Below are 72,089 nucleotides of genomic sequence, written 5' to 3'. Positions count from 1 at the left end.
TGTGCCCAACACTGTGCTCCGTACCGGTGAGGCAGAAATAGGCGCGGTCATTTGTCTCTGTGGGGGAAGACTCGTACTGAACAGATGAATGAGAATTCACAGTCATCATTCAGTTGCAGCGGTGACTGGTCCCACCTGGGCAAAGCAGCTTGGCGTGGAGAGTGGGGACATCCTCACGCAACCTCACTGCCAACCCAGGCCCGACTGCCTGCCAGCCCCCACCCTGAGTCCTGCCTGTGTGCATTCCTTGGGAACCCACAGTAGGTCTGCATGTGGGTAGACCCAGGCCCCGAAACCAGGTTGCTCTCATGCCCCTAGACTAAGCCTCTGTCTTTAGAAACCACTCTAGAGAGTCACGTTTTCCATGTAGAGAGCAATCAAACACACTTGAAAGTTGCTTAAGACAGAATTGGCTTGAAGGCTATAAAACTACATGAATGAGAAGTAACAAGCCGAGAGGTTTGGAGGCCCACAGACCTGGGATCGTGTCCCGACAGCTCCCAAGACGACTTCCAGCCCCTTCTGCAAGATGAGGAGCTTGGAACAGGGCCGTGAAGTTCCAAATGCACTCTTCACGCCTCTGGGCTCCCACAGAAGTGCTCCGGGGCTGCCTTGGGTGGGTGCACGGCCATCCGCCCCTACTAGGTGCCCCCAGATAAACTCTCCCAGAAACAGATGTCCTAAGACAGTCTCTGTGGCGGTGACACCACAGAAAAGATGATCATGGCACCTTTTTCTCTTTCAGCATCACCCTTAAGTCAGCCTACGTTTACATAGCACACCGTGTTTCGAGGATCCAGACAGGTCCTGCCCTTGAAGAGCACATAGGCCAGGGGAGAAGGCAGCCAGAGTCACTGCCCAGGGCAAGCGGGTGCCATGGGGGATAGAGAAGGTCCTTCCCAGCTTGGACAAGGAGCCCAGGAAGAGGCAGACACTGAGCTGACATTCGAATCTAGGATCCTTGGCCCTCAGCACCATGTTTTCTTTCCCCTCTCCCTGCATCAAGTAAACTGACACAGCCATCAATGGCCACTTAATGGAGTCAAATCTCCAGGTACAGTCTCGAGGGGAGAGTGGGGCTCCAGGGACAAAGGCCCAGGGGAAGCCGACTCATCAGACCGAGTCAGAAGATCAGGGAAGACTCTCTAGCCGAGCAGGGCTTGAACAGGAGGTACTGACTGTCATGGTCATGTGTCTGCTGCTGAGGACGGCTGGTGATCAGGGCATTCTACTTGTCTGCCATAGCACCAGTCCTCCCACTAATGATCACTCATATTTATTGAGAACCCTGTCACCCAGGGGAGTCTGAACTACATGGCAACAATAAGTAGCTCTAAAATCTCAGGGGCTTAACCCAACAAAGATTTGTTTCTTCCTCACACAGCCTTCCTTGCAGATCCTGGCAAGGATCCCCTCAGCCACACAGCTGACAGGTGCTCCTCCATCCAAAGGCACCCCATTGGCTGCATGTGACCTTCTGGGTCACCACGGCAGCAGGAAAGGCCGGCGAATGGTGCCCTGGATTTCACGACCCGGTTCAGAAGTGATCCATGTCACTTCTGGTCAAATTCCATTGGCCTGGGGCTCCTGGGTGACTCAGTTGGTTAAGCGTCTGCCTTTGGCTCAGGTCATGATCCGGGGGTCCTGGGATCGAGCCCACATGGGACTCCCTGCTCAGTGGGGACCCTGCTTCTCCTTTACTTGCTCCCCCTGCATGTGCTCTTTCTCTCTGTCAAATAAGTAACTAACTAACTAAATTCCGATGGCTTGAACTTGGCACTTGTTCCACTCGAACACAAGGCATGGTGGGTGGGAAGGGCTGTCCTCCATGTAGTTGGAAGGGGGAGAAGCAGTAGATGGGCAGTAGCACTCTCTACCCCCACCACTGCTTCTCTGCCAGACGTTGATTAAGCGCCTTACCCAGATTATTTCACTGACTCTTTACAACAGCCCCCGTTACTTATAGAGAAACTGAGGCACTGAAAGAATGAACAGAAAGAACCTACCCAAAGCCACCCAGCTAGTAAGGAAAGACTAATACTTCAAACCCAGAAGTCTGGGACTTCGTCTTCTCTCTACCTCCTCCCAGACTCACAGAGGTCATTGGTGCAAGAGGACTTCAGAGATGGGCCACTTATGGTCAGGATCAGTTCATCAACTAGCCCAAGAAGGACATCCATGCCTCCTGCCATTAGATAGATGGGGGGAGAGACACCATGCTTCCCAGTGGCCTGGGACCAGCCCCAGCCCATTGGGATGAGAAGTCACCAGACCAACATGTTTCTCAATGAGGGAGGGAAAGAGGGAGGTGGCATGGAATTGAGAATCTGCCCTGAGTGGCCTCTGATGCCATGGGCGAGTGAGTGAGCGAGCGGGCTTCCTGGGAACCGTGCAGCTCATTCAAGGGCTCTTCAATCACAGATGCCAAGAGCAGGGAGCTATGAACAGATCATGACTGTGGTCCAATCCGTGCACTGGGGTCTGAGATTTCCATTTCAGGGCAGGGGAAATAATAAGTAACCATTGACTCGCATATCCAGGTTCATTGACTTGAAAGGTCATATATTGATGGATAAAAAGCCAAGGTCAATATTTGATTTTGAGGAACAATAAATCTTGATATCCATGGAAAGAGGCCATCCATGCAGGTGTTGTTGGGCAGGGACAGGGACGCATTCATGATGGGGTGATCCTGCCTCCTCTGTGATGGGTTCAGGAGGCTTCTGTGCAGAATATTGGAAAGGGAGCCTGGGTGTGGTTAGCAGTGTCAAGGTCCCTCTGGGTGGCCGCCTATTTTGAAGGAAGTCCACAAAGAAAGAGAAGCAGGCACTGTTTTCCAGACTGCCGGAGGGGTCCCCTCACACAGATGAGAGGAGATACCCGCCCTACACCTTCAGCCTGCTCCCTACTCCCTCACCCTGCCTGCATCTGAGACTTACTTCCACTCTCACCGAGATGGGATGCGGGGGAATGTCCCCTCTCTGCTTTCCACCCCCTTCTCCCTTCTCCTTCAGCGTCCTCTTCTTCATCTCCCTCTGCCGACTCGGGTGCATTCCCACAGAAAGGTCTGCCGGTGGCACCAGAGCCGAGACAGACCCGTCCATATCTGCCCGTGGCAGTCCGCGCTCTGGGCCCCGCCCCCACCTCAGCACCGGCTCGCGGCAGGGCCACCCAGACCTCCGGCCGGCCCTACACCGTCGGGCGTCTCAGGCCCTCATGAGTTTGCTTAGGCCGGAAGTCTGCACCCCACCCCTTCCCTCCCTCTCTCCCTGCACCTCTGCCTGGGGAAAACTCCTCCTTTGACACCGGCTCCTTTGCGAAGGCCCCTCACCCTCTCCTCAGGCGGAGGGGGCTCCTCCGTCTACCCCCACTCTCACTCCATCCCCCCACTGCTCTAGCCCTTGTTTCATCCCTTAAGCCGTTTTTTTTGCCCGAGTGGCCATTGGTCTTCATTTTCTTGTGATTGAATTCTTGAAGGACAGGGCTGGTCCTTACTTAACTCTCACTCGCCACAGCCTGACCGTGTCAAACACTCAGGATGTTTGCAGAATGGATGACTAAACAACAGGAAGGACAAATCCACCAGGTAAGGGTCTCGGCACAGAGACTGGGAAGGGGCGAGCCCCCAGGCAGGGGACAGGCGGTGAGCACAGGAGCCTGGGTGCCGCAGAGCCTCACTGTCTTGGACTCCTCTTCCTCACAGGCAGCTGCCCTGACGGTATTAATCAAGGCCCGGGTGCGTGGAAATATCAGTCCGCTCTGTTCTATTCAAGTTCCCTGGAACTAAATTATGTTGTCAGGATTGGACAGAGCAGGAATGGAAAAGACCAGGCTGGATGACATGGGGCTGTTAAAAGGAGATGAATGAGCCCAGTGGTTTCCATTCAATTTTTCAAGGTTTCCCAAGGCAAGTCTGACAAATACCACCTTATAATTTCCAGGCACCCTGCACGGTCCCCTCCACAGACTCATTTTTTTATTTCTGCCCGTCAGATTAGAAGGACAAGGGATCCTTCTTTCTGTCTTGCAAATGGGGCAATGGAGGAACTGGGGTGAAGGAAGCACTTTGCCCAGGGTCAAGGGCAGGCCAAGGTCAGGGCCTCAGTCAGTGACACAATCAGCAGGAGAATGCAGAAGTCTGGGTTCAAAGTGCAGTGCCCTCTCCATCACCCCACCTGCTCAGCTTCCTCTGCAAAATGGAGCTGGCCAGAGCCATCTGTCAGGGCTGCTATAAGATATCAGGGTGAAAACACACCTGGAAGCACTTTTAACTGGAACAGTGCTGTCTTTCCATCCATCCACCCATCCATCCATCCATTCATTCATTTATTCATTCATTCAACCCACGTTTACAGAGTCCCTACCATGTACCAAGCCACGTTAGCTCTTCACACTTAATGTCTACTCCCGTAAAGATATAGAAAGAGGCTGAGAACTGGAGATAGGTACATACAGCTGGGTTTAATATCTGCCTTGTCACTTGCTAGCTGTGTGATGTTGGGTCAGATGTGAAACGTCTCTGATCTTCTTCACAAAGTGGCTGTCAGGACAGGTCAGTTAAAAATAGGACAGCACCCAGCACCATCCTCTGCAGGGAGCAAGTTATAAATAAGAACTCTCGAGTCTGACTGTGTCCTGGTGACTCGTCCCTCTCTGCAGGAGGGGCCTCCCTGCACAACGGATGCGTGCGCCCGGCTTCCGGCTCCGCAGCACGCTGCAGTTGGGCGCATCTCGCAGCCTGGCGGTGAGTGAGCCTCAGCTGTAAACAAAGGACTAATTAAATTAGCATAAATGATTTTATGCAAATTAAAGACCCACGTTATGGCTGTTTATTGGTAGCCGCCTCCAATCTTGCCACCTCACACGCTTGTTTAAAATTAATGTGCATAAATGCTCCAAATATCATATTATTAATAATGATAATAATGGTGATGAGGATGATAATAAACACGAGCCTCCTGGCCGGCTCTAACATCTCAGCAGGGAGTATGCTGAGTGTCACACGCTCCTCAGGGAGGCAGCCAGATGCCACAGCTCCTTCCCGGCCTCCCGGCTCTCACTGATGGTGCCGTTTTGGCATCTTCTCCTGGGTTCCGCTCACCTCTGGCCTCTTCAGATTCTGTCCATCTTTCAAGGCCTGACTCAAGGTCGCTTCTCTGTGAAGGAGCCCACCCCTCCTGAGCTACAGAGATAGCTCCTTCCTATCAATTTTTGAAGCAACTTCTCCCCGGCAATCTTTCCACCTATTATCTCCTTGGACTCACCTGAGATCTGTCAAGGGGGTGGCAGGCATATTTACGATTCCCATTTTGTAGATGGACTAATAGAAATCAGAGAATAGAAACTACCCAAGGTAGCATACCTAGGAAATTATAAAGCGGGACTACACTTCCTGTGGCTCATACATAGAGCACCCAAGTGGCCAGCTAAGAGGCTGGCGCAGAGTAGGGAATTAACGAGCATTTGTTAGGAAGGTAGATGTGAATGGACGAATGCGTGAATAGAAAGTTTGCCAAGTGAGGTCTTTGTAATCTTTCAGTATAATAATGGCCTTCCTCTTTATTGCTACCTATCCAAGAGTCAATCCATCAGTGCACCTGTAAGTGTTTGAGGGACTGACCGGATAAACATGCACTGAGTCTAAGCCCAAATATAGACCCATCCACGTTGCACAAGGGAAGATGTACCCAGGCTTTCCCTAGCCCACAGAGCATCTTTGTGAGAGTTTTAGAAAGGCATCCCACCCTTCAACAAAAGCAGGCTAGGCAGCTGAGCTGGAGTTCACTTCATCCCTTTGGCCACAACCACATGTGTGGGTTCAGGATTTATCAAGGACTTCAGAAGTTTAAGGGATTGGACCCCACTATCTCCCCAAGAGTTCCATGGCACCTTTTCTTCTCATGATACCCTACGCAGGAACTGCCTGCCTACAAGGGTGAGTGTGTTTGTGTGTATGTGTGTTCCACCAGACTGTGAGATGCTCGAGGGTCGGGGATCAAGGGTTGTAGGACAAATGCTGGTTTGTCAAACTCTACCCCCACCGGCACCATGAATAGAATTCTGGGGACCCATGAACTTGGATGGAAAAAATGACAAGCTTCAGTTACAAATGAAGGCAACAAACCAGAGGCATATTTGCAATAATATCTGAGATGTTTGCCAGCCGTAGAAATCACAGGTCTTTTCCTATTCCATTAAAGTTGCTGCAGGTGTTTCAAAATATTGAATACAATAGGGGTCAGCAGACTTTTTTTTCTGTAAAGGTCCAGGTAGTAAGTATTTTAGGTATTATAGGCCATGTTTCCTCTGTTCCAACTATTGCTCTGCAGTCTTAGACAATAGAACCATCAGTGGGTGGGGCTGAGTTCCAATAAAACTTTATTTATAAAAACAAGTGGTGAGCCAGATGATAGTTTGCTGATCCCTGATATATGCAAGTCATTACTCTAGAGTTGCAATAGTTATTAGAATCTTGTTATTTAATGCCTTAATAAAGAAGCACATAAATTACTCTATCAGACTTTCATAGTATTTTGAAAAACTACATTTCAGTATCTTTGGTTGCCCTTATGAGCCTATATATTTTGTTTTATGCATTTAAAAATTTATTCTGAGCTGAGATGCATAGACTTCACCAGTCTACCAGGTCACTGACCTACTGAATGTGAAGAACACTTGTCATTTCATTTCTCTCAGCTTCAGTTTTCCCCCTGCAGAGTGGCAAGGCTAATACTAATAATATCCATGCCAGAGGGTTTTTGTAAGAATTCAATGTAGTTTTGAACGTACAACTATCTTGTTAACCTGAAGAAATTTAAGATACGAATTTTGCCAGTGGTGCCCACTACAGCCCTCGGCATACAGTAGGTACTGAATAAATGTTTGTTGCAACAAACATTGCAAGTTAGTTGAGCCGAGTTGAGCCATCCCTCCCTCCAGAAGGCTCCTTGAGCAATAGGAGAGGGACAAAAGGGACAGAGGATCCTGGCGGCTCTCAGTATTATTTCACAATTGTCTATGCAGAATCCTTACCCATCACATCTACTTAGAAATTGCACTGGGGATGCAAACAGGAAGGGGGTGAGATGGCGAGTTTTGAGCTGAGACTTCCTGCTGATGCGGCAGGTTTTAAGAGCACAACTTGCGCAGTTTGTGAAAGCACATGAACCTTGAAATAGAAATATGGACCTCTTAATTCATCTCTCCGTTATTTGATAAAGTATAAAGTAAATGAATGCAGAACATTTTCCCTTTAATTACACAAGGAGAAATGGGTGGGGGTGCGTGGTGGGGGGAGAAAAGGATTGCCAACCAGAGGCCACGGGGAAGCGATGTGCTTCCAAAGCAATTACATTGCACAGAGGAGGCCTTGGAGTTTCTCTGAGATTTCGGGTATGGGGAAAGAGGCTGAAGCTATGGGTCATGATCAGATCCACCCCAGTGCCAAGTGCCTTCCAACCAAAATTCTGAGATAGGCACTGGGGCAGGGGATCTCTGCCCTCAAAGGGTATACAGTTCAGTTGAGGAAACAAATCTGAAATGCACAAAGCAGGCGTTATGATTGCCATGTTGTTAAGACCATGTGTTCCTGAGCAGGGCACCTTGTCTCTGAGCCTCACTGTGCGGTTTTTACTGATGTGCACCAAACAGTTCCAGTTCTACCCCTGAGGAGCTGACACCTAGCCTGGGGATATGCAAATAAGCCCCCTGAATACATATGTCAGACACAGAGTCTCGACTCTAAACCCTTCCTCACCTCTCTCTGGATTCTTCTGCTATCCATCCCCTTCAAACAGCCACAGCTGGTTGTTCAGCAAGCGTGAGCCCCAGGCAGAACCAATCTGCGTGCAGGTAGTTCCAAGTCATGGTGTCACATTGCTCAATTATTTAAAGTTGGAATCCTTCCTTCCAGGTTGCTAAGAACCCGTATTTTAATTCAATTTGATTGTGATTTGTTAAGTTAAAAACTGTCCAGGATCACAAGAGGATAACCGAGTATTAGAAAATCGGAGTTGGTTAGGAGTTGAGTTGTGTCCCCCTGGATTTATAGGGGGGGTCCTCACCCCAAATATCGAAGAAGGCAACCTTATTTGGAAAGGGAGTCTCCGCAGATGTCATTAGTTAAAGTGAGATCATACTGGAAGTAGGCACGCCCCTGATCCAACAGAACCGGTGACCTTTTTTAAAAGGGGAAATTTAGCACGTGGGCACATGGAAAACGCCACATGAAGATGAAGACAGACATTCGGGTGATGGTTTCGGCCAAGAAGCGACAAAGGCTGTCGGCTTGCCGGTGGACATTCTCAGGGAGGCACGAAGCAGACTCTCCCTCACAGCCTCAGAAGAAACCAGCTTTGCCCATCCCTTGATCTTGGACTTCTAGATTTTTTCTTCTAGAAAGAATAAATTTCCGTTTCTGCTCCATGGTATTCTGTTATGGCAGCCGTAGCAAACTAATACAGAGTTCTAATTTGGCTTTCCATCTGCTGAAAGACCTGGGGGAACGACTTCTCTGGGCCTGGACTGGAGAGGCAGCTGGAGGCAGTTGTCGGGTGGGGGTGGGGCAGCACTGGGAGCCCACCCGCCTGGCCTTGCCTCCCTGCCAGTTAGTAGCTGGGAGATCTTGGCCAAGATCCTGAACCTCTCTGCAGTTTCCTGCCTGCTAACAGGTCATGAAAGACTAGATGGTCTCTAGGTGGCCTCCCATTCTAATACTTGGCAAGCCCACTGCATGCGCCTTTAAAAAATCATCAGGAGTTAGCCAGAGAGGCCATTGCTGAGCTATTAGGGCAATCCTAACAGGACCCCGAGAAGAAATGTCCCCGTGGCAGAGGATACAAAATGGAGGAACATGCCAGGCGGAGCCAGAAGACATTTTTGCTGACGTGGGCGATTTCCCTCCTAGGGAGGATGTTTTTGAACCATTCAAGTTATGGGGACTTCGTTGAGCAGAAAGCCCAGGGCAGACGAGCACAGCTCCTGGTGTGGGCCCGTCAGGATGCTGTGGGAAGGAGCACGGTTGCCACTAGAAGCCGAGGACGGATGGTCTCTTGACTGACCACATGGTAGTGGCATGACTGACCCCTCGGAGCCCAGAGTCAGAGGAGAGGAGATTGCAATCTGACCTCCAAAATGTCTTCTTGCCTGTGGATTTCTGTTATTGATGAAGAGTTCAGATTAAATTGTTATTCTAAATACCCAGAGAGTCTGTCCTGAAATCAAGAAGTGGCTTAAATTGCAGGCCCTTCGAGGACCCAGGAGTGTCCCCCCTCTGCACTGCTCTCCAAGAGGGTCTCCAGAGGAGCCAGCACCACCTGCCCCCGCAGCTCCCTGGCAGGCTGGATGGCCACAGATAATGAAAACCTTGGTGGGTCTCTTGCAATATTTACTGCTAACTCATGGAGGGGTTTGTTGAGACAGATTCTTTGTGTTGTGTTGGGAGAATGGTGTGTTCCTATTTGTGTGTGTGAGGGGGGAAAGGTAAGGGGAAAAGAAAACAGAAATTAATCCCAGCAACAGCACAGCCTGCACAGCAAAAATGCCAGCTGTTCCTGGCATGAAGCTGCAAGATCCCTTAGCTGGCTGTGCCCGGCCCCACACCAAATGCCGTGCGGGTGCTGAAACAGACAGAGAGCCATGCGGGTTTCTCCTGCACATCCCTACCCGAGCGATGCTGAGGCTATGATCTCAGACAAAAACAGCAGAAAGCTGATGGTACCAGGGAGGGCAAGCATCCTGTAAAGGACCAGCCAATTCATAGGTAGTAACTGCGTGGTCACGAGACGTCGGGCAGAGCATTTGGTTCCGCCAGCTCCCTGTACATGGGTGTGGGTTGCGCATTATTTCAGGGGCTGGGTGCCTGCCTGGAACCCTAGAGATCATAACCCTGGTTCTTGGTGAATCAAGAATGGCACCCATCCCATGCCAGGCGCCGTTTTAAGAGTTGGGGACCCAGCAGTAAATCCATGAATCCAACAGCCAGCAAATATCTCCTGCTCTCACAGAGCTCCTGTCCTAGCAGAGTAAGGGCGGAAAGTGACAATGTGGTCCACAGAGCTTACAGAATTGTGAGGACTCTAGCTTACAATGTGGCTTGCAATGTCACTGTCCCTCTGCTGGGCTTCAGGTGGCTCACCAGCAAACGGGAGCAAAGAGGCCGGCATTGTCTTGACACTGGTGGTTTCTTATCCAGGCTTCATTCTGCAGCTGGCTGTGTGACTAAGGGCAAGTCACTGCACCTCTCGGTGCCACAGATCCTTCCACAGGAGTGTTGGGGAAGCAAGTGGGTTCGTGCAGGTCAGCAGCTTGGCATGGTGCCTGGTGCCTGGCAAAAGGCAATGTTCAGCAAGCATTAATATTATTACCTGAAGATCATGGAACCAAGTGAGCATCACTGTTTCTCTCCACTGCCTGGTCTTCTAGAGGCTTCCTTCTCCCAGAGAGAAGAGGGATTTTGGTACCTCTCCCCATTCCCCTGACGTGACCCAAGTCACCTGTCCCTCCACACTGCTTTGTCACACTTCCTGCAACAGGGAGCAACCAGTCTTGGGAGCTGCTTCCTGGAAGAGGTGTTAGGACACAGTGGGTGACAGCTTACTCTGGGGCCCCCCTGGCCAGGTCCGAATCCGGGCTCTGCCACCGAGGAGCTGTGTGACCTTGGGCCCGTTAATTTAGCAGCTCTGGAAGGCTATCAAGGGCAGCTACCTCATAGGGCTAGTGGCAGGGGTGAGGCGGTGAGGCAGTGCTCAGGGGGTGTCACAAAGAAAAGGGCCAGTGCCTGTCGGCAGTGGGGATAATTAGCTCCTGACAAAGCCCACAGCACAGAAGAGAAGAGATGTGTTGTTCCCTGACATGACTGAGTGCTCTGTCCCACTCCAGGAAGAAAACAGCCCACCCCTGGGAAGGCCTGGGGCAGCCTGACGAGCATTTTCATTAACAGCCCGAATAAGGACATGGAAGGCCAGCTTATCAAATTTGAGTCTGACATGAATTTGAAAGGAAGGATAAATGAATCAAATGAAAGTCTGATCCAAAAATCTTTCAACAGGTAGGAATGATAAGTGGTAGCCAACCAGATGGAACTGAACAGAAGAGTCTAAGTCCTGTATCTGATCCCCCAAAAGCTGAGAGTACATGCTTAATGAGGGACACAAGATTTAACAGCAGCAAAGCTCAGAACAGATGTAGAGTTCTAACCAAGAGTGAGTTTAGAAAAGATGACAGTGTGGCATGGCCGTAAAAAAGGTATTTCTAACATAGGCCACATTAATAAATGTATAGAGTCTACAGTAAGGGAGGTGAGACTCTCCTACCCTGAAAAATCAAAACTTGATTTCTGTTTTAGAGACCATTTGTCAAGAGATATACTGATAGGACCAGAAACCAGGTACTTGAGACCTTAAGATCCTGTGTAATAGGATGTATTCTCCAAGAAACAGTCTGAGATGGAGATCTCTACACAGCGAGTTCATTAAGGAGTGCTTTCAGGAACTGCACCTGTAAGAGCAGAGCGAGCGTGTTTGGACAGAGGGAGAACTGTGCTTGTTGCAGTTGGGGTGATATTCTTAGCAAAGCCTCTGTTGCCAGCATGGCCCTTCAGAGTTCCTGGATTGGGGATGGACCTTTGTACCCCATATCAACCAACCAGCAGATGTGGGCTGCTCCCAGAGAGGAGGCATGGTAGCTCCTTTTGGCCAAGGGCAGTTCCTGGAGAGGGACGTGGGTGAGGCCAGGGAACAGCACTGCCAGCAGTGTGGGAGTGAGTGCTCAGTCCCGGAGCAGCCTCTGGGCAGTGTATCATACCTCCCACTACGGTCCATCCCCTTGAGATGCACACAGCCATCTGTTTTATAGAATAACTCCTTGGAACAGCTTCTCCTGTCTCCTGGATTCTGGTGGCCTCTTCTCCTGGGGAAACTTGAATAAGAGGAGGTATAGTGGGACACACGGTAGTCACCACTGTCGCAGGTGGTCCTTGTAATCTCTCTCACCGGATACCTATTCTAGATTCCCTTCACTAGCATCTAGTGCCAAGGCTGGACTCTGCGGCTCGTCTGGCTTTATTGACCAGATGTTCATCCCTGAAGGGTCTGACTCTCTGATTGCCAAACCCTCCCCAGGCCTCTCTGTGTCACAGGGAATGACTTCACAGGGACTATGCTTCTCAGTTTACCATCAAGATTGGGCAGGAGAGAACACGAGTATGCCCAGCATACTCGTCCCTGTCTTGTCTGGAGTAACAACGACTCTACTTCCTTCCAGCGATCAAAGTTGGAAGCCTTGGTGACTTTGTGACTTAGTCCTTAGTGACTTTGTCCCTTGTTTACTAGTCTCTCAGCACAAATAAGCAGCCCAAAGAGACTGGGTGACACTATCACCAAAAGTTTATTGTGACTTCCTGTGTCCCTTAGTGGAAACATTTCCCCTGCAGAAACCAGGATTTCCAGGTCCACAGAGCCAAGTGGGGTGGTGACAGGAGGCACAGATCCCCAAGTGGGTCCCTAGGAGTTACAGTAAGCAGAGACACTCCTACTTCTATCTCTTGCCCCTCCCCCCATTCATTCTATCTGCTGGGAACAGAGCATTGTTAAAAGGTCATTGACTTAGGGTCCATGCTATACCCTGGAGGCTCACAGGCATCATCTCCAACCTGGTGCCTCAGCTGTACTTTCAAAGGCCGTTCTATCACTCTGTGGAGTGGCAGTATCTGGGGATGCGGCATCAGATGAACCCAAAGGATCTTACAATCTTCCACCCACTGCTATGCCTCCTTTGCTGTAAAGGGATCCTCCTGAATCATGGGATCCTATGTCATATGGGATCATGGGTTGGTGGATTAAATAGTTCATGAGCCATCAGATATGGGGCAAACTAAGGTCCAGCACGTGCAAAATGCAAACCTACATCTAGAATTCAAGTCAGTTTCAGTCAAAATGAATCATCTGCTCCTCCAGAGTGAAAGGGGTTCAATGTAATCCACTCACCATCAAGTGTCCAGTGGATCTCCTTGAAGGATGATGCCATGCAGGTGTGCCAACATCAGTCTCTGTTGCTGACAGGGTAGGCATGGGACAATGGGAGTATCTTTGATAAATAGCGAGCCCATGCTATTGGTGCCACACGTAGCCTCTAATCCTTGCCCCCATGTCTTCCCTCTTAATGAATCCATCCATGCCAACATGAGGAAGGTCAGTGACAGAGGTTAGCTGACACCGTGATGTCAACTATCTGAATCATTCTGTCTACTTGATGCCTCTTCCAGGTTATATGAGCTCTAATGCATGGTGATATGTGATACAAAGGTCTTCATGTTCCGTGACCACTCCCATAGCTTCATCCACATGCTTCTTCTGTGGACCTTCACTTCTCATCTTTCTCCTTTCAGGACCATGGTCAAAAGCTCAGTTACTCATTGCTTCCTGTGAAGCTACTCACTTTCTATTTCAGGCCATTTCTCGTTTTCTACAAAATTGGTGGCCAATGGCATTGCCTGCGGCTCTGTCTGCCGGGAGGCCTTCCCCTCTCCGCTGGTTTTCAGGGTCACCCCTGAGTGGGTCTACTGTGTAGCAGTGGTTCAAGTCAACACATATAGTTCAAGTCAACACAGCCATGAACTGACCTTGGTTTTTTTCCTACTTCCTCACTTAGTCTTTTTTTTTTTTTTTAAGATTTTTATTTATTTGACAGACAGAAATCACAAGTAAGCAGAAAAGCAGGCAGAGAGAGAGGAAGAGAAGCAGGCTCCCCGCTGAGTGGAGAGCCCAAAGTGGGGCTCGATCCCAGGACCCTGAGACCATGACCCGAGCCGAAGGCAGAGGCTTTAACCCACTGAGCCACCCAGGCGCCCCTTCCTCACTTAGTCTTAAGAGACCTCACGCATGGAGCCACAGGTGGGAGCTGAACAGCAGTGGTGGGCCACATGGGGCTTTGCCTCTCCTTCATTGGCAGCTTCTGGTGTCATCTGGTTTCATCGTGCCTGATCCCAGGTGTACCACTTCCAAGTTACAACAATCTTATGACTTGATGATGTTTGTGCATGAACTCAGTTCATGCTGAACAAGGTTGGCTTCACGGTGATTTCATGTCTCATGGTCAAGGGTGGCATTTGTACCAGTTCCCTGTAGCATGCTAAAAGCTGTTTTCTGATTGTCTAATTCTCTACTGCAGATTGGCCTTGTTCCAAAATCCTAAGGGTCTACATGGTAATCTTCTTTTTGGAAATCACCATAAACTCCACTTAGTTTCCTTTCCTGCCACAAATACCTGTAATCCCTCAGAGTCTGCCCCATTGTGTGGCTCACACAGTAAGGCTGCTCAGCAAACTGATCTGCCACAGGGCTCTTCCCCACAAAGGTAGGGGTCTTCCCAACTGTGGAGAATACTGCCCCCAGAATCCAAAGAGACCCACCAGGTGTTGTGCTTCCTTCTCAGCAGTAGAAGCTTCGAGATGCAGTAATTTGCCTTTACTTTGGAAGAGAGTCCTGGCATGCTCCAGAACACCCAACTGCTAATGACCTCACTGGTGATGGTGGCGCCCCAAATCTCTGTGGGTTTAGCTTCCACTCCCTGGAGCACATGTGTCTTAGCAAGACTTCTAACTTCCTTGCTCTTCTTGCTCGTCCAGTGTAATTGACAGGATTTCATCAATTCCACAGATCAGTGTGATGTTATACTACTTGTCTAGACAGTTCGAGATCTTTGGGACTATATTATGATAGAGGACAGGAGCGTTGACAGGAGTCAATGCTCCTGCCTGTCAATGCTCCTGTCCAGGTGAAAGACCTTCCATGGGTGCATTTTTCCACCCCCTGGAGAGTGTGAGCTGCTCTGGGTCTCTCTCCTGATAGAGATCTGCACACACCGTGCAGTGCTCAGCGCCATCTTTCTCTGAGCCCACTCTCATCCTCTAAGACCCATCTCATTTTTGGAAGCTCCAGCTAGTGAATAAAATGGTAAAATGATGGGGACCACCACTCCTCTTTTTTTTAGGATGAAAGGTGGCACTAATCTCTGCATCTCCCACTTGGAATACAATATTGCTCTTCGTTTTTCATCTTTTTTTTTCAAGATTTTATTAATTTATTTGACAGAGAGAAAGATCACAAGCAGGCAGAGAGTCAGGCAGAGAGAGAGGGGGAAGCAGGCTCCCTGCTGAGCAGAGGACCCCCCCCCCCAATGCGGGGCTCGATCCCGGGACCCTGAGATCATGACCCGAGCCAAAGGCAGAGGCTTTAACCCACTGAGCCACCCAGGCGCCCCATCACTTTTCATCTTAACTGGAGGTAGGGATGGAAGAGTTTCAGAAGCTTGCACTTGGTCTTTCCCACTAGGATACCCTGTGGGACACTGGGTGACACTTTCACAGCATGGATGCTGTGGACCTGTGTGAGTCAGATCTGTGCCACGAGTATACATATAGCCTGACCCCACACATGCACACTCGAACAGTGGCCATGGAGACTTCAGAATCCTGTTTATTATCAGCGCCAGCTCTGGGCACTTGCCATTCCTCAGGATATAAGCCGGAAAAGGACAAGGATAGTCATCATGGACCCCACTGGCCGTGGTGAGGCAGGGTCCTTCCTGATGGGGACCTCGCCTCTCCTTTAGTCAGTAGATTCTGGGCCTGCAATTCAGAAACTAGACAAGAGAGCATGGGTTTTTTTGTTTTTGTTAAAACTGGGACAGCAGCTTTTAGCCTCCTGATCATCCGTCTTTGACTTTTTTTTTGGGTAAATTGAGCAATACTCTTCTTAGCTGCCTGGAGGGCAAGGTGACCAATTTATCCCAGTTTGAGCAAGACTTTCTTGGTTTTAGCACTGAAAGTTCCCTGTCCCAGAAACCCCCACAGTCCTGAACAAAGAAGCTCAGTTGGTCACCCTCCCCCAGGGCCAACTATCCTCCAGCAATGCCTACCCATCTGCAGGTTCCACCACCACTCTGACCTCACTGCTCATGGCAATGGTGGGGCTCACCTGGCCTCTGGCCGGTAAGCTCCACCCCACTCACTACTGCCTTTTCCTAGGATCACAGCTGCTAGCAGGGAGCCCAGGTTTGTGGCATGAGACACTGCCTTAGGCCATGCCTAGTCTAGAGACGACACACCCAGTGGATTCCTCCCTGCGGCTGGTCCCTCCTCACCAGCACACCTGACACTGCTTTGGCAAATGGCCCGTCATCTAGGCCCCACAGCGAAACACAGCCAGCCAGTAGGTTTTCCTGCCACTCTAGCCTGCTCCCTCCTCAGAGTTGCGGATCCCCTCTCCAGCCATCTGCCATTGCAATTCTGACATTTCTACTCTACAGAGTGTGGGCCATATCTTCTTCCAAGCTTGGAAGAGCACCATGAACAGTGTGTTAGCATCATCTTCCAAGGTCCTTGTCAGGGTGTGAAATCTTGTATCAAGGGAGAGTCTTCCATAGTGATAAACTCACTCATCCAGCTTTGCATTGCGTTGCCCACTGGACACCCCTAATGTGTCATGCATGCCCCCCTGGGCCCTGTCAGCATGTATGCGGGTTCCTATCCCTCCTTGGACACTGACCTCCTTTCCTCCTGTGGAAGGCTCCTACTTCGCTGGCTGATTTATATAGTGACTTGGCCCTAGTGATTGGTCCAGTGTCCTAGGGGGGGTTGGAGGTAGATCCTGAGTAGACAGATGTCGAGTCTGTATCATCTGCAAGCGAGGAGGGGGCAGCATTAGACTTCCATATCAGGGAGAGGACCACTTCGGCAGGCCGGGGGGCAGAGGGCTCAGCAGGTCTGGGGTTCAAAGTTCTCAAGTTATTGACCTTGATACTCTCATTCCCAGTCTTAAGATTCCATTCCTTCCGTACCTTTCCAAGGACCGTGACCTTGGCATAGCCAGCTCACTCGGGGTGAGAATTCAGAATGTCCTCTTCTTGGAGCTCCACTTAGGGTCCTGAACCTCAGCTCTCTCTTGTCTCCAGCTGCTAGAGGTGTGAATCCCTTTCTCTGTAACCAGGGAAGCCCACTGACTACCACCACACGAGGCCTTCAATTGGTAATTAATCACCTACAGCCTTTTATCGGTTTTTTCCGATCCAATGATCACACTCAGCACGAGCCATTCAATCCCATTGTCTTTATAATTACTAATTTCCTCAATCCTCTCACCCTCCTGAAATATGCAACCTGCGTTGCATTCCCTTCCACCAGGATCCCATCCCAGTTTCTCCGGTGGGACAAAGTGGTAACAACTGCACTACCGTCCTCCCAGGCCGGGAGCCCGCAGTCTGGCACCCACCACCAGGGATAGCATCTTTGTTGCCCGCTGGCCAGCAGGGATCCTGCTCCACAGTTCCCCTGGGAGGCTGTCCTGCAGCCCACTCCTACTTCCTATCCTCTCTGGTCCGATTCCCTGAGACTCTGCCCCAAAGATGGGCGTGCAGGGAATGACTGGGGAGAAGTCCCGGATCAGCTCCCATGGGGACTGAAAAATGCTGGATTGGGCAGACAGGGAAGTTGAACTGCCTGCAGTATAACAGAGTCTGAATCCACCCCACGGGGATTCTAGAGCTGGACGTGAATTTTCCGAGGTGCATCTACGAGTCATGGGCCGGGGTTGTCCCCGCGGAGGGCTAAACTTGGGTGGGCCAGTCCCTTCTGTCCAGGGCAATGCCAGAGGAAGGACTCGGTGGCAAGCTGGCAGTAGCCTTGGCTTCGGGAGAATGAGCTCCTCGCGCCTAAAGTAGAGTCTGAGCATAGGGACAAAGACCTGGCAAGCGAAGCTTCCAGGGATGTGATGTCCTTGCTCAGAGCTCTGAAAGGCTGCCCTGTACGCTGGGAAGCAGGCTTGCTCTGTGGGGCTTCATGGGCTTGGCCCATCAACAGGGGTGATAATTATAAGATGAATTTTGCCTCAATCAAGGGAAGACCTTCGGGCGCTTCTGACTCTTCGGAGGTAGGCTGGGGCAAACTGGGAGTACTGAGCTCCTGGTCGCTAAAGTATGCAAGCAGAGCGATTCATGGACGGGGGAAGCTTGCTGCAGAAGACATTTAAGCAACAGAGTGAGACAAAATCCAACCTTCTTTATGAGCACTTCATTCCAATCTTGACCTTTGGGGACAATTACTTCCTGGAGAGTACACCAAATAAATTTTGAGTAGCTCTGCTCTGAAGCATCCACGGACATGCCCCTCATCTGAGTCCTGTTTTATTTTAGGGTGCCATGGGAGAAGCTGGATGGGTCTGAAGAGGGAGACAACAGGGTGGGTGGATCTGATGCCCGTGCAGGGAGCTGAGGCGTCCATGGTGATGCGGGCTGTCCTCCAGAAGGAACCCTGCGCATCCGCGTCGCCAAGCCTCCCGGCTGTCACCGCGTGCCCCTCCAGCTGGAACATGCATCCGCCAGCTCTGTGCCCAAAAGGGTGCACGTCCCTCTGTGTGTACACAGACACGCACACAAGCTCTTCCCAACACAAATATATATTTAAGATTTACTGTTCTGGAAAACCTAGTGAATAATGTAAATGATGAAAGCCTGCGTCTGGCAGAAAATATTGTTCAGGCTGCCTCATTGAAATTCAGTCTCTCATGCACACTTGGTAATACACACGCTGTATGAATTATGGATTCTGGGCTTTATCTCTCACACGACACATGAATGTTTGATAAAGATTGTTTCCAATATTATATTTTGTCAAAATGCTCATCTAAAATTCAGTCAAAAATGCTTTCCGGTAATTATGCACTGACTTCGCAGGGAGCAGAGAAGGCGAGGTAGAAAGTGCCCCCTTGGTGGGGTCATTGCTGTGTGTGTGCATGCACGTGTGTGTGTGTGTGTGTGTGTGTGTGTGTGTGTGTGGCTTCTTTTACCTGGGTGTTTTGCTAAAGGCAGAAGGGAGACTGACAGTGTTGGCGCTGAAATTCTTTATTCTTCCTGCACACCCTCATTACAGAACAGCTACAATAAGGTCTACCCTTCGCCTTCCAGACACTTGGTAGTTGCTTTGTGGCTCCGATTATATTTGAACTCACTGCTGGCTCATTGGCAACATGGCCTCAGTCTGGCCTCCCAGGAACTCGTGTTCCCCGGAGCCTCCAGCTAATTTCTCCGCACGTTCTTGAGTGCCCCCTCCCCACTCCTCAGCCTCACGCTCTCCCTTCCTTCCGTGGCTCCTCCTCTTACTGTAGAGATGGCAAATCCCTAGCGCCCAGACTAGCAGCTCTCCTCCTGCGACCCAGCAGACCTCACTAGTGTTCATGTCACTCCTCCAAACTCCTCCTCGGAATCCTTCTTAACACACGGTTCAGGCAACCGTCATCGATCAGATGATGACGTATTATTTGTCGTTGCTATCTTTGTCATCGCTATACTACGAGGTCAAGTTCAGCTTCTGGAGAATGGCTGTTTATGACCTTATCTCTCTTCCGGGGTCATCTCTGGCTATTCCTGCCCCACCATCTCTGGGTTCTCTCATCCTGACATGGTGCCTCTGTTCCTGCTGTACCATCTGCTCTGAGTGCTCTTCCTCCCCCTATCTCCTTGGCAAACTCCTACTCGTGTGTCAAGACCTCTGTAAAGCCTTCTTCCCCTCCCCCAGGCAGGGAGACTGTCCTCTGTGATTTCAGGGCACTCTCTCTATTTATCTCTTTCCAATTCCATAGAGTGTGACACCCCCAGGGAAATGTACTAATGGAGTAAAGATGCTGCCTAGCCCAGTCACCTGGGGTGACTCAGCAGGTGCATGGTCCGTCAGAGTGCAAAGGAAATGTCAGTTCTGTACTCACAAATGGCCCTGACTCTCCTGCAGCTACAACACAGAAGATGGGATGTTCCTAACATAGATGCTGGAAAGATTTCCCCTTTACCTGCCCCAGGCTTAAGGAAATCACTACGCATTTAGTAGCTATGGATTTCAGAAAAAAACAAGACAGGGGAGCATCAGAGAAGATACCAGAACTGACCCCATGATTGTCACTGAACTGTTCCTTTTCTCTGTGGGGGCCAGCAACCTCAGGAGCCTTGATTCTTCCCTCTCCCTCTGTACTCACCACCCACCAGGAATGGGATGTCCACAACTCAGACAGTCTTGGAATCTGTCCACTTCTCCCCATCCCTGCAGCCCTACTATGCTGTAGGCAGCCAACATCTGTCCTCGGGAGGTCTGGTACAGCCCCCCCGTGGTCTCCCTGCCTCCTTCATGCCTCCCCCAACCCATTCTCCAGCCACAGCCAGCATGCACTTTCTAAACCCAGATCTGATCACTTTGTACCTTTCAAAGAACCATCGATGTCTCTCCATTTCTCTCAGGCTAAAGTCCAAACTTCCTTCTGTGGCTTGAAGGGAAGGATTAGTATTCATAATGTTGAATGATCGGTAAGGCCTGGGCATCCCCCCATCAGAGGAGAGCAAGGAAACAGCCACAACACCCCAGCGCGGAGGACTGGCTGAAGATGAGCCAGAGCAGAAGGCTCCTGTCCTGCCCAGCTCCTGTCCTGACCAGGTTCTGCCCCACCTCTCCCCTGCCCCACCACTCCCACCCCACTCCCCGCCTTCCAGCCTACTAACTCTCTCTCTGCGCCTTTGCTTTGATACCAGGTTTTCTGTTGTCCTCACCACCCAGCAGAGAGCTGGGCGCAACGCAAGTGTTTTAAAAAGATGTACTGGATTTCCTGGAAGGCCAGGAAAAGCAGCGGCCCCCGGGGGTCCCAGCAGCGCCTGCAGCGGCTGCAAGCAAGGCTCGAGCATCAGCCAGGCATGTGAGCTGGATCTGCCACAAGCTGCATTGGGAATGGGGAAGCCTGTGAGGAGGGGTGTTGACAGCTCCTAAGCCAAGTGCTGAAGAAACGCTGTTCTATAGCCATTGAATATTTCACTCTAACTCTGGTGTAAGAATTACAGCCCCGGAGTTCAGCTATTCCCGGGAGGCCCGGGAGCAGGGAGTGTGCCAACAGGGAAAATCCCTGTGAGAATCCCCGGATGTGCTTGTCGTATAGCTCTTGGGTGTCTACCGCCTTCCTCTCTCTCTTCCACAAACAGTGCCCGCCTGCCAGCTCTTTGCTGGGCCCTGCGGGGAGGGGCCGGGGGCTCAGATGGGGATCAGAGGCCGGAACTTTCAAAGCTCTCACCTTCTCGTGGGCAAGTCAGACTAGCAAGCAGGTGTGTGCCGAGGGGCGGGAGAGGCGGCCATGTGGGGTTAAGAGCCCATGGGTGGAGAACCCAGGGGGGATAAGTCTGGTCAGGAGATCTTCTAGGAAAAGGGGCACTGGGGCTGAGTCCTTACAGGTAGGTAGGAGTTTGCTGAGTAGAGAGGTTGAGGGAAGGGATTGAGAGGAATTTCAGGCATCAAGAGCAACACTGGGGTGTTGAGAAATCGGCAGGAAGTTCAGCAAGGCCAAAGCCAAAGGCCATGTGAAAGGTTTTATGTGTTGAGGTCAGGAATTTAGACATTGCCCTGAGGTTTCAAGAGAGCAGTGTGCACACAGGTCCCAGCGGGAGTCAAAGCCAGAACCGGACCTTGAACTATGTATCTGCTTTGCAAGTCTTTCTTGTCTTGTCTCTGAGATGGCAGTTCAGATCCTATCTTCCTTTTGGTGCGTGCCACTACCCTAAAGAAAGGCGGAATTCCTCTCCTCCTTGAATCGGGGTGGCCTGTGGCTTCTCCGACCAACGGAACAGAGAGGAAGTGAAGTAATGCCGGCCAAACCTTCAAGAGAACTAGAAGTTTCCGCTTCCTTCTTGGTACACTTGCTCCGAAGGAAGCCAGCCACCCCATGAGAAGTTTGAAGCCCCTGAGATTGCCATGCCCACGTGAGAAGGTCTTGTAGGGAGAGAATAACACCAGGCAGAGCCATAGCTGTCCCAGCTCAGCTCAAGCACAGACATAAAAGCCAAGGAGCCATTTTGGACATTCGAACCCCAGAAAACCTCACCGAGGCCCCAGACAACGGGCTCTACTCCCCTTGTCACAGCCCCCGCCTGCTGAAGCCCCAGACATGGAGGAGAGACAGGCATTCCTGCCGGGCTCTGGCAGGATTCCTGACCCAAAAGATCATGAAAATAACAGAATGGGTGTGGTTTTATGTCTTACGTTCTAAGTTTCAGAGTGGTTTGTTATCTGCAGTACATAACTGGATTGCCGACCCTGCCAGGACAGTAGGAATGTGTTCAGTGGCAAATAACAGAAAACCTGTCTGCAATGGTTTAAATAAACAAAGAGGGAGCATTTCCTTGCACACACATACAAAACAAAAACAAAAAGCAGAGGGTGGCTACCTAAAGTCTCTGTGGAATTAAAGCCAGCATCTTTAAAATTCTCTTGGCTTTTCCCTCAAGGTGACAAGATAGCTGCAGCAGCTCCAGAGATCATGTTCTAATTCCAAACAGAATGAAGGCAGAAGGGAAAAGGGCTCAACTAGCTATCATGGCCCTTTTTTATTGAAAGAGCTAAAGCTTTCCCAGAACGTCACCAATAGACTTCAGCTCGGGGCTCTTTGGACTTAGGTCATATGACTTCTCCAGCTGCAAAAGAGGCAGAGAGAGAGAGAGAGAAATGGGACCATTCTGAGTGGCATAGACACTGATCCATTTACACTACCTCCCTCCCCAAACAAAATTGGGGCTCCATTAAGCTGAAAGAAGGGAGAACAAATATTGGATAGGCAGGCAGCCAAGCTTGTATTATCAGTGACTTCTTTTTCTTTAACTGCTTTATTGAGGTTTAATTGACATACAATAAACTATATGCCATATTTAAGGTGTGTGATTTGATAAGCTCTGACAGATGTTTAGCTCATGAAGCTATTACCACAATCAAGACAGCAAACGTATCCATCATCCCCAAAGTTTTCCCGTGCCCCTTTTCAATTCCTCCCTCCTGTCCCTTGACTCCGTCCCTAGGAAACCAATGATGTGTTCTCTATCACTGCACATTAGTTTCCCTCGCCTATAGCTCACACAACTGGGTCACACAGCATGTGCTCTTTTGTCTGGCTTCTTTCACTCAGCAGAATTATTTGGAGATTCCCCTGTGATTTTGTGTGCATCAATCGTTCGTTCCTCTTTACTGATGAGTAGTATTTCATTGTATGGTTATGCCACACACTCACCATTCACTGATTGATGGATATTTGCATTGGGGGTTATTAGTACAAAGAACCCTGCTATGAAAGCTGTCATATACAAGTGTATGGATATACACTTTTCTTTCTTTTTGGGTTGATATCTAGAAGTGGACTGGATGGATCATATGACAGATGAATAATTCCATTTTTTTTTTAAGCTGCCAGACCATTTTCCAAAGTGGTTGTGCCATTTTACAGCCCTACACTGTATTCCCAAAGCATGGAAGACCTTAGCTCCTCTCATCAGTGTCTTCATTCCCCTAAGGGCTTTGGTCCGGGCCATGTTTGAAGACATCCTTTGCTGTCCCCGTGCCGTAAAAACACCAAGGAAAGGAAAAGAAACGAATGCATTTCACAAAATTAACGTCCACGTTCAAAGGACTTTCATGTATGTACATTATCTCATTTAATCCTAGAACCAATGTGTGGTGGTTCTTCCTTCTGTCCCCACCTTGCAAATGAGGAACGGGCTCTGAGAGGCCTGGGGTTGTGCCTAGGTTTGTACCACTCAAAATCCCTTTCTTCTCTCCTTTTCCTTCTGGGGCTTGGACACACTCCATCTCTGAAGATGACTTCCTTCTAGAAGGCGAAAGAGAGGTGGCCGTCAGAATACGGCAAATGGAGAGAGCTGGATTTGGGATAGGAGGCTGCCCCCAAATGAGCACCAAAAGCAGACCAGGATGGAGGTTGGGAATGACTTCCCAAAGCACGTGAATGTTAAGCCAACTTCCCAGGAAGCAGGAAGCAAAGGTGAGAAAGCAAATTCAAGAAGTAGAAATCATATGGCAAATCCCCAGAGGCATGAACCATCACAATACATTCAAGGAAACCCAACAATCGGAGGACTAAGAGCAAAGGTACGCACGGGCCGGTCAAGAGGTGATGATGAAGAGGCTGGCAAGAGCCGGGGCATGAGGACCATGGGAGAAGCCACGATCGCTTAAAGTCCCAGGAAGCCACTGGAGATGCTAGGCAGAGGAATGAAACAATAGGTCTGTGATTTAGAACATTCCCTGGAGAGGAAATATTGGAAAAGGCTCTCTTAGAACAAGAAGACTATGGAGTGGGACGCTTCAAATGCCAAGGGTTCAGCAGAGAACGATAACATCCAGAATGACAGCGTCTGTGGGACTGCCAAGAGGACACATCTAGAAAGCAGGAACGGCGGTCTGCCCTGGGCTGCAGGTACAGTGGGGGTGGGGCGGGGGTGGGGGACGCAGTCCTCAACAGGTAAGTGGTCACTTAGGCCACATGTGTGGGCAAGGTCACCGAGAACCTTGCCTCAAACTGCGTGTATTAAGTAAGCAGAGCAAGAGACATCTGCAGTCACTGGGAAGAAATGGTCAGAGAAACAGGGGGCAGCACCAAAGAGGGGGTGACAGGGACAGGGACAGAGGGCCTCCACGGGGCAGTTTAAGCGTGTCGTCAAGGTGAGAGTCAGGTGTGGGCCCTGAGGAGCAATCCTATGGTCTGGACTTAGGAAAAGCACTCCCAGGAAGCCTTGAAAATAAAGAAATCATTCATCTGCTAGAGGAGGATGCTGGGCAAGGAGGCCTCAAGACGAAAGAAACTGGAGAATGGGTATAAGCTGTTAGGAAAGAAAAATGAGCAAAAGGAGTTGGAAAAAAACAGGACGCAGGGAGGGTATGGCGCAGAGCCCGGCTCTGGAGTCTGGAGAACGAGGGGAGGGGCAGGCCCAAAGCAGAGGTAGCGGGATCAAGGTGAGTGGAAGAGAGAAGGCGGCAGGTTTTGATGGAAGTGCCGGCGTACGGGGTTGGGCAAAGAGTAAAGAAATTAAGTCGCTAAACCATTAGCTAACCCAACCAAGAAAAAAAGCACAACGACTCATAATTAGAAATGAGGATGAAGAAATAACCACATACAGAGGACATGAAAGGAATTAGAACAGATTACTCAGTCTGATGCTTTGAAAATAAATGTGAACATATGGACAAAATGGGTGATTTTCTAGAAACATAAGTGATGAAAACTAACCTCAGAAAAGATAGGAAATCTAAACAGTCCAATTACCAGACAAGAAATTGAGACTGCTGTCAAAGAACCACTATCCATTAAAGTGCTAGACCTAGACAGTTTCCCAGGTAAGATCGATCACCATTTCAAGTAGCAGATCACTGAGTACCATACAAGCTGCTCCTGCACATTGCGAGGAGCGGAGGAGGACTTTGAAATGAATCTAAGAATCCAGTGTGACAGTGAAAACAAAATCCTCCCAAAACAGAACAACAATGACAACAATAACAAAACACAGTCCTACCTTGAAGGCAATATAAATGCAAAACCCTAACTAAAAGACTAGCAAATAGAACACAGATGCATTTTAGAAGGATCATGGGCCACCACCAAGTGGAGTTTATTCTAGTAAAGGCAAGGGTGGTTCTCTACGAAGAAATCAATTAATACATTTCATCATATCAAAATATCAATAGAAAACCGTACCATTCTTTATGTATCCTAGAAGGTAGTTGGTAAAAACTCAATTCTGATTCTTGATGGAAAACTCTTAAGAAAATAGGAAGTACAGAATTTCCTTAAATATGAATTGATAGACACAGCTCATAAGTGAAGTCGAAGTCAGATGATCTCTGATGTCATACCCCTAGAACCCTTCCCGTGATAATCAAGAACAGGCAAAGGACGTTGCAATTCATAGCATTGGGCAAATCTTCACCCCTCCCTGTATCCATGTCACTCACCATAGGATTTTGCAGGTTCTTCTAAAGACAAGGGTCTTTCTCACCCCTCCGATGTTTTGTTTGACCGTGGGATTTGTTTTGGCTCATGGAAAGTGGGCAGAAGTGACAGAGTGTCAGTTCTGAGCACGGACTTGAAAACTACCATGTGTTTGTACAGACCACTCTGCCATTTCCATCACTACCATAGGAGAGGATGCCACAGTTTGCTAGCTGGTCAGGGAGGGTGGGAAACACACGGAGCAGACCTGGAGCCAGCCAGCAGTCTGTGGCCAGCCAGTCAAGGCCAGTCTGGATCGGCCCACCTGCCGCTGACCTGCAGAAACATGAACTAGGAAAATGATTGTTTTCAACCACCGAGCTTTGAGAGGTTTGCTATGTGGAATTATTGTAACAAGACTTACCTGCTCACCCACCATTAGACTCTTGTTATATGTTGTTGTTGACCTACTAGCCAATGAAACTAAATAAGAGAAAGAATTAGGAAGTAGAGTTTGAAAAGAGGATGCAAAATTATCATTTATCCATCATCTGATTGTACACTTTTAAAACGCAGGAGAGAGACCCAGCTTCTTTTAAAGCTGCTAAAAACACTAAAAGACCTTAGTAAGAATTAACATACACAAAAATCAACAGCTTTCCTGTATAAAATAACTAATTAGGAAATTAAGTGGAAAAAAAGATCCCATTTACAGTAGCGATAAAAAGATAAAATACCTAGAAAAATACTCCACACAAAATGTGTCTAATCCAAAGGGGGAAAAAAAAGTTCAAACTCTACTGGAGGACATAAAAGAAGACTTCAAGAAATGAAAATACACCCCGTTCTTGGATTGGAAGAGTCCTGTTGTAACGATTCCAATTCTCGCTAAATGAATCTATATTAGTGTGATCCCAAAATACCAACAGCTAGCATACAGGCACGTGACCCAGGCTCTGCCAACCAGATACCCCCATGTGAGACTGGGGTTAGGAGAGCCCAATGGGAAAGCAGGAGCTGCAGGTGGCATGAGATGATGGGGGAGACAGTGGAGACCCCAGGCTTCACATTTGCACCCAGCAGCGGCAGCCCCCAGGGAGGCAGGTGCAGTCTTCCTGGCTACACGGTCACCAGGTCTAATTCCCTGGCCTTCCTGGAGAGCCACCCAGTAGTCTTTAATAAACTCATTTTCTGCTCCAATTGGCACAGTAGTTTTCCTTGTTTGCAACTTCACATCCTGGCTGATATACAGACTACGTGAACAGAATATGAGGTCCAGAAGCAGACCCTACACATCCAGAGGAAGTATCAGTAATGATAGTGAGCATTTGTTGAGCACCTACTCTGTGCCAGGCTGTTCTACGTACTTGTAGTTATCTCATTAGCCCATACAACAACACTGAGTTATTATGCTCACTTTACAGATCTGGTAACCAAGGTGCGTAGACGTTTCTGCAACTCATATATAATAAAGTTGACACATTAGTTCATTAGGAGAAAGAAGCATCACTCAATAAATAATTTTAGGCTAGCTAGCCATCTGGAAAAATAATGTAGGCCTCTACTCCTTACACTAAAATTAACTCCACATAAATCAAAGGAGAAAGAAAAAAATTGAGCAATAAAAGAAAATATAAGAAAATGTTTTAAAATGTTAGAGAAGAGATGACTTTTCCAAGCAAGGCACAAAATTCAGAAGCCATTAAAATACCGATAAAGGTTTTACATTTACACTGAACATTTCATCCTGGCAAGGGAAGGGAGTGGCGACAAACCCAGATTACAATAATTGCAACCAAGATGACAATGGGCTGATGTATATAAAGAAATCTTATAAATCAGGAAGAAAGACAACAAATAATCGAACGTAGAGAAAGGACAAGGGTATTAAAATTTCACAGCAAAAAAAATATACGAATGACTTATAATCCCTCATACTTTTACATATGGAGAATAAAACAGCAATGTGCCAAAGGTGTCCCTTATCAAACTGATAAAGACTGAAAAGCTTGATAATGTGTATTGCTGAAGAGTGTATGAGGAAATGGGCGTGTCCCACTGTTACGGAGTAGTTGACATGTGAGGAAATTTTTCCAATGTTTTAAAATTTGCATGCCTTTACAACCAGCAATTTACTTGTAGAAATTCATCCTGTAGACACACAAGTGCATTGACATAAATACGTTTATACGTAAAGATGGCAGGAACATCGTCTTTAACAGCCAAATCCTGGAAAACAACTAAATGTCCGTCAGTGGTTAAACAACTAACAGAGAATGGTATACAGTCATGATAAGGAATTAGGTAGAGGCATTGCCTTTAAATAGCTTTTTAAATATCCAGGTGCCCAGCACTGTATCACCTAGATGCTGTCTATCCAGTAGAACTTTCTGTGATGATGGAAGTGCTCTAGATCGGCACCATCTAGTATGGGAACCACCAGCCATGGGCAGCTAACCATGCTTGACGCGTGGCAGTGTGACTGAGGAACTGCATTTCTAATCTTAATTTTTATTAATATCAATTTAAATTGAAATAGGCACATGTGACTCTGGCACCAGGTAATAGAGGCTAGAACATGCTCACATGTATGCGTACAGATAATTAGTATTTCTGATAAGTCTATAGGACCTGGTAATAGTCATTACCTGATCAATAGATCAGGTGTCTCTGGGGACAAGATAAGTCCTCTGTCCATTCATATTTTTAATATTTGACTTGTTTATCATGTATGTAATGACATAGCCAGTATTGCATTAACTAGTGAAAATTCCAACAGGAAAGTGGAGGAAGTGCTTAAGTGAGCCTTGGGGTTTTTCCTTAAATGGAAGTAGGAGTCGCCCATGAGGGAACCTGGAGGGCTCTGGGACCATGGAGCTCCTGCAGAGACTCAGGTGTGTGGGTGAGAGGTTGAGGGGCAGGGAAGGGGCTGAGTAACCACCAAGGAAGGAGTCCTAGGCACAGCTGGAGGCCAGCACTCGTGAGGGACAGAAGCCGTACAGCTGAATGATTTTTAGCCATGGTCCGAGTGCCGACACTAAGTCAAATAATTAGATTATTCCCAAGACACATGTAAATAGAGGAGCCGAAGAGGAAGGGATGGATGGGATTTGGAAATATGAAAAAGGTAGAATCGACAAAATCTGGCAGCCAGTCTGATATGGGGACTGAGTGACAGGGGCAAGTTTAGGACAGCTCCCGACTCTTGGTCTGGTATGACTCAACCGATATGGGGGCCACTGGGGAAATAAGGTTTACAGGAGGAGCAGGCTTGGGAGGAAAGGTTCATTAAGTTCAGTGTTGGCAAGTTGATGCAGGTGGAAGTTTCTAGAAGCCGCCAGATCGTTATGTCTGAAGCTCAGCGGGGAGATCTAGGCTAGAGAAATCCATTTGAGAGACAGCTAGACATGAGTGATCACTGAAGCCAAGAGAACTGGCAGACACACCTGGAGAGGAGGTGTAGGGAGAGACAGAGCCCGGAGAGCAGAGCGGCTAAAGCAAAGGGAAGAGGAGCCGGCTAAGGACCCTGATGAGAATGAGCACAGAGGGAGGGAGGCAGGAGGGAGAACGGGGGGAAGGGCCGGGGAGGAGGCAGTTTCAAGAAGCAGGAAATGGTCTACAAGGTCAGATGCCACGGAGAGGTCAGGGAAGGTGGGGCCCTGAAAAGCCCCATTGCACTTGGCAATTAGGAGGTCATTTGGTGGCCGCGGTGAGAGCAATTTCAAGGAAGTACTAATGAGAGGGAACACATGATTCCAGAGGGTTGATGGGTTAATGGGAGAGGAGAGTGGAGACGGTGAGGGGAGGCTCTTGTCCCGTCGGGACACTTGGCTGTGAAAGGAAGCAGACAAAGGAGCGGTATCTGGAGGGCAGGCTGAGTGGAGGGCTGGAGTTCTTCTGTTTGTTTTGTCGCTTTAAGAGGAGAGAGAGCAGGATTACAGACAGTGGCACAGGGTCTCTAAAGAAACTGGATGTAATGAATGAAGCAAGGTCCCTTAGGGAGGCGAGGAAGGTGGTCTCTGTGATGCCCTAGAGGCCGTGACCCAATCCAGAGGCCGCTGGGAAGGAGAAGTAGGGGGGTCTGACCCACAAACCAGGGGTGGGGCAAGAGGATGTAAACCAGGTAGGTATTTTTGCTTGGTGGCCTCAGTTTTCTCAGTGACATCAGAGGTGTGGTCATGGGGATATGGGAGGGCAAAGGGTGGTCTTGGGCAGAGTAGGGTAGGGCTGAGCCCAAGAGAGATGCTTGACTTTGCTGCGGGCTCAGCTCAGACGGGAGCCATGAGCATGCAGAGGCAGAAAGCATGGCCTTCCCCATCCGTTCACAGCCTCCCATTCCTGCCGGCATGGACTCGTGCCTGCCAGGGCGGTGCGGGGCGGGAGCCCACCACGTCCAGAGGAGCAGGGGAGCATACCAGCTAATGGTGTAGGTTTAGAGTCAGACACATTGAGTCCACTCACGACTGTGCAACTTGGGGCAAGTTCCTCTACCTCTCTGAGCCCCGGCACAGAAACGGGATTGATGTGTTCTCCTTCATAGGGAAAGTCCTTAGCCTAGACCTCCACACCCAGAATGTTTTCATGAAACGTCAGCTATGCCACAGTTAAAGGTATGAGGGTAGAGATGCTGAGGGGCCTGGAGAGAGGGGTGGAAGCAATACTCCATGGGGTCTAGATGAGATAGGAAAGGGGAGGCAAGAGGAGTGAGGGACCGGGACTTTGGCTTGAGCGAAATCCACCCCACTGTCTGCTCTTGTAAATAAAGTTTTGTTAATCACAACCACGCCCCTTCTTTATGCATCATCTCTGGCTGCTTTTGTGTCACAAGGATGGAGTAGAGTAATTACAACAGTGGCTGCATATCCTGCAAAGCCTAAAATATTTACTCTCTGTCCCTTTAACAATAAGTGTACAACCCTGCACTAGAGGAGAGGAGAGCTAGATAGACTCAAACAAACTAATTAATAAAAAACAGAACGATGGGCACCTGGGTGGCTCAGTGGGTTAACCTCTGCCTTCGGCTCAGGGTCCTGGGATCTCAGGGTCCTGGGATCGAGCCCCACATCAGGCTCTCTGCTCTGCAGGGAGCCTGCTTTCCCCCCTCTCTCTCTCTGCCTGCCTCTCTGCCTACTTGTGATCTCTCTGTGGCATATAAACAAATAAGATATTTTAAAGAAATACAGGAGGAGAACATGGGAAGGTTGAAGCTAAAGAATGAGACTAGAGAGAGGGTTCACGAGGTGGTGCAGGGTGGAAAAATGGGCAAGGGAAGTGGGTGTCTGTGACACTGTCTGGGTGAGGACTCCTGGAACTCACCAAACCAGGAATTTTCAGGCTCTCGTGACAAATTGATGGATCAAAGTTTGGTGGGTCAACAGATTGACTTACCAACTGTGAGTATGGGCAAGATCAAGAATTCAGACTTTCAAGAATAGAGACTTCCAGACCCAAAACCCAGTGCCCAGGAAGTTGCCAGAAAAGGAGTCTCCAAAATCATCCTCCCCTTCTTTGCTATCAAAACGTAGATTTTAGGGCACCTGGGTGGTTCAGTGGATTAAATGTCCAACTCTTGATTTCAGCTCAGATCATGATCTCAGGGTGGTGGGATTGAGTCCCATGTTGGGCTCCAAGCTGGGTGTGGAATCTGCTTGGGATTCTCTCTCCCTCTCCCTCTGCCCCTCCCCACTTTCTTCCTCTCCACCTCTCTCTTCAAAAAAGATAAAAAACAAACAAACAAACAACAACAACAATAACAGCAACATTTCAATTTTGTTCAGAGTGACAATGTACCCTACCTTAGGGATGAATCATGATTTGTTTAGGACAATCAAGTGATCATATTCCCTTTTCACTGACCTTTACTTTTCCAGACTGCCTTATAGCTAGAAGCAGGCCCATGATGAACTCTGGCCAATAAGACATCTCAGAAAGTCAGGCCAGGGCTTCCTGGAAAGCTTCTGCTTTTCTGATGAGAGAGAGATTTACTGGTGCTGACCTCCTCCCTTTCTTGCCTTAACACAGAGCTAATGCTTGAGGCTGTGGCAGCAATTTTGTGACCATGAGGCAATAAACACGATGGCGTGCATGAAGTATGCTGAGGATGTTGGAACAGAAAGAAAGACCCTGAGCCTTGACACCATCATTAAACCCTTGTCTACCACCAGACTTTTTAAGTGTCTTCATTGCAGAAAACATTTTTTTTTAATTCAAAAGCACTTTGAATAAAAAAGCATGATTTTTTTTTCTTTTATTCAAAAGCACTTTTAATTGAAAGAAGGAAGAGATAGAAGTTCAGAGGGAGCAGTTGGGAGCTGGGAGAATGGCATGCCATGGCGTGAGGGGGAGGAAGAGGAAGCAGATGGGGGCTGCTATCAGCAGAGGGATGTGTGAGTGCAGATGAGACTGGGAAATGGGGGATTAAGAACAGACAGGAGGAGGCTTTGGAGGCTGGGTTGAGGGCTCTAGTTTTTTGGGTTTTGTTTTGTTTTGTTTTTCTGCAGGCAATGAAAAAACCTTACTAAAATGTCTTTGAAATCCTATAGATCATAAGCTTGGTGTAATTAATATTTGCTAAACTCTGTACCTTCCAATGTTCTTAAGACATTTACTTTGCTGTATTTTCTTTACAAGGAAAAAATGGCAGTGCATTTGCATTATTTTTATGGTTTATCTTTTTTCTAATTATAAAAGCGAAGTCTATTTAGACAATTTAGAAAGCAGATAAGCAGATAAGAGAAGCTATTTTGGGTCTTTGACCAAAAGACTATTTCAGAGAATGAAGCAGACACGGAATGGGTTGATGGAGCTTGAGACAGGAAACAAAAGGACTCATTGTAACTCACCTTCCCTGGATCTCAGTTTTCCCATCTGTAAAATGAGCAAGTAGGACTGCAGCTAGGGAAGTCTCCATCTAGCTGGCAGCTCAGGGGTTCTTGAGTGAGCCGCTTCCCTAGGCTGTTAGCACACACCCTGTAGACGCCCTGGGTCACAGTGAAAGCCATGGTCCATATGCACCAAACTTGTCCGTCCATCCACTCCAGGTTCACACAGGGGGGGCGTTGTTCCCTCACTTTACAGAAGCGAATGATGACCGCAGCCCCTGGCTGTCACATCTCAGAGGTCAGAATCCATGTCCCGTGCTCACTTCTACTCTCCCGGAGCCCGGACCCTGTCCCTGCAATCTGACCTCACTTCCTCGAGTTGCTTGGTAATCTGTTCCCTGTAAGCTCAGAAAGGGCGGTGGGTGGGAATGAGGGTGAGTTCTGGAGATCTGACACCACAGTCCTCAGGACCACTGCAGAGACCACCATAGTCCCTCTACCCCAGGGTGCCCAGGTCCTTCCCGCCTGGTTTGGTTGCGTGTAAGTCTGATGACTGAAGTGGCTGGCTTTCTCCACCAGGGCACCGCTGGGGACCAAAACATTCAGGGAATAGCTCCATGTTTATGTGCCTCCTGTTGAAAATCAATGGTTTCCCTCCTCGAGAGGCACCCTCCCGGGCAAAATAGAGTGATTCGCTTATTAGCCACGTGCACACTGGTGGATGATGCCGCAGCCGGTAAACTAGTCATAGGTCGTAATGAAGCTCCCTGCCCCGGTGTCCCCGTGCCAGGAGCATCCACCCTACACCGGCAGCGGCCGGGGACCATTCACCCCCGTGGTGCTGGGCTGTCACTCACCCCGAATTACCAGGAGCAGCCTTGACATGGAGGCTGCCTGGGGCTTCTCCATAAGGGAGGAACTCAGAAATGCAAGTGTGAACTTCCCAATGTCCTCCAGAGGTGGGTATGGGGCTTAGCGGCTGTGCCTGGCTGGGTGGGACCATTGCTAAACGCCCAGGAAACGAGCTGCTACTCATCATTCTCTGGCTCCCCTGGGCACAGTGTCCTTGCTCATCCGCTCCAAGCCACTTTGTCTGCCCCCCACCCCACAAAACATTCCACCCCTATCCATAGAACCAGAGCACGCCAGAGGGGGTAGAAATCAGTGCACGAGACAGAACTGTTTGATGGTTTAGCGCTCGCTGCTGGAACCATCCTCAACACTTTTTATGTACTGACATTCTGATGCTCACAGCAACCTCCCGAGATAGACACTGTTAGAGCGCCGTGGTAAAGACAAGGAAACTGAGGCACGGGGTAGGGGGTAGAGGAGGAGGTTAAGCCATTGGGATACTTAAGTGGCAACACTGGGGTTTGAACGGAAGCCTTAGCTCCCATCTGGAGCTCGTCGTTACTCAACTGCTCCCCCCCACTCCCATGGTCCCTTCAGCTTTGCTTCATCTTGCAGATGGGAAACTGAGGCCCCAGAGTCGGTCTAAGGTCCCCTAGCCACACAGTCCCGGATGAGGCCCGGGTCCCAGGCCATCATCCAAGGCTCCTTCCACTGCTCCCATGACGTCGCTTGCTTTCCTCAGGCTCTCTTCTTAGAACAGCTGAACCAAGCAGATGTAGATTTTGAGTCCCAGGCCTCCAAACCTCCATGAGTCTCCTAGGAACGGACATCCTGGGACCTCCCGCTTCACAAAACGTCAGTGACAACAAGTGTGCATGCACTTCACAGTTTACAAAGCACTCAAATCACCATATACCGCTCAGTCCTCGTGGCAACCCTGTAAAGTAAGCCTGAGCATGGTCTCCATGTTAAAGCCGAGGAAACAGAGATCCTCTCTGTGGAATAAGAACCGGTATGCCCCCTGCCACAGACCAAAGGCAGGCCACGTGCCATCCCACACACCTTCTGCCAGCAACACTGTCCCTAGCCAAGCTGGAGAAATTGTCAACCTTCAACCTTATAACCCTGCAAAGATTTCTTAGAGCCCAGATGCTCCTCAGCCTCAAGCAAGAGGAGGACGAGACCCAAGTCATTGTGCCAACCCAGCAGAGCTTGCTCAGATCACCCCCTGCTCACCCTTCCCAAATCCTGGGAGTTTCGGGATAGTTCCCTGAGCTCAGAGATCAGGTCTCATAGGTATTAACTATCCCCCAGAGCACTTCTCTTAGGGTTTGCTAACTAACACAAAGAGAAAGGAAGGAATGGAGGAAAGAAGGGAGAGGTCTTCCACTAAACATTCACTGGTGTGGACGAGCCACCCAAGCTGGTATGCACTGATGGAATTTTTATTTGTAATTATAATGCTGCCAAGCAGCTGTGTGACCTCCTACTGGTTTTACCTTCTCTGGGCCTCAGTGTCTCCATCCATAAAAGAAGGTAGCTCCATAGGCTCTCAGATAGACATTGTGCAGCCTGTGCCTCCCCTCCACCCCCCACAAGGCTGCAGATCTCACGAATCAATCCCAGCTTGTTTCCCACATGTTGGTGGAGGGAGGGTGTGTTCTCAGAATCTGAACCAGACAAATGTACTTTTTCTTTTCTGTTCCCAGCATCCCGAGACACTTCTTATTGAAAGAATCCCAAAGCATATGGAGTGCAGGGTCTTAAATCCCTCACTTGTCCATCGGGTGGAAATTTCTTTTCCCAGATTCTAGGACAGGAGAATGGGATTTAGAATTGGCTTACAGGATGTTCCCATTCCGGACTCTGAGTGTGATGCAGGTGACATGAGGACATAGGCAGAGTTGGAGATTTCTCAAGGTGGGGCAGCAGAGCTGTCAAAGACCCAGAGACAATGGTGACAAGTGACCAACAGTGGCCAGATCAGTGGCAGCCCTTTCTGTGGTGCAAGCTGTTGCCAGCGCCAGCTGCCTGTGGTCCAACTTGCAGTTACCAAGGGGAGGAGGGTGACCCAATGATTAGGGCTATGCCTTTGAAGTCAGATCCATCTGAATTCCGTTGGTGCCAATTACAGGCAACATGCCTGTAGGTAAGTTACATACCCTCGCGGAGTACTATCCTCTCCTCCAGAAAGCAGAGACAACAGTAAGTGCTTCGTAAGGGCTGCTGTGGGGCACACGCAAGATACTATGAGTGGCGTTCCTAGCCTGACACCTAGGAGCAGCTGCATAAATGGAAGCCACGTGAATGCGGAGGGAGGAAGAGAAGCTTCCAGAATGGGTGGCTGAATCCAGGGCCGATACGCCCAGCTGCAAGCATCCAGAACAGCTGTCCTGCTGTACAGCAGCTGGGAAAGGCCCATCACAGAGGGTGTGCTCCCCCGAGGGAGCTGACCTTCTCAGGGAGAACTGACCTTTCTCTCCCCGAGGCTGCCTCACCACTGAGTGTTTGCCCTTGCAGGAAGCTCCGAGGTGTAATAGGCCGATGCCTGCGGGAGAGCAGACAGGCGTCGGGCGCCGTCTGCAGCCCTCGGTGCGTTAGCGGACCGGCCTCAGCTGACGCTGATTCCCCCAGATGGAGACTTCTGGTCTCAGGGCATGCCAGGCTGGGGCAGCAGGCGTGCCAGGAGCCTGTTCCTGCGAGGGGTGTGCCAGTTCCAGGGGCCAGATGCTCCCTCCAAAACCTTCCATCAGCAATGGCATCTGCTCTTCTCCCAGGCTGGTCCAGCTGCCACCCGGGCACGAGGCTCATCGCCCAACCCAGACCCTTCTTTCAGCCCCCACCCCCACCCCAGGCATTTCCTTGGGGGTCACAGATCGTTGTCTTTCCTCGGGCCTGCATGGCCTCTCGCTGTGGTGCCCACTCTCTGGCTGCCTCTGGTTCTGACTGGAATTTAATTGGGAGCTTGAAAAACCCCGATTGTTTGATAATTATAAGGCAGAGAAATTACCAGGGCATCAAAGGTTGCTCCCAATTGCTATATTAATTGTCCTTCGTTGTCTCTCGATATAAAAGACCACTTTATGGAGACAAAAGCCAGCCAGCTTTTAGTTCACGGCCGCCTGACAAGAGGAAGAGGGGTCGTCGCTGGCTCCCATCCATGCCTTCCCAGACAGAAACCTTTGCTGCTCCGGGCCCAGCACAGCCCCCTGCAGAGACCCACAGCGAGGCGCAGCAGCTTCCGGCCAGGACCAGCCCAAGCCCTTCCCTGATCCTCTCCTGACCCGGTGGCTCCCGAAGGTGAAAAGCCCCAGTTCTTAGCTGCGGGCTTAGATATACTTTTCCTTGAGGGCTGATGAGTAAGTGCCAGTGGGGACCCTGGGGATGAACAGGCAGCGCTTATGGAGGACATCCTGTGTGCCAGGTGCCGTGTCAAGTGGTTGACCTGCTTCTCTTTACAACAAGTGATGCCTGTGATTTTCTTTTTTTTTTTTTTTTTCCATTTTGCAGCTGGGGCTCAAGGAGGTGAAGGAACTTGTCCAGGATCACCCAGCCATGACATGCTGGCACCAAGAGCAAACCCTGGGCTCCTGCACGGAGCTCTTAGCCACCCTGTGGTCCCACGCTCTGAGTCTGTGTATGTGCAAGATATGTGTGTGAGACTATGCATGTGCATGAGTGTCCGTGAATGTGATGGGGGTGCACAGAAAGGACAGTATCTAAGCAGTGAGTCCGGTAGAAAAAGGACTAAGCAAAAGGCATGAATGAGGCCATTGTTGCAGGGTAACCGTACATTTGATGTGTTTATTTGTAAAGAATCCAGCCGTGCCTTGATTAAAACCACTGGGGGCTGGAGGTAAATGAACCTGTGTTTGAATGTTCCCATCCCTTGAGTCCCTGTCTGTGTCAGGCCTTGTGCTGTCTGCTGCTAGTGGCCTGGAGAGGGTCAGCCGCCGTGTCTGCCCAGCAGGCTCCCTGCCTGGTTTGGAGCCACAGACACAGGGCGGGGCTGGCATTGTCCCCTCCAGGGCCATCATCATCCTGCCTGGACAGCCTCAGCCTCAGCCTCTGTCCTACCGGGGAGGACCCGGGAAAGCTGGGTCCAGCTGCCTTAAGGCCATTAATTTTTTATAGCCGTTTGCTGGCGTGCTCGCACATCAGTGCCTGGCCAAGAGCTAGGCTTAACCAACAATTGATTATCCTTGGAATCAACAAGGCTCTGTATCACTAATTCATAACTTGGCTTTTGTTCTGCAACTAAGGCTACATTCACTAATAAAAAGAAGAACCATGTGTGGAGCCCTTCTCTGGCCGGGCCCAATGGGGCTCATCCTGGCCTCCAGAAAGAGATCCCGATCCCATGTTGTGGATGAGGAGACTGGCCCAAGAGGGGAACTCACGATCTGTCCCCATCACACGGCCTGTCAAGGGTGAGGCGTGGACGGGGCCCGGCTCTGCAATGTGACATCATCAGGTCCTCCACCTTTACCAACAACATACGTGGATTAGTTGCGAGTGTTGAGCTTCAAATGAGAAAATCCAAAGCAAGCAAACATCGGTGCTGGAGCCGGAGTCAGACCAGCCACTAGGGATTGTTGCCGGGCTGCTTGCCAGCCCCCGACCCAGGCACGGGCCTCGGGAGGTAAAGCAGTGGGGGCACTTCAGCGGCAGCTGTTCCAAACCTACAGGTAAAAGTGCAATTTACAGCAAAGTCTATTGCCATCCCTCCAGCTCTGTTCCAAAGGAGCCTTTTAGATGTAGCCTGTCTTGGCCAGTGGCCAAGGACCATCAGGGTGTCTCAGGAACATCAGAAGGACCAGGAAAGGAAGGGACAGGGCATCCAAGCCTTCAGTGATAAGTGTTTTTCTAAGTTTAGGACAGAGTTACCTTCGGTTGTTATAATTTAGCTCAGTACTTATTTCAGATATAGTTTTATACTTTTACTCTCTTTTATATATATACTTATATACATAATATATATAATACATAATATATAGAAATACATAATAATGTATTTTATATATATAATATACATTACATGTATAATCTATGTATTGTATATACATGATATAAGTAAGGTCCTCATTCCGGTCCTCAAGTCTACCAATCGTCCTCAGTCCCCACTTCTGCACTGCTGCTTCCTCCTCTAGAAATGCTCTCCTTCCGGAACTTTGCGTGGCTGGTTCTTGCTTATCATCCAAGTCTCAGCTTAAATATCCCTTCCTCAAAGAAGTTCTTCACCCCTCCACCTAAACCGGTCTGTGGTAGCTCCCTTGTCCTATTTTCTATCCTAGCTTTGATGTCTCCTGTCCAGAAATAAATACTGTTTTATTTGTGTAATGTGTTATGTCTTCAGTGAGAGTATAAGCTCCGTGCAGGCACGTGGGAGAAGGCTTGCTCATTCGTGTGCGCCCAGCACCTATCGGGAGCCCAGCATTGTTTTGGTGAGTGAATGTATCAGTGAACGAAAACCTCCCGAGGACCCAAGGAGCCTTGCCATGGAACTCTGCACTCCCCAGGCATAGTGACTCAAAGGCAGGGACAGTGATCCTTCTAATTTTACATGCCATATATTCAGGGGATCTGCCTCTCAGTGTCATGAGCTGAGTCCAAACTACTCCGCTCTGACCTAAGCAGCAGCTGATGAGGACAACTTTCGGGATGTCCACTGGGGGTCCAGGGACAGCTCAGAGCATCAGCTTTGGGCAGGGCCAGCTCTTAGGAAGCAGCACTCTGCTGGGAGAATGGGTCCAGACCAGTACAGTGGCACTGGTGTGGCCAGGAGCCCCCAGTGTCGTCTGGGTTAGCAGCCATAGAGAGCAACCCACATGGGCTGTATCCAAAACCGCAGGAAGGAACCACACCCTTAGCCAATCCCAAAACACCAAGGGAGAGAAGTTTTCAAGACTCCAAATTCCCCATGGTGAGAAGGACTTGGAGCAGGTGGTGTGTGCTCTGCTCAGGGGAGAACCAGTACCTGGACTGGAGGCCACTCGGGGTCAGGCTCAACACTGAGGCCCCCGCTGGTCCCGGGGGAACGCTCTCTTGGACACATCGTGTATGGGGTTACTGTGAGCTGCCAGGCGGAGATGGAGTTCCCAAGCCAAACATGAGCCAAGCCAGGGCACACGGGGCACCAGGACTTGAGAGAGGAGTCCAAGCCGGGCCTGATGCCAGGTTCAAATCAGAGGAAACAACAAATCAAGGTGAGAGCCGGCTCAGGAATCAGGGTCACGGACAAGTCTAAATGCACTCAGGGAAGGAGGCCAAGGGCCCAAGGGCAGCCTAGGGCTGCAAGGCAGTCTGGGCTGTTCCCTGACGGAGGTGGTCAGAGCTTCCTCAGAAGGGCCTCCAGGGGCCGTGGCCTCCAGCAGGCGTCCCTGGTGGACATCTGACAGGCCGACTGCCGCAGTAGGCATGGGCGGGAGCCCGTTTGAACTTCCTCGGCCCTGTATCTGAGGCGGGAATTAAACCGTTCTGTTCTACTAGGGCGTTTCATTGACTTCTGGCAAAACACGATGTCCTGCTTCAAAGGAAAGGAAACGCACAGGCTTAGGAGGCTCGTTGGACATCAAAGCGCTATTAGAGAACAGCATTCTGATGAGCTAATTGCAAATGCACCCTGGGCAGACGGAGCACGTTTGCCCAGGAACATATGGGCTCATACATCCAGGCAGAGGGTGCCGGGGACAAGATGTGTGCAGGGCTTTGGTGAACCCAACGTGTTTGCAAAATAATTCAAGACATTGCCTCAGCCTGGCCTGCTCTCCCCTCCCACATTCCATCAGGCTGTGGGGGTGGAGAGCAAGATTCTCGGTGCCACTAAAGAAAAGGTCCCCAGGGGGCAAATAAGGAAACCTGGGCCCAAACAAACCAGAACATTCTCCCCCCAAAACCAGAGGGACCCATCTGTGGAGACAGCTCTTTCTTGACTTCCAGAGGTCCCTCCGGGCTGTGCAATCCTGACTGAGTCGTGAGGTGCCACTGGGCAAGGGAGTGGGCCATTCCCCTCCTTTCTATCCTCCCTAGCCTCACCTACCCTGTCCAGACAGGGGACCTTAACCTTTTCGGTCCTGAAACAGTTACAGTCTCTTCTGACACCAGCATTAATTACAACATGCCCAGGAACCTGGGGACCACCGAGCCCGGGTCATCTAACCCAGGGCTCCCCCAGGGGTCAGACCAGTTGAGCGGGTGGTCCCCTTATCCTCTCCCAGCAGAAAAAGTTCGGTGACTCCAATTCTATCCTGTTTATATAACAGCAGCAGGCATAAGATTTTCCTCAAAAAAAGGGAGCTCCAGACTGTTAATAAAACTACTTCTCTGGAATAACGGCTTCATCTTACCAGTTGCGGAAACTGAGGCCGTGATGACATGATGGCCCCGGGCACACCGTGAGTCAAGGACAGGGCCAAGTTTAGAGCCCAGGACCCCAGCTTCAGGCCAGTGGTCTGGCCACCCCAGCAGGCTGCCACAACTGGTCAGGTTCAAGGGACTGCCCCTCAGTGCTAGGCTGCCTGGACTCTTGAACACCTAAGCTCCCTTCAGCCCCTTAGGGGACCTTCCTCAGCAGGACGTGTGCCTCAGCAATCAGGAGGGCCCTTCACTGTCACACTCCTGCCCTCCAGGCTGGGCTGATGAAGGGCAGAGGCAGCCAAGAGACGGGAGGGAGCTTCCCGAGAAGAGGGTAGAGAGGTGAGTGGGAGAAACGGCCATGCGAAATTGCTGTTGGCTCTGCTGTGTCTCCTCAAGAAACAGGCTAAGCAGGGAGGGAGGAAGGAAGCTGGAGGAAAGAGCACAGGGAATTACAAAGGGCCTGGGAGAGGTCTTGTCCTGCCTGTTCATTGGACAGATGGGAAATCTGGGATAAAGGGGGTGGGGGGCCCAAGTCAAGGTTCCTGGCAAATCTGTGGCTGTCCTACCCTGCGTGAGGCAGTCCACAGGCTTTGGGCATGTGGGATAAGATCCTAATTTGGGTGTGTGGCTGAGTCCACACAGTGTGGGCTTCCAGCCTCCTCTGCTTCCCTCCTGCCTCGCTCCTGGCTCCTAGTTACAGCCTCTCAGCTTCTCCCTTCACTGTTCTTAACACGGTCTTAAGTGATAAACTTATTTGTATGATTCTTTCATTCATTCTTATCTCCCCTTGCCCTAGACCATTAGCTTCTTAGAGGCAGGAGTAGGTATGCTTTGCTCACTACAGAGTCCTCAGTGCTCAGTATATATCGGATGGATGGATGGATAGATAGATAAATGGATGGATGAATGTACAGATGGATGGATGGATGGATAAATGAGTGTATTAGGGCTCTTTCTGAACTGAAAGTTTGCCATGGCTCTTCCCTAGCCCCATGATCTCTCTGGGAAGCCCTTACCCAGTACTGAAGCTTTTCATAATCTGACCCCAGTTCTTCCCGCTCTCGTTTCCTGCCATGAGTCTCTCCATCTCTGTCACACGCTACACACCACTCTGGTTTGTAGGTGCTGTCACAGGCCTTGGTAGCTTGTGGTCTAAAATAGCTCCCTCCCCTTTATCTAGATGGCACCACCCTATTGATTCTTCTACACCCAGCTCAAATGTCCCTCTTCCCTCCCTGGGGAGCCAGGCCTTAGGCAGCACAGATGCTGGCTCCCTCCTTGAAAACAGTGTGGCACCCAGGGCACTGCACGGGTATAGAAGATAAGGATTTGTTTCTATGTTTGAGTCTGCTATAAGAGACTAGGCCTGTTATGGGACAGGAAGTATGACTTGCTAACACTGTGTACCAAAATTTGGGGTTTAACCAGTGGGAGGGCTCAGACCCCTTGGCTCCTGTCCAGTCAGTGTCCCTTCCACCACACATGGATCAACTTCAAACATTCCATTCCCTTCCAACCTTTTCTCTTTGTGTGTGTGTCTCCAAACCTACCATATCTGCCATATCTGGTACCTTCTCTTGGGCTCCCTCTTGCCTACCATCCCTCTGGTCTGCTCACCCCTGAGCAAGGAGGACCCAGCAGTGAAGCTCAGTTGATGCCCCGATAGGTGGGCTCGTGCTTTGGGGCTTGGGCCAGTCGTACTCAGAGTCCCCTCTTCCCAGGAGGTCTTGGTGACAGGTCTCAAGAAGGACCTTGTACATCAAAGTTTTAAAAGCATTGCACAGCTCTGTCTGGTCTATGCAATGTTCTTCTTCAAAATCAGTATATGGATTTCCAGTTTCTCCTGAAAAATTAAAGATCAAGCCTTTCTGGGGGCCTTCTCACAAGGCACCAATTGGGGGGAACTTTAGACTGAGCCTGTGGGCTCCAGCCTCCTGCAGACCCCATCACCCCTCCTGGCTTCACTAATGACCAAACCCTGCCTGGCTCCCTTGGGAATTCAGGTTTGTGGCCTAGAGAAAGTCTTGGGAGACTTTCTTAGCTCCTAACTCAGATCACTTCTTGCCTCTCATTTGCCCCTAGACACATACACACTCGTGCCCGCACACACACACACAGAAGGACTCTGAACTGGGATGCGGTGGAGCCCGAGGACAAAAGAAGGGGAACCTCCAGGGAAGGAAGGGGAAAAGAGTATAAAGATGGGTTTGGAGACAAGAATGAGAGTGCAGGGCAGGAACACACCTATGCACAGGAAGTCAAGAATGCAGTGGGAGATGAAGTCTGTGCTCCCGTGGAACTTGAACAACAGGCCAGTCCACTAGGACCTACCATCCTCCCCTTCACTGAAGACAAAGACTGAGTCTCTGCAGGGCGGTAGCAGCAGGAGAACATCAGAGCTCCAACCCCCAGAGTGTCTACCGTCACAGAAAACGCCAACCATAGCCGTTGTTAGAATGCCTGCTGCTGCCGTTCACTGAGGGCTCTCCAGCCACTGGGGACGGTGTGACATTCAGTTCGCAAACATGATTACATTTCATCCCAAGGATGAGCATCCCTGCAGCAGGAAAGCCAAGAGTTATAAGAGCGAAGAAGCCTGCCCAAGGTCCCACAGCCAGCGAAAGGCCAGATCCAGGCAGCCTGGGTCTGGGTCAGCTTTGCTCCCCAAGGGCGGCCACGCCCCCTACATGCTCAGTAGAAGGGGGCTGGCCTCATCACGAAACCAGCCGCCTCTCCTTCATTCAGCAACCTCCCCCAGTTAGATGGGTTTGAAAATGAACCCTTCCCTGACCATCCCAGCCTCTGAAGGCTGAGGCCGATCCAAAGGGAGTTTGAAACATTTTAATAAAAATCTTAAGTCCAGGGGCACCTGGGTGGCTCACTTCTTAAGCATCTGCCTTTGGCTCGGGTCATGATGCCAGGGTCCTGGGATCGAGCCCCGCATCGGGCTCCCTGCTCAGCGGGAAGCCTGCTTCTTTCTCTCCCACTCCCCCTGCTTGTGTTCCCTCTCTCGCTCACTGTATCTCTCTCTGTTAAATAATAAATAAAATCTTAAAAAAAAAAAAATCTTAAGTCCATATGGTGGTTAAGAGCGTGAATTTTGGATGCAGGCTCTGCCACTTCCTAGCTAGGTGACCCTGGGCGAGTCACACAACGTCTCTGCCCCTCGACTTCCTCCCCAATACGGTGGGGGTAATAATAACAAGAAGAGCAGTGATCATAAGCACGCCGTCCTCCTGGGGTGTCAACAGTGGGGAGCGGCGTTCGGAGCAGCCAGTGCCTGGACCGGGCCAGCACTTCTTACAGCAGTTCTACTTCCCTCCTTCTCATTCATCCCCACTTGCCTTTCTCTCTCCTTTCAAACAAGGTGGGGAGGAGAACCCCCTTCCTATAGCCCTGTCCCTGAATGGTGAGCGCTTGGCTTCCTGGTGCCTCCCTGGTCTGCCCCCGGGAGCCCCAGCGGCCACTCCTGACCAAATGAGGTGGGGCCCTCGGGATGCCATGTAGCAGCCACCCCTGAGCTGGCCTCTCAGGTATGTGACTTACAGGCTGTTCCCCGGTCCCTGGAACCTCCCAGACCTGGCCTCCTCAAAAGCCACGGAGGCTGCCAGTTCGATGGGAGGCCATAGAAGAGGCAGTAATGGCCAGAGCTCACAGGCTCAAAGACCTATAGAAGGCGGGGGGCTCTGAGCGATGGGCAAGTTCAAACCCCTCCCTCTCTGCACCTCTGTGGAACCTGAAGGTCAGAAAGGGCAGAAGGGTCCAAGGTCATACAACAGGGAAGTGGCAGCAAGAGAGTGTTTCTAGGAGGGAGGAACCTGCCATCGCATGGATCTTTCGCTGAGAGGACCCAGAAGTGTCCTCTAAAAACCTCTGACCTGGGCTTGTAAACACAGAGGCTGACAGGGCCGGGCAGGTAATGTGAGCGGTGGGAAAGCCAGGCAGGGACTTTGAGGAGCCAAGAGCCCTTGTTCATCTAAAGGGAAATGCCCCTTCCAAGGTCCAGACACTATTTCTTTAAAGTAGTTTGGTTGAGGTATAATTTCATATAACACCGTAGAACTTCAGAAAACATACCGTAGAACTCACCCATTTAAAGTGATCAAGTCCTTGTTTTTTCATATATTCACAGAACTGTATGGCCATCACCATGATCTAACGCAAGAGCGCTTTTGTCACCCCAGGGGAAATCCCATGCCCATCGGCAGTTGCCCTCCCTTCCCACCCCCTCACCCCCGCCCATCCCCGCCCACCCCCGCCCACAGCCACCAGCCCTGTGTAAGCACTAAGCTACTTGGAGTGCTTTCAATTTGCCTATTCCTGCCATTTCATATCAATGAACCCATACGGTCCACGGCTACCATCTTTATGACTTCCTATGTTCTTAATGAAACCTACGTCAGGGTTGCATTCCTTCTCATTGTCAAATACTGTTCCGCTGTATGGATGTCCTACACTGTGCTCACACACTCCCCAGTTGAGGGACACTTGTGCTGTCTCTCCTTTCCTGGCTCTTACGAATAATGCCGCTTTGCTCACTGAAGCACAAGGTTTTGTGTGAACACGGGTTTTCATTCCTCTCCTCTACATACCTAGGAGTGGAGGTAACTGCTGGGCCACGCCAGAACTCTACAATTCACATTTGGATGAATTGCCAAATCACTTTCCGGAGTGTCTGCTCTATTCTACACTCCCAGCAGCACGGTAGCTGGATTCCAGTTTCCCCACATCCTCCACCCCCATCTTTTTGGTTGTAGCCGTCCTGGGTTGCTTTGGGTTTGGTTGCTATGCTTTGGATTTGCGTTTTCCTGATGACAAAGGTGTTAAACATCTTTCCGTAGGCGTATTGGCTACTTGTGTATCTTCTTTGGAAAAATCTCCATTTAAACACATTGCCCATTTTTTAATTAAGTTCTGCTTTTATTATTGAACTGAAAACCTTGCTTATTATATATTCTGAATAGCAGTCCTTTATCTGTCTACGATTTGCAAATATGTTCCCCATTCTGGGAGTTGTCTTCTCACCTCCTCAATGGTGCCATTTGCAGCACAGAGGCTTTTTAATGTAATGCAAATCCAATTTATCTAATTTGGGGGAGCCACTTGTACTTTCGGTATTACCTAAGAAACCACTGGCAAATGCAAGGTCAAAAACGTTTATGTCTTTTCTTCGAAGAGTTTTATCATTTCAGCTCTTGCATTTAGGTCTTTGATCCATTTTTTTTATTATTAATTTTTAGATGTGGTGTGAAGTAGAGGTCCAAATTCATTCTTTTGTATGTGGTTATCCAGGTGTCCCAACACCATCTGTTGAAAAGCCTACTCTTTCCCCATCTTATTGTCTGGGCACTCTGGACAAAGACAATACTCTTGACTACGAACTTGTGGGTTTATTTCTGAGCTATCAGTTCTAGTCCATGGATCTACATGTCTACCCTTTTGCCAATACCACACTGTCTTTTTTTTTTTTTTAAGATTTTATTTATTTATTTGACAAACAGAGATCACAAGTAGGCAGAGAGGCAGGCAGAGAGCAGGGGAAACAGGCTCCCTGCTGAAGCAGAGAGCCCGATGCGGAACTCGATCCCAGGTCCCTGAGATCATGACCTGAGCCAAAGGCAGAGGCTTTAACCCACTGAGCCACCCAGGCACCAGAATACTACACTGTTTTGATTAATGTAGATTTGTAGTAACTTCTGAGGACTGGAAGTGTGTGTTTTTTTACCTTTTTCTCCTTCAAGATTGGGTTAGCCATTTTAGGTCTCTTGACTCAGATGGACTATAAGATTAGCTTGTCAATGTCTAGGGGCAGCCATTTTTGCCACACGACAAAGTAAACCCTTTTTTCTAAGTCTTCTGATTTTTCAAGAGAAGTAAACAGTTTGGACTTTTTTTAAAATATAAAATTTCCAGGTTTAAACGCACCATTCAGTCCAAACAAAACAACTTTTGCAGGTTAAATCTCAGGACCACTAATCTGCAATGCCAGCTCAAATCCAAAGTTCCAATTTTCCAAATGGAGATCTGAGACCCAGAGAGGGAAAGGACATTTCTTCTGGTCATAGAGCAAGTTGTGGAGGTGGGATTAGGACTTGGAACTCTGGTTTCAATACAGAACCCTTCCTCTCTGCAGTTCCTCTCCAAGTAATGTCTCCGGGAGGGCACCCCACCCCCAGCCCGTGGGCCTTGGGTCAGGAGCACTCCTCAGTCCCTTCCAGTCTAATGACGGTGAGCTCCCAAGATGCTGGTGGCTCCTTTGGTCCCAAAACTGAGGTCCAAATCCTGCCGTTGCCTATGATCCCTGAACACGCAGACAGTACCATGCGTTTCACAAGCTCAAGGACCAGAAAGACAGAAGCCCCTCTTCAAACCTCTCCAGCCCCACTTTAGGAAGGAAGAAAAAAGAAAAAAGAAAAAAAATCAGTAGTAGCCAGGAAGCCTGCAGCCTCCACAAAGTAATTTGGAGCAGGTAGAATAGAAGAAAGAATTTGTCAGATTAAGAGCCAGACGCATTCTGTGGGCCAGAGCACGGGGGCTCCAGGGAGCCCACTGGCTGTAGCCTTGCTCCTGCAATTAAGATGATAGCATCGAGGCCGCCATAATCCTCAGGGTCGTAAAATGTGTCACAAGGCACTTCCTCGACAGGGTGAATCCAGCAGGCAGCTGGTCATAATTTTTCTCTCCCTCTCTTTTTTCTTCTTCTTCTTCTTCTTCTTTTTTTTTTTTTTTTTTGGTTAAGACAGCGATGCCAGCTCTAATTTTACTGCAAGGTGGCAGATTTTCATTTCATACTCTCTGCAAAGATTGATTCACTGGAGTGTAAAAAAGGGAAAAAAAAAAAAGAACACACACACACACACACACACACACACACACACACACACCACCTTGAGGCGTCCCACATTCTTCCTTCCTGATCATTTCTGAGAAATCAAATCTTACAGCATAGTGATTTTCACAGATTTTTTTTCTTTAAATAGTTTTTTTTTTTTTTAATCATTGGTATTAGGGTTCATAGAATCCCGAAAAGGAACAGCAAGAAGAGTCCTTGAAGCTTCTGGCACCCAGCATGCCTCCCCCATCCCCGGCCCCACAACTTTAAAGCGGAGGGTTCTAAAAGCCAAAGAAGCAGGGACTTTCCTGACATCCCACTGTTTGTGGCTGAGCGGCCGAGAATGCAGGCCGTAATGTGTGCAGAGCGTGTTAAACCTTTAGATACCATCGACCACAGAGCGTTTCATTTTATAGCACGGGGCTGAGGCCCCGAGAGGGGACAGGACATGCCAGGTCCTCCGGGGAGTAAGGTGGCAGCTCTCACTGTAACAGGGGTCGTGGACCACCCTGCTTGACTCGGAGGGCGGGGGGAGCCTATGGCCTCAGGAGATGAGGGGTGGGTGGGAAAAGGAGGAGCCAATTTGAGGCGACCAGGAAGAGCAATGTGAGAAGCAGAGAGACAGGGATAACCCAGGGACTCTTCTTCTCTGTGCCCTTCCTTGGTCCCCTCGCATTGCCCCTTCCTTCAGACTCACCCCTTGAGAATGGGCCAGAGTATCTATTCCAAGGCCAATATGTACCCCACCTCCACAGAGGTGATCAGCTCCCCATGATGGTCGGTACACACAGAAGGTAGTGGCTGGCTCTGGGAGAGAAGAGAAAGTCAATAGAACCCAAAGATTTCCTGAAAGTTATTGTCAGACTTTCCCCATACTTTATTCTAGAAAGGTCAGGAAGAGATGAGTTCTATGGCCACAAAGTTGGGCCCAATTTATTATCTAATAACCTGTGAAACTCCTAAACACTGCTGAACATGGGTTCACACCGGCCCAGAAGGAAATACCTAGTAGAGTGCCATGGGCTCTGTTCTCTACCCTTGTCCTCTAACAACTTTCATTAGGTTTATAAATGAGCTCATAGGTCTACGCTGTTCTAAACAGGTGGCTAGAAAAGCAAGTATGGGGGATGACAGTTTCGGGATCCGAACTGGGTTTCAACAAGCATTCATTAATCACCTACTGTGTGCAAAACTCTTCCATCCATTGGATTTATGAAGGCTCTTTTACCATGCGGTGGGGACACTGAGGCAAGGCCAGGCCCCGGGGGCTACAGCTGGAGTCCAAGGGATTTTGGGAGTAGGCAGCCTGATACGACCCCCAAAGGCTCCACACCACTGGCCAGGCCCCTCAAGTGAGGGCCTGGTGCAGGGCAAGGGCAACAAGGCTTCAGTTGCTGAGCGATAATCCTGGAGCCAGAGCCAGCAGAAGAGGGGGCGGCACCGCCACAGCCAGCCTCGCCCCTCCCTTTGCATGCAGACAGTCAGGAAGCACATGGGCCCTTGTGAGCCCCTGGGACAAGGGCACCCAGATGGTATCCCCATAGCGGCCAGTCCTGGGCACCGGGAGGGCTCCCAGCTACCTGGCCAAGGAGCTCTTGTGTCACCCTCTCTGTGCCAGACCCCTCTTTCCAGCTTACCAGTAGTCCCAAACACCACCACCCAACCCCAGCATTCAGCTCCGTCTGGCTCTCTCAGGAAGCCTGTAGGAACCAGAACTGGGCTCTCCCAGGACTCAGGGAGCCCTGATTCATTGGGCACAGGTCTTTCCTCCTATGCCTGACGAGCGCTCTCCACAGTCCCAGCCATCTCCACGTGGGATTCATCACTCCCTCACTTTAAGCCTCTGGGTCCCACCCCCTCCATCCACAGCCACAGTGTAAGCCACAGTCTCTTGTCCAGATTGGACCTCTGATTTGTTTATTCGGTGATAAACTATAGGCCAGGTCCTAAGCTGGGTGCTGGGGTGCCCCGGTGAATAAGACGCCATCCCTGACCTTGGAAATTTACTGTCCAGTGGGGGATGGAGACCAACAAATGAGCAGTAATCGTCCAGGGGTCTTGTGGTGGGAAGCACCCCCCTCCCGGGGAGTGGGCTATAATAGCACCCACAAGGGAGGCACCTTACTCAAATCAGTGGCATCTGAGAAGGCTTCCCAGAGGAGGTGATGTGTACACTGAGACCTAAAGGATTGGCAGGAAGTAGCCAGGTGAAGAGAAGGAGTGTGTTTTGCCAACATGCAACACCTACTTTTTTGAAAGTCTACTTTGCAGCACACACCAAGGATCAGCAGTGAATAAGGCAAACATGTCCTTGCCTTTGTGGAACTTAGAACTTGGTATGGAGGTTGATAGGACACAAGAGATCACATCGAATTACAACTGTGTAAGAAGGAAAGGTTCGGGGCATTCAGAACATAGAACAGGAAGGCTTGGATGGAGACAGAAGTCCCTGGAAAAGTGAATTTAGGTGGAAGCTTAAGGAAAGATGGAAGACCCACCAGGCAAAGGGCAGGGGAAGGGGGAGGGCACCGCAGGAAGGAAGTGAACAATGAAACAATCTGTGCAAATGCCCTGAGGCAACAAGGAATTTGCTGTTTTAATAAACCTGAAAATAACGAGTAAGACGGAGAGTTTGGAGCCTCGTGGCAATGTGGTAGTTACCGTTCGTTATTATAATGAACGTCATGTAACGATTTCCAAGGTTCTTAGGTTATCACCTTGCTTTCCCGCCATAATCGTCACAGGTGATGGTGGAACATTCTCTCCACTTCATAGATGAGGAGCTTGAGGCTCTGAGAGGCAAAGCCTGGTGCCCAAGATCGTGGAGGCAGGAAGTGCACCCCGTCCTTCCCCCACAGCCCCAGTGTGTGCCCAGCGCCACCTCCTAGCTTGTCATAGGTGGGGGCTTGTAGGGCTCCAACCCAGGGCCCTGGCCTGCAGCCTCCCCAGTCTGAGGAGGTGTCCAGGGCCCCCCTCCCCAGCTGCACCCAGGAGCATGCTGACTGTGCCTGGGATTTAAATGTGAATTGCCCATAAAGTTTTTCATTTCAACAGATCCCAGCTGTGACCCAGAGGGAAGGGGGGGCTTGAGAGAGGAGGTTGTTAAAATGTGGAATTTGGAAATGGCCATCTCCTTGAACAACAAAAGCGTGTTTTTGCTACAGGCATCTCAAGGGCCTCTTGTCTCCTCGGTCACCCGCCAGAGTACGTGTTGCATGTCAAGTGATTCCATCTTAATCGACAATTCAATTGGCCTAAATTACATTATGTATGTAAATTTCCATCTGCAAATCAGCACGGCTTGGACCTCACTCCCAACGGCCAGTCCCTGCCCTGGTCTCGGGCTCCCAGGGCCCACCCTCTGCTCCTCCCCTACCCACCAAGGGAGGGGCCCTGGGGGGACTAGGAGATGGAACAGAGAGCTTAGCGTGGCCTCTCACAGAGTAGAACTGTACCCAGGCAGAGAGTGGGGGGATACACCCGGCTCTGGGTACAAACTGGGTTTCCACCACCCATTTCCAACGACAGCAAACTGGGAAAACAGCTGCCAAGGAGCCGCCAGTCTCTGGTTTGAAGCCCAGGCAGCATCAGGTGACACTAAACAAGGACACTGTCTACCAGGGGGACAGTTGTGTGGAACAGCTAATAGCGTTGACTCCGGGGCCGGACTGCCTGGGTTCAAATCCCAGCTCTGGGGCGCTTCTGCGGTGAGATGTTGAGCCGCTCACTTGACCTCTCCCGACCTTGCTTTTCTCTTCTGCAGAATAGAGACAAAGGTTAGTCGTGAGGCTCCCTCTAAGCATTCGCCGTCATCCTCATCCTCAGTAGCCATGGTACTACCACGGCTTCGCTGCAGAGCGTGCTGGGTGCTTCGGAGTGAATCTGCTAAACCCAGGAGTGCGCAAGCTGGAAACGACCTTCATTTGCTTCCTCACCGAGGACCGGGAGGAGGGTGAGCCCAAGGGAGGCACTGGCCTCCGGAGCAAAATTTAAGATAGTATCAAAAATCCCAGGAATACCAAGTAAATCATATTTTAAAGCACTGTTTTAAAAAATCAAAATCAAAAAAGGCCAAAAAACAAAACAAAACCCCACGTCCACAATGTACAAAGTACCAAAATGTAAAACCCGCTTGATGGGTGTGATTCTTTCCCTGAGCTGAATGAAACCTCAACAGGTTAGTGGCATACATTTTTTTTTTCTATTACTCTCCGGTAATAAATTCCATAAGTAACCAAGAGTCTTATTTTGCAAACTAGAATGTCCAGTCCAGTTAAGAACATAGTCTCGTCCCATTTCCAGCCAGCCTCCTCCAACAGCTGGGGCTGGAATGCCACTGGCCTTGAAGGAGAGAGGCAACCTACCTCCCCTCTCTCCCAACCTCTGCTCACCTCCTTTAGTGCATGACCTTGGATTCTGATCCCTGAAGGTGAGGCCCAGCTTTAATCAAGGGGCAGGATGTCTGGCCTCTTCTGCAGAAGGGCATCTGGGACCTGGTGTTGTCCTCCATGGAGCTGGTAGATAAAACCCAGCTCTTTCTCATGTGAGGCTGTCATGGGTTCTTGGATGAGTCCCTTGCTGAGAACGCCATCATCTCAGCTATGGCTGATCACTTCCAGATGCTTCCTTAGCCGCCGGGCCTCTGAGGAGACTTTTGAGGCCCCGCTGCCCCTCTGGGCCTGCTTCTTTGGAGGAGTTGCTCAGCCGGATGCTGGAACACAGGTGCTCCCCTGTATGCTCGCTGGCAAGAGGGCAGCTGACCCATACGCGTGCTTCATTGTCCTTTCTGCTGCCCCAGACCCTGCCACCCACAGTGGCTTTCTGTCAGACATCTCGGGCATGGAGTAGATGCCTAACATCGTGTTTCCCAAACTTTGGGGTCCTTTGCCAAGCTCTCTGTTATGGCTAATATTATTTGTCAGCTTGACTGGGTTAAAGGATACCCAGGTCACAGTTAAACATGTTGTCTGGTTGTGTTTGTGAGGGTCTTTCCAGAAGATACTAACATCTGAATTTGAGTAGAAAAGAGTCATGCTCACTAAAGGGGACAGGCATCATCCAATCCCTTGAGGTCCAGAACAGAACAAAACGACAGAGGAAGGGCGGATTTTCTCTCTCCTCTTGAATAGCAATATCTGTCTTCTCCTGCCCTTGGACATCAGAGCTCCTGCTTCTTTAGCCTTTGGACTCCAAGACTTATACCAGCAATATCTTATTGGTTCTGTTTCCTGGAGAACTCTGGCACACCCTCCTGAAAGCCTCTCATTAGGCTGGAGGTGAGGGGGAGGACAGACGCCCCAGCACCCTCCCCCTAACCCCCAAGAGAAGTCTTCTGAGGGCCTCTTCCTTATCCCTTACGGTGGGGAGTGTTGCGCTACGCTCATAAAACCTGCTGTCACTCATCCACCCCGAACCCCAGCCTGTTCATCTGGCATCTTCTTTGGAATCAAAGGGTACCCACAGTAGTTCTCAGCCTTGGGCAGCTTAGCCAAAACTGAGGCCCAGAGGATGGCCCCTGAGTTTCCTTGAGCCCTCACTATACCCTGAAGGCCATGTCTGATCATTCTGCCATAAATGACGCATCTGAGGACCCAGAGACAAAGCCCTGCGACCCATCCATGGCAGTGCTGAGACAGACACCCTGTGCCTCCGGCCTTCTCCATCAGCCAGGCCAACCCTGTAGTGGCCATCTAGGAAAGACACTGGTTAGAATGGACAAGGAAATTACCAGCTTTCAAGGGGGAAAGGCAGGTGGCCATGCGTGGGGACGGACAACCTTCAAAGAGACACGACCTGAGCCACATAGCCATAAAGCCACACGTCCTTAGTAAGCACCTGCTGTGTGTCCAGGCTCCACCCCTGACCTCAGCGAGTGTGGAGGCCAGATGACCAAGAATAACCCCTGTGCAGTGCACAAAGGAGAGCAGCATAAATCAGATCCCACCTGTGATTTGGGCCTTGAGGATCAGGGAAGCTACAAGGGTTGGAGCAGCCCAGGCAGCTCCCTGTGGGAACAAGACCAAGGCTGGGGCAAGGCCACAGGACTCCAGGTGGAGACAGTTTTAGTATCTGGAATGTGTCATGGGGGCAGGGGGACCTTCTGTCCTTTCAGCCGGACACAGGACCCTCCTTAACCAGACACACAGGCTAAGCCATCTGTCTTAAGGACGACGCCAGGGCTGTGTGAACTTGGACCCATGTCTTGGCCTCTCTGAGCCACTGAGTCTTCACTTCCTCCTCTTTGTAAAATGAGGATGATAATGGCACAATCAAATCATAAGGCCTTGGCAAGAATAAAATGAGATGATGCATACCTGGGGCCAAGCACTATCTGGTATAGATTCCAAAGTACTTTAAGGTGAGCAAAACAGGGTCTCTTGTTATTTGCCAGGGCTCTGGGCCACCTGGAGGGTGGAAGTAGGGGACACAGAGCAGGACCAAGTCCTTCAGTGCCCCGTCTGCACTTTCCAAGCAGGAGAGAGGGACGTCGTCCCAAAGGCTGCCAGGTCAGACATCCACTCAACAAACACCCACCAAGCACATGGCCTTGGATGCCATGGATGCACAGAGCCCCCAAACACAGCTACTGAGAAAAAGGGGAATAAAGCTGGCCCAAGAGGGAGCCCAGCTGGAAGGAGGCTACCGGAGGACTCGCCCTATGAGGTGCTATTCGAGCCAGGCCTTGGAGAGGGAATGGGAGCTGGTGGGGGGACAAGACAAGGGGAGGAAGGAGGAGCCCACACAGAGTGGGGGACTCAGAAAGCCTTCCAGGGTGCCCCCACCAGGACAGCCACAGCTTCCCTGGCCATGGAGGACTGCAGGGCTCTGCCTCCGCCTAGCACTATGCACTCCCCGGGGACAGGACCCGATCGGTCCCAGCCACGGGGGAGGCCCTGGCCCTCACCTACTGCCGCCTCATGGTAGGTGCCCAGGAAGTGTTTGTCCAACTGCTCTTAGGCCTCTGGAGACTGGGCATGGGCTCCGCTTGGGACTCTAAACCCTCCACTCATTTACACAGTCCTTGCTAGGTGCCGGGCACCTCTGCAGGTGATGAGACACAGTGCCGGGCACGCATGGGCCTGGAGTCACCAGCAAGCTAACTTCCACGACCCTGGAAACTGGGGGCCTGCTCTGCCCTCCCAGTGCCAGTGGGCAGGAGCACCCCAGGATTAGTCCAAGTGGGGTCCAAGTGGGGGACAGGGACTTGTGTCTGCCTGTGAGGATTGCTGAGGTATGGCTGAGAATCTAATCCAGCCTTCCACCCCGGGCTTCCAGAAGCATCATCGGGGCCCTCCGCTGGCTGACCCTCTTCCAGATGCTGCTCCTGCTCTGGCCGGGTCTCAGGGAATCAAGCTACTGGGGAAGCTTCAGGCCACCTCCTTGACTGTTCATGCCTTGCTGCCATTCTCCCTTAGCGGCTCTGGCTTTTCCAGAATCTCCTCTCAGGCCACTCCAGCCTCCCCGGCCATCCTCTCTGCCCTGGTCACTTCAGCTGCATGAACTCTGCTTCCCCACTCCAGTCAGGGGCCTTTCCTGCTCGGCCAGAACCCTCCCTCCAGGGAGATATTCCAGATCTCCTGTAAGGCTGCCCATTAGAGTCGGCCTCTCTCCACGGTAGCCCGGACATTCCCTAGCCTCAGCCGTGGAACGAACCACCCGCCCCAACCTGGGCCCAGGTCTCCAGTATCTGCAGACCACTGAGTATCAACTGTCCCAGCCAGCCAGACAGGTGTGCAGGGCAGCTGAACAAGCAGGCAAACAAGCCAGGGGCAGACAAGAAAAGAGGCTTAGCCAAGGCTCAGGAGGCTTCTGGAGCTTGAAGGGCCAAGCTGGGATGTATTTCCTCTTCCCCAGAAATTCAAGGCAGGACGTCCCCACAGCTCCATACAACCCTGTCTGTAGTCCCAAGCACAGGGGCAGGGTGGGGGGAGTGGCAAACCTATGACCAAAACAATAATAGGATGTGTGCCGTGTTGCATTCCAATGCCGCCGGTGGGTTATGCTCACTCCAGGCCTCCATGGCCCCACCACTCCTGCCACCCTCATTAATGTCTTCTGTCTGCCTGGCTTCTGAAGGCATCAGAGTTTGTCACCCCAAGTGTGACCCCTGCAAGCTGTCCTTTGTGTCTCTGCCCCTCTACTCTGCTGGTGCTCACTACACTCCCTTCCCACCCCACTCGCCTGGGCTCTCAGCACCAACACTAAGCTCCCAGGCTTGCCTGCTCCCACCCATCTGAGCTATTCCACGCACCTGCTCTACCCCCTCCTCTTTCTTACCCGGAAAACCCTCATTCATTCGTTCATCTGCTGAGCACGCACCAAATACATAATCCTGTGGACCAGGCACTGTTCCGGGTGATAAGAATCCAAGGGTAGCAAAGACAGGGTCCCTTCTGTAAAGGGGTCCCAGCCTTCCTGGGGACACAAACACACACACGGATACACTTAGTACAACTTTTAAGTGCAGTGCTGGAGAGGAGCACAGAATAATCCGGGCCTTGCTCGAATATCACCTCCTTCAGGATGCTTTCCTGCCACCCAGCAGTCAGGGACTCCTCCTGTGTGCCCCCAGGACCCCTTAAGTGGGCCTCAAATAGGGCTTTTTATCATCTTGCATTATGGATACTTTAAAGCTGGGGTCAGAGACAAGATATATGAATTTCAGTAGAGCACATGTCCTGGTGACTGTCAGGACTGGGTGAACGAATGAATGAATGCCATTACCCACTCGTTCTCCTGGGGTATTTATATTTGCACATGCACTACTGTTAGTATATGCATTTCTGTTAAGCTACCCATCCCCGTGGACACACTTACCACTCGCTGGCTCTATGTGGGCCTCTTGCTGGGTGCTGGGCCCAGTGGACAAACGGGATGTGGCCCTTGGCAGACGACTCAGACAGCATGGGAGACAGGCCCATAAACACCCCGCCGTATCCAGCCGCTCGCCATCCCGACCCGGTGCGCATGCGTGCAGCTCCACTCTCGTCCCATGAATGATAATTGGAAACGTGTCTGGTGAGTCCATTGGACCCAGTCATCTGGGAGTGATTTCCATGATATGACGATCTGTCCCTGGGCAAAGAAAGAAATGAGGAGAAAAAAAGGAACTTTTGCCCATGGACCTGGAAGCTCAAATAGGGCCCAGGGAAGCCGGGACAGTGGCTAGAGAGGGGTGAGGACAGAAGATGGAAACGGGCCTTGGCATCGGCCCCAACCAAGCAGCGTCTGGAACACGGGAGGGACCCGGGCAGTGGCTGGGAAATTGGAGTAAATTGGAAAATAAGAGGTGCCTGCAACAAGCAGAGTGGGAAAAGTAGCTCTGGGGTCGTTCGGGCAGCGGTCCCGCGAGCCCGTGAGCACCCTGGCGGCGCGCCCCCTCCCGGCCCCTCCCCTGCCTTCGCCCGCTGATGTCACCTCTCGGAGATACAGAGGCTAAAAGTCTTGCGCTCCCGTCAGGCAGCATGTGGACAGGAAGTGGCATTTGGTGGAGCCCTGATCAGGGGTGAGAACACCACCGCTTCCCCAAATTGGTTTTCCGACAGTAAATTATAATTGCTCTAAGTGTTCTAGAACTCGGGGACTGAGATTAATTACGGCTCTGTATCCTATGGCGCTCTGAACTTTAAGCACAGCGTGGTGCGCAGGTTGTTAATAAGAAGGAAGATCTGGGAGGACTTTTCAGATGAGCAAATAAAAAAAGAAAAACAATTTAAATTGGCTTCTGCACCTGCCAAGGGGGACCCTTTGGGCCTGAAAGGATGCTTTCCGTCTTTCCAACCTGGCCGCAGATTGTGTTAATGATGACCAAAGCAAAGTGGCTGCTGGGGCCTGGGGACACGCGGCAGGCCTCTATCCACCTGGCCCCGAGTGGATCCAATCACGAGGCCCTTTACAGGAATAACAAGACCAGCAGTGACAACCTCGGATGTCAGGAGAGTCAGGAGGGTAAAGAAAGCAAGTGGAGCTACCAGGGAAGGGGGAACATGGGGAGTGGTGGAGACCGGGGACCTGGGGAGCCCCCTCCCTCAGAGGCCACCTCAGCTCGGCTCTGGCCAACCACTGTCACATCCCGGGAATGCAGCCTGTACTGCTGTGTCTTCAAGAACAGAATCCCAGGTTTCTACTAAAAAAAAAATCTATTTTCATAGTTGGAAGCTTATTGTAATTTTAACATATATTATGGAACCAAGCAAAATCTGTCCATGCTGGAATTTGGCCCATGGGCCACCATCTTGAAACCTCTACGTCAGAGATGCGTTTCTTTCCTCAGGTGAATGGTCGGTTTAGCTCTCTCCTCCCATGGAGCGGAGAGCCTCCTGCCCTGCTTCCTCCTGGTTCCTTCCCTCCCACTCCCTTTCTCCGTGCTGCGCTCACCACAGGGGCCATCCGCATCTCTTCTGTGTCCCCGTGAACCTTCAAGTCCCTCAACAGGCATGGATTAGACACCTCTGTTCCCAAACAACTAAGAAAAGGGCCCACAAAGTAGGGGCTCAGATAGTGTTTGCCCAATGAGAGAATAAACAACACTGAAACCTCTCTGCTTTTCTCATTCTCTTCCTTCTACCTCGTCAGTCCCTAATCCAAAACCTGACACATGCCTCCAGTCCAAGCCAATGTCCCCTCCAATCCCTTCGCCATGTTTCCAGGCTCTGAAACTGAGACCAGAGCCAAGAAGGATTAGAAGCAGAAGGGATGTAGAGCCCGTGGTCCAGATGAGGGAACCAAAGTCTGGCAGGAAGAAGGGATTTGCAAAAGGCCGAATCATGAGCTGGCAGCTGAACTGAACCTTGAGTCTGGAGTAGGGCAGTGTGACGTGGAAGCCCCTCACATCTCCCCCTTCCTAGGCCTTCTCTCCTTCTGTCTCTCTCAGAGCATTGCCCACACTCAGGGGGCCACACCTCCCACCCACCCCCATCCTGGGCAGACGCCTGTAGAAGACCTAAAAGCCGTGACCACCCCAACATGCACTCAGCTCGAAATGTACTGGGAAAGCCGTTCCTGTAATATAAAACAGAAATCTCTATTTTTAATGTGAAATTCATTTATTTTATTAAAATGTGTTTTGGAGCCAGGCCCTATGGCTGCTGCTGGGCCCTGAGGGCAGGGCCCACTCTGGGAATATTGACCCTTGCAGCCCAGTGCCTGGCTATGGTCATGGTTATGACCAACCGCATCCCAGGTCAGCTGCTTGCCAAGATGATGAGCTATTATCTGGACACAAGAAGGAGATTAGAAGGAACAGTATATTTGTGCTGGGGGCTAGCTGGCTTCCTTTCCACCCTTCTTCTCCCAGCTGGAAACTCAGAGAAGGAACCACTCAGTGGGAAAGGGAGGCAGGCAAGTATAGACTTCAAAAATGTGGGCTTCAGAGTAAGACATCTGGATTTGAGTTCAAGTTCCAGTGTTTACTAATATGTGTCCTTGACCTAACCCTTCATATCCCTCTCTGCTTTAGCTTCCATCTCTACAAAATGGGACAGGTGAGAAGAATAAAACCAGTATATTTCCAAGTAGGAAAAGTGCTACAGACCATTATATCCTCATAACAGTCCTATGAGACACATACTATTACTATCAGCTTTGTTTTACAGACATGGAAACTGAGGCACAGAGAGGGAAATTGGACTGTACAAAGTGACACAGCTGGTAAATACTAGAACTGGGATTCAAATGTAATTACCCCTCTGTTAAGTAAGTCTAGAACCCACATTCTTCTTCTCTTAATTTTTAGGAAACTTAAGAAAACATAAACATGATTCAAAACCCATAAAGCATCAAAGATAGAGCAAAGCCTCTTCTTCATCATTACTCTGTATCTTCAACCACCCTCCTCTCAATAACTATTCTTCTACGTCTCTTAAATTAACTTGCAGTTTCTTTAAGAGTGTACAAGCAAACATGAACATAAATTCCGTCCCTCCCCTTTTGTAGGAAAGGTTAGATATTATACTTATTGCTCGGCCCCTTGCTATTTTTATTTTTAAATAATTTTAGACTCACGTAGAAGTTGCAAAATAGTAAAGAATTCCCAAATGCCCTCCAGCCAGCCTCCCTCAGTGACAATATCTTCTGTAGGTATAGTACAGCTATCAGACCGGGAAATGGACAATGGCACAATCCAATTACCCTTCCTCCCATTTTACCAGGTTTAGGTACACTAATTTTTTACGTTTCTGATAAATAGCTCTATGAAGTTTTATCGCATGTGCGGACTTGTGTAAGCACCGCGTTGGTCAGAATTCAGAACTGCTCCCTCACCACAAAGAACATTCCACATGCTGCTCCTTTAGAACTACGCTGTTCTCCCAGCCTTAGCCCCTGGCAACCACTGAGCTATTCTCCATCACTGTGTTCTGTCACTTCAAGAACAATAAATAATAAATAGAAGCCACAGCACATGACCTTTGCCATGGGCTTCTTCACTCAACCTAAGGTCCTTGAAATCCACCCAGCATTTGCAGGTACCACTAGCCCATTCTTTTGCCTTGCTGAGTAGCATTCCATTGTATAAACACGGCAATTTGTTTCTCCATTCCTCTGTTGAAAAATCTTTGGGTTGTTTCCATTTTTTAGCTCTTGTAGTGGAGTTATTCGCACATGTATGAGTATGTTTCTGCATGAATGTAAGTTTTCATATTTCCTGAGTAAATACCCAGGAGTGGAATGGCTCGATCACCTGTTCCTGTGTGTTTAACTTTGTAGGAAATTGCCAGACCATGCCAAACAGAGTGGCTGTTTCATTTTGCCTTCCCACCAGCAAAGCATGACAGCCCCACATTTTCACCGGCACTTGATATTGTCAACACTTTTTATTTCAGCCAGTTTAAGATTTGTGGAGTGGTACCTCATAGCACACCTCACTTTTCTTTTCTTTTTTTTTTTTTTTAAGATTTTATTTATTTATTTGACAGAGAGAGAGATCACAAGCAGGCAAAGAGGCAGGCAGAGAGAGAGGGGAAAGCAGGCTCCCCACTGAGCAGAGAGCCTGATGCAGGGCTTGATTCCAGGACCCTGGGATCATGACCTGAGCCGAAGGCAGAGGCTTTAACCCATTGAGCCACCCAGGTGCCCCAGCACACCTCACTTTTTAAGCTTAGAACGACTTGGAGCTCTTTCTATATCCGAATAGAACTCTACTCATTTTTTTTTTCCTGCAGCTGCATTGTACCTCTTTGCACACCAATATTTACTTAACTGAACTGTTTTTTGTTTGGTGTTTGGATATTTCCAATCTTCACTCTTTCAAGGATTTGACCCCTAACTCTCAATCACCACATTTAACTGCCTTTGTATATATCAAAGGGGTTGTGAGTGTATATCCTGTCTCTTTCAGCAAAGGATACTTTCAGTGATTTTTAAAAGTATCAGTGAGAGAAAACTAACTTGAACCAGCTTGAGTTAAAAGAAGAAGAAGTGATCAGGTCATAGCTGGAGGAATTGAACAGCCAAGCCGTAGGAATGGGGGGTAGGGGGCAGGAGACCCAGAACCAGGGCCCCAGAGGGCACTTCCCTTGTCTCTCCGTGCTGAGTCTCTAGTCTGGATCTTCCCCCTTCCTCCACAGCATAGCAAAAGTGACGATGGGCAGCGCCCATTGTTATCCGACAGCCCCATACCATTATGGGGTGTGGGGACTGCTTTTCTTTGCCAGACCTGAACCAAAGGTATCACAGAAGTCCAGCTCAGTGGGAGAAGTGGGGACAGTTGTAATGCCATCCCCACCATCCCAGGGATGTAAGATCGTTTCTGAGATGGCTGTACATGCAGAGGAGGGGTTAGAAAATGAACCCAAAGATGCAAAGATTTCTCCACTCTTGGGGCTGACAGTATCAGAAGCATTCCCTCATCTCCCAGCACAAGCAGTCAGGCTCAGCACACATTAGATGCTAACGGCATGCAGCTGGTGCTGAACAAGATATGTGTCAATCAATCAAGCATTCTACTAAATTGCCTCCTATTTCTTCGCATGCTGGGGGAACCCACCATTTAAAATAATGCCGTTAAATTCCTCTGCGAAGCAGGCTTTCTTCACAGCAGGATTTGCTTAAAGTGGGGCATGCCTGCAGTCTCAGTTCCTGGGGGAAACCTTTGATTTTCCTGACAACCCACTGAGCTAGGCGAGGATGTTAGGAGGGCAAACGGTTAATGGATGTGAAAGCTTTCCGTGACCTGTAAGTGGCATAGAAATGTAGGACCTCACCATGACTATTATGATTACCCTTATTTCATCTCGTCTTTGAAGAGCTTTACACTGTAATTTTGGAAGTGGAATTGGAGACACCTCTCTAACAGTTCAACCTCATACTTCTCCTCCAAGGCTCAGTCCGGGGTCTCAGAGCACCGTTTCCCAGCGACCCTGTTGCGGCTATTCAATGCAACATAAAGAGATTTCCACAGCCAGAGGCCTTCTTGGATGGGAATAAAGGGATGCACTGAGGCAGGGGCTTCCAGAGGCACACCAAACTACCCCAGGCCAGAAAAGCCCTTTCGATTCCAAATTTAGGGATTTGATTCAAGGTTGGAGTGCCTAACAGTATGCTGGAGGCCAGACCTCCAGGAAGGCCTTGTTTGCAGGAGGCGATATACTCAGCTAAGTGCACTTCCAGACCGGAAAGGGAGATTCAGAGGTCCTCAGGACAGGGGATTGGGAGGTGCTACAGGAGGGGCCCCAAGTCTGACGTTGACAGAGAAGAGATGAATATTTGAATGACCCTGCTGACGTTAGGAACCTCCAGTCTTCCCCAGCTGCCCCTCAAATCCCAGGGCCCTTGCACTCCACAGGGGTCCTTGTGGATTTCCCCCAGCCTCTTTCTGTCCTCTACATTTTCTCTCCCTTTCTCTAGATTTCTTCTCCTTTTTCCCTAGGACTCCTCTGCCCCGCCCTCCTTCCCCAGAGCCCACCTCTATTCCTACCTCTCTCCCATGCTCGGTTCTACAGAGAATCCCACGACCCTCCCCTTCCCTCAGTTGTTCTGCTGGGCCACAATGAAATGTATTTAGCTCCTAGAGTCTTTGTCATAAATCAGCCTCTCCGGAGTCTCAATCATTTTTATTGCTCTTCTGTGAGCATCCTGTCATTCCTTTCTCTGTCTCAGATATTGGCAAGCCTGGAACTCACAGCACTTTCCTTGGACACGTCTCATTAGAGACCTGCCCATGGCTTTCTGCCTTTGTACTGTGAGGCTTCCCTAGCCAATTATCTTGACCCCATCATGACTTTTGGCAGACACCCCAAAAAAGCAGTTAGGGTTGAATCTACATTATTAACTGGGAGTCTCCCAGGACCTCACCACTCCTGTCCCTCCTCATTCTCATGGAACAGCCCAGACATCATAGTTGAGTCTGGACAATGGTGCCAATGGCCACTGTGAGCCCCTCACCCCAAAAAAGGCTAAGGGACTCTAAAAGGAGCAAACACTGCACTGGAGTTAAGACGCTCTGCGGTGTTCGTGGTGCCGAAATGTTGGTGATTGAGCAACAGTGATCACAAGGAAATGAATTATACTGAAAAGGTCATATATCATGATAATTAATAAACACAGACTGTCTGAAGTCAGTGAACTTGATGGAAGATACACAGGTCACTAGGACCTTGAGGATGTACAGACAAAACAAGGAGGGGAATCATTGCAGACTGTTTGCATTCTTGCCACCTCAAGAGTGAGGGGAGCAGAGAACCCGCTGGAGTTTGACCAAATGAAGCAGGGATTCTAGCAGAGGCTGGTCTGAGCACGAATCTCCCCCCATTTTAGAATAGAATATCAGAATAAGAAAGCAACACATAAATGCAGTTATTAGATATTGGATATGGACCAACACGTGTTCTCATTAGTTCTACCTAAAGAGTTTGGGAAAGTCGGTGCTATGGACAAAGAAGGAAATCCAGGAGGCAGGATTGAAGACCTATGTTCAGCTTAAATAGGATTTTTGCACTGGGGAGACCATGTTTTTCTCCCACTGACTTGGGTTGAGATCAATTTCAGTCATATAACGTGGCCCTACGTCCGCAGGGTCATACCCGCACTATTGGCTGGCACTGCCGCCTGAAAGAACTGTGGTATAGGGGACCCCTGTCCATCAGCTTAGTTGTAGAGCATCTGTGCCAGTGTGATGCTCAGATGCTTGACCTACCCTATTGCCCAAGAGAATTGGACCCTCCTGGAGGGGAGCAGTTGGAATAAAACCAGAAGCCAAAAAGTGGAATTCACTTTTTCCTTCAAATCCTAGTTATTGAAAATCTACATTGTGTCAAGCACTGTTGTAAGATAGGGATACAACAGTAAACAAAGCTGACCAAAGAAAGAAAGAAAGAAAGAATCCCTGCCTTCATGGTGTTTATACCCTAGTTCCCTGAATATTTTCTAAAATGTCAATGACCTTGTGGATAAAACTGAAAGTTTTTTCTTCCTTCAATCTGTACTCCTCCACTTTCACCCCAATAACAGAAGAGGTAACTCCGTAAAACACCTTTACACTACTTAAAATGTAGTGTAAAGAGAAGGATAACTATGTCTCAGTTCACATGGGAACACAGTTAAGCACATCCACTCACTATTTGATAGTCAAGAACTAAATAGCAGTCTCTATGTTAGGAATAAACAAGATTAAAATAATCAGCGTGACAGCCATGCAAACATTATTCAGGAAAAAAAAAAGAAAAAGAAAGAACCAGATAAAGAACCCATTCTGGAAAAAAAAGTAATTCCAAATAACAGAAGAACACTTCCTCATGGTAATAAAATTTAATTAAAAAAATAAATGTCGGGGTGCCTGGGTGGCTCAGTGGGTTAAAGCCTCTGCCTTCGTCTCAGGTCATGATCCCAGGGTCCTGGGATCGAGCCCCACATCGGGCTCTCTGCTCCATGGAAGGCCTGCTTTCTCCTCTCTCTCTCTGCCTGCCTCTCTGCCTACTTGTGATCTCTGTCAAATAAATAAATAAAATCTTTAAAAAAATAAAATAAAATAAAAATAAATGTCATTGGGGTGCCTGGGTGGCTCAGTGGGTTAAAGCCTCTGCCTTCAGCTCCAGTCATGATCCCAGGGTCCTGGGATCGAGCCCCACATTGGGTTCTCTGCTCAGCCTCTCTCTCTGCCTCCCTCTCTGCCTACTTGTGATCTCTGTCAAATAAATAAATAAAATCTTTTTTAAAAGAGTCATCAAAATAAGAACCTAAATAAGAGATGATAAAGCAAAATGAAGGTAAAGAAACAGGAACCAGATCTACCCTATCACCTGCAACAACAAAGAAAACAGAACAACCTGAAACAACTGTTGTAACGGAACAAGAAATGAAAGATGGGAAACAAGTAAGATGAGACTTACAACTGCCCTAGCACACTGCCTGGAGGGTCTCCAAGCATCCACACATGCAGCTGCTCATATGGGGGGGTGGGGTGGGGGGGTGGAATTGTTCCTGACCCCGCCAGGTTGCATCCACAGGCTTTAAGTAAGGTACTTCAAAAGATTTTGCTTCAAGGTGGAGGGACAAAATTAGTCCAAGACTAAACGCTGCTCTGGTCATGCCTAACGAAGCTTAAAATAAGACATGATAGCATTGGGTTTTTAAGAAACTTAGGTACATCCCAGAACAAGGCTCAATAACATATGTAGGAATATAAAATTATCCAGTGCCACATAAGACAAAATTCAAAATGTCTGACATCCAATAAAAAATTATCAGAGAAATAGGAAAAGATAACTCATAGTAAGGAAAAAATGGAATCAATCAAAACTGACCGAGAATGACACAGAGCTTATAATTAACACACAAAAACATTAAAATGGTTATTATAACTGCATTCCATATGTTCAAGAATATGAAGGAAAGAGATGTGGAGACTGGTGATATAAAAACCAAAATCGAAATCCTGGGAACCGAAACCTCAAAGTCTAATGTGGAGGGAAAAAAAAACACTAGGTGGAACTAACAGCAGATAAACAAATGCAGAAAAACAAGATTTGTACACTTTAAATAGAGTGATAGAAACTACCCAAAATTCAACAGTGAAAAAATAAAATTTAAAAAGAGATGGACAAAGCGTGATTGAGATATAAAACAAACTCTAGTGCCCTCATAGATGGGTAACTGGACTTGGATAAGGAAATAGGGGAAGAAGTCTGAAAACACAATCACTAAAACTTTTATACATTTGAGAAAAACATAAACACAAGAGATCCAAGAAACTCAACAACCCTCAAGCCCAAAAAAACATGAAGAACGGTTCAGCAAGCCATGTGATTTTTTTTTTTTTATTTTAAAGCCATGTGATTTTTAAAAAATGCTTAAAATTAATGATAAGGGGAAATTCTAACAGGTGCCAGAGGTGGGCTAAAGGTGCAGTAGAGAGAGAGGAAGAAGAAGAACAACAGATGTCTCGTCAGAACTAATGCAAGCCAGAAGAGGTGGAAAACCATCTTTAAGGGACCAAAGGAAAAGGCCAGCCAACCTGCAATTCTATACCCAGCAAAATGATTCTTCTAAAATGAAGGCAAAATAAAGACTTTTTCAGACAAACAGAAGCTGGAGGAATTCATCACAACTAGGCCTCTCAGACAAGAAATGGAAAAGAAAACCATCCAAGCAGAAAGGAAATGATGCCTTAAGGAAATGGAGATCCCCGCAAAGAAACAAAAGAGCCCTGGAACCGGTAAGCATGTTAAGTAAACATGGAAGATTTTTTTTTTTCTTATTTAAAGTGATTTAAAAGCTAATTGACTGTTTGGAACAGAAATAATCACAATCTATTGTATGGCTTATCACATATGGAAGTAAAATGTGTAACCATAATAGCTTCAAGGCCTGGAGAGTGGGAGAAAAGTATCTTGTAAGAATCTTACACCAAACACCAAAAGGGACATAACAATAAGTTGAAAGTGTATACTACAGACTCCAGAAGACTAAAACAGCGGAATAACTGAATAAAACTTCAAGAAAGTAGGCCAACAAAGAGACAAAGAAATTACCAAGGGGTGCAAGGAAACTTTGGGAAGTGATGGAGACGTTCATTATGTTGATTTGTGTTATTGGTTTCATGGCGTACTCATACGTCAAAACGTATCAAGCTGTCGCTTTAATTACGTACAGCTTGTTTTATGTCAATTACATCTCTGTAAAACTGTTTAAGAAAGCAATAGAACAATATAGAAAGGAAACCACAGGGCCCATGAAACAGAACAAGAACCATCATAATACCTTCACAGAACGAAAAAGAAATCATACAAAATTAAGAACAGAATCAATGCAGATGACAAATTAATTCCTGATATCAAGTAAAGCGTTGAGAAGGGGCTGCCAAGTTGTATGGCTCCAGGGAGTTCGTATCTGTTAGACCGTGATGTGAACAGGGGCCCTTGCGGCTCTGCACTCCGTAGCCCTCATGGCCCTCAGATTGAGGTGATCACAGTGAATGCAGAGGAAGAACACAAGAAGGTCCAAGTAATACAGTGAGATTTTGGTGGGTTTGGAGGACAAAGTTGATCTTCTGTTAGAAACCAGAAAGCATGGCAAATGAAATAGAAATATAGTAAGAGAAATATTTAAATCCCTGAATTGAAAAACAATGGAATTTGCTGATTAAAAATACCACTGGTCCCAAGGGTCTTGGATAGGAGGTGGGGAGATAACACAGAAGAATCAACATCAAGACACAGTCAGGCAATGTTTTTGGACTTTAACGGTGAAGAGAAGGTTCTTCAGGCATCCAGATAGAAAAGGTAGTCATCCACAAGCTGCAATGAAGCAGGCCGGCCTCAGAATCTTTGCATAACAGTACGCATTGTCCAGGAGACAATGGAGGATTATATTCAAAATTCTAATGGAAAGAAAAATGTAAGCCAAGATTATTATATCTACCCCAGAGGTCACTCAGAAATAAAGGCCACAGGAAGACATGTTCAGCTAGGAAAGAATTGAAAGAATTATGCTTACTCTTGATCCCCTGTTAAAAGGCTATTTGATGATACAATCCAGATAGTAGTGGTCAAAATCCAGAAAACCTCCTATTATCTCCTTTTCCTGCTTCTCTGGTCATAAGAATCTTGACATTTCCCCAGGCACATTGCCACCCACCTGTAAGACTACATAACCTGGCCTCCCTTACAGCTAGTTAATGGTCAAGCCTAACGTTCCAGTTAATAGTATATAAGCAGAATGGTGTGTGCAACTTCCAGGAAGTCTAATTAAAGGGAAGGAGGACACCCTCTTTAGCCTTCATCCATTATGCTGCCTGAAGGACAGATGTGATGGGTGGAGCCCTAGCAGCCACCTCAAACCACGAAGACAAAGGCTAAAGTGTAATGATGATAGAGAAGTCACCTAGGAGTTTACCTGCTTAATAAATTTGTGTACTTGCCTCACCTCCTCTGGACTTCTCCTTCAGGATTACCTCATACAAAAAAGAAGCAGACTTTTATTTTGCTTAACCCATCAGTTTTTTTGTTGTTGCTGTTTTATGCAGTGGAACCAAATTCTGATCGATACACCAGTCAACTAACAGATATGTCTAAATCAGGGACTGAGATATGGAAAAGCTGTGATTTTATACTCAGAGTTCATGAAATTCCGTTAGTGATGTCATTAAAAACTGACATAATTATTACTATGGGGTGGCATAGAAATGTTATATAATGTAAAAGATAAAAATATTATCAGTAATAATATCAGGGAGTGGGAAGAGGGAGGCGGGGAAGTGTAAGTGCTGATCTCCTCAGCTCTCTGAGCAGGAAGTCAATCAATACTGTGCAAATTTAAAATATGTCGTTTTAAAATAGACTCCAACCTCCTAGTGTTTTCTGTAATCCCTAAAAGGGAATCTGTTAGAAAATAATATCTCTTGTGCTGAAGAAATATTTATCTAAATGGAGCAATTCCTTCCATTTCATTTTAGTTTCTTGTTCTTTTAAACTAACATAAAACTTAATGGAATACTTTTTTATTAAAATGTCGCCTCTATGTTATGGCCCCACCATTATACTCCTGTCTGTGTAGACTCTCTCAAGATCTCTGCATATTTTGATTTCTGGGGATTACACTTTGTGAGGACTTTTTACCACCTTTTTCTTGGTGGTATTTTAACATCCTGACTTTTTTTTACAATGACGTATATAACTTTTTTTTAACATTAGTGGGTTTCTAGTACACGTTCTAGTGTACAGTACTCATAATTACCAGGGTCATCCCTCCAAGTCACTGATTAATGCTCTATAGCATGGATGTTTTTTAATTTATTTAAACACCTTTATATAAAATTTCAGGTTTTTTAAACATCTCACCTCCCCTTCTTACTTCAGTATTTTGATAGCCAAGATTTCCAAAAATGGGGCTTCTGATCAAAGTGACATGCATATTTCAAACCTTAATAGTGAAACGATTGTGTCCAATTTACACTTTAAACCACTAAGTGTGAAAGTACCCGTTCTCCCTCTTCAGTAATGGATACTAGGAACATTTTTTACTTGTGCTAATGTGGTTTAAAAACCAGTACCTGGGTGGCACAGTCGGTAAGCATGTGACTCATGGTTTCAGCTCAGGTCACGATCTCAGGGTTGTGGAATCAAGGGTTGTGGAGTCTCTGTGCTCAGCAGGGAGTCTGCTTGTGATTCTCTCTCTCCCTCTCCCTCTGCCCATCCCCCCACTCAGGTGGGCTCTCTCTCTCTCATTTAAATAAGTAAATAAGATCTTAAAAAAAAAACAACTGGTATTTCATTGTTATTTTAATTGTATTTCCTTGATTCTTTGTTAGGGAGGGACTCTTTTTTCCCTAAGTTATTGGTTATGTGTGGCTTTTTCTTGTCCATTTATCTATCAAGTTATTTGTCTTTTTCTTATCAACTTGTAAAAAGCTCCCTTGAGATAAAGGCTATCAATTTTTTGTAATACATGCTATAAGTCTTTTCTCCCAACATTTATCAAATATCTTCTGATTTTGTTTATGGTATCTATACAGAGACATAAATGCTTAATTTTTATGTGGTATTTATCATTTTTACCCTAACAGTGAGGTCAAGTTTTTTTTTTTTAATGCTGAAAACTAAACATAACTAAAAGCAATGCTCTTACCCCATTACATCACTCCTACTCCCACCCTCATCTTTGAAGTCCAAGCTCCCCAATGCAGCTTTCAAAGTCCTCCATGGGAGTCCTACACACTGGTCCAACAAGGCTGCTCCCTCCTCCCCAGAAGACTGGATCCTTCACGGGGACAAAATGCCGGTCTGTCCTCTCATGCATGTCAGGAGCCTCCTGTCTCTGAGCTGAGCCTCAGCTGTTCCCTGCTTTAGCCAAAGCCCACTTTCTTTTTTATTTATTTATTTATTTATTTATTTGACAGGCAGAGATCACAAGCAGGCAGAAAGGCAGGCAAAGAGAGAGAGAGGTGGAAGCAGGCTCCCCGCTGAACAGAGAGCCTGATGCGGGGCTCGATCCCAGGACCCCAGGATCATGACCCGAGCTGAAAGCAGAGGCTTTAACCCACTGAGCCACCCTAAAGCCCACTTTAGGCGCCCCCTAAAGCCCACTTTCATCCAAGATCCTGTCCTTCACTAAGGAAGCTTCCCTGAAGCCAGGCTCAAGAGCTCTCTTGTGGGACCCCTGAGCTCAGCGGGTGTCCAGTCAGTGGGCACCTAGACACCCTCCTGTTGCCCACTCACCAGCCACCATGCAGTCTGGTCAGGGCCATGCAGTCTGGTCAGGGCCTGCCCCTTATTTCCTCTGACCTAGGCACCTCTCCATTGCCCTTATTAAAATACACTTTAAGGGCACCTGGGTGGCTCAGTGGGTTAAAGCCTCTGCCTTCCGCTCAGGTCGTGATCCCAGGGTCCTGGGATCGAGCCCCGCATCAGGCTCTCTGCTCAGTGGGGATCCTGCTTCTTCATCTCTCTTTCTCTGCCTACTTGTGATCTCTGTCTGCCAAATAATAAATAAAATCTTAAAAGAAAAAAGAAAACAATTTAAAATAAAATACACTTTAATTATCCATTTATTGTCATCATCCTCTGAACTAGCAGCTTCGCAAAGTCAAAGTTCTGTCTTCTTCCTCTTTGCATATCTCTGACTCCTGCTTCTCTTCTTTCTAGCAACACCTATGCTCTTGACAATTGCTATTTTTCGTACCATTCTCAAATCTAACACATCCATGGAGAGTCCCTGATGACCACAGTGAAGGAATAATACAGCCATTTTACAGGAGAGAACACTGGGCCTCGGAAAAGCCAAATAAGTGTCTTGAATTTTGACATTGGGCATAATAAACTGTAGGCTCAGCTACAGTTTGGAGGAAGCAACTCCAAGCTATGTTGTTGCCCAACACTGTGACTTTCGGTTGATGGTCTCGAAGGACCATCCCATAATAGCTTACCCGTTTTCCGGTTTGATAGTTCAAGTACCTCGAGATACGAGATGCCAGCAGTCAGGTGTGTTCTAGTAATGGCCAGCAAATAGTTCTATCTGCGAACTTCCAACAGTTTGCCAAATGTCTCCTAATCTGGCCACCTTAATATAAATTGCTCTAAAATATTATTTTATGAATATACAGTATCCAATAACAAATAGTATCTTTTTGTGAAATTAATTTCAATTTAGCCTTAACTAATACTAAATTGCTATGGAATTACATATTACATACACATTACTACAGAAAGAAGTTCATCATGATTAATGTTATTACAGTGAACACCAAAGGAATTAATAATGATTTGCAGTTACTATAAAGTGGTACTGGTGTAGGAAAAAAGGTTAAGTCTAATTAAATTCTGGCAACCACTTTAGGGCCATGCAGCAATGAGGATGCTGGGTTTTATGTTAATTAATTCTATATGAAATGTTGCTGAAGTGTTTTAATAGTGTTCAAAGAGCCACGTTTTGACTACCGGTGTCTATTTTGACTTTTTTTCCCCCACGGTGACATGGCATGAGTAAGGTGCCGAATCCTTGGGATTCATCAGGAATTAGGAAGCTGTGGGGGTTTCTGATTCTGATCTCAGAGGAGTCATGTTTGGTGGTGAGACCAAGTGTCTCCAGTTCCCCGCAATGACCCATGCTAGAAAGTGGATGACTTTTCTTTAGAAATGGGTCTTGGCTGTCCTGAGTTGCCTTCTGGATTAGACATGGCTCCACCATCGTCCGTTCACATGGGTAGACTGGGCAGCCTGGACATCCCAGAAGGGTTCCAGCTTCCCCAGAAGAGAACTCGGGTAACAGAGCCAGATCTTCCACTAGGAGATCGTCCAGCTCGCAAATGAGCTCGGGACTTGGGAGAACCTGAAGATTCAGATTTCGTTATGGTTCTTTAGCTCATTTCCTTTGTAACTTGGGGCAAGTCATTTAAATTCTGAGTCTGCATTTCCCCAGACTTCACAGTATTGTTTTCAGGATTAAATCGGAAAATGGATAAGAGAGAGAGATGGGAAGTTCTAGGAGCTAAATAATAAATTCACATTATCATTC

The sequence above is a fragment of the Martes martes genome (assembly GCF_963455335.1).
Source record: "Martes martes genome assembly, chromosome: 14".
NCBI classification, from domain to species: domain Eukaryota; kingdom Metazoa; phylum Chordata; class Mammalia; order Carnivora; family Mustelidae; genus Martes; species Martes martes.
This window is presented reverse-complemented; position numbering follows the sequence as displayed.